Source organism: Miscanthus floridulus, chromosome 1, assembly GCF_019320115.1.
Source record: "Miscanthus floridulus cultivar M001 chromosome 1, ASM1932011v1, whole genome shotgun sequence".
Taxonomy (NCBI): domain Eukaryota; kingdom Viridiplantae; phylum Streptophyta; class Magnoliopsida; order Poales; family Poaceae; genus Miscanthus; species Miscanthus floridulus.
Window position 1 is genome coordinate 140085956 of NC_089580.1, and position 70074 is coordinate 140156029.

A 70074-nucleotide genomic window follows, 5' to 3' on the forward strand; every position below is an offset into this window, starting at 1 on the left:
GCAACCATGAATATGAAGCCCTTTTCTTCATATTTTATAAGAAAAACGTAAATATGTGAATTTGCTGTGTGGAATCTTTATGTATTATCATGCAGGTTCATCCCCAAATTAATGGTTCAGCAAACACTAGGGTACCATTGCCTGTTGGGCCTGCAGCAGAGGAACCCATATTTGTCAATGCAAAGCAATACAATGCTATCCTCCGGAGGAGGCAAATACGCGCAAAATTGGAGGCTCAAAATAAACTGGTGAAAGGTCGGAAGGTAAGTCTAAAGCACTTCACATTTGCCCATAATGGTTTCTCTTGTAAGTTCAATAATTTTGCACACTTAGGGATGCACTATACTACTAAACTATTTAGTACACCTTCCATGATGATTCAGATGGTTATCAAGTCAGTCCAGTGCAACTAATAGACTACTAGTACATTTTTGGCATACAAAAACCTATTGCGCTTTCAGTGTATGTGGGAACCCTTGTGTCCAATACTCCCTCTGGTCATAAAAGCATATATATAGTTTAGGACAATTTGGTTAATCCTTAAAAACTACAAACATCAATCATTTTTAATTGTTGAGTTTAAAAACATGCAAGTTATATATAGACTTGTATTTGAAAATATTTACTAAATCTCATATAAATTTAAAGTAATTCAAGAATGTATTTTAGAAGAAATTAGTGGTCAATGATATGCATCAAAGACCATGCAAAGTCAAATGTGACAACTATTTTTGACCAGATGGGAGTATTTGTAGAAAAATTTGTTTCACCGAAATAATAGTAATTTCCATACCTTATCACATCGCTCTTTATGTCCATTTTCCTTGTGTAGATTTTTTTTCTCAAATATGCAGGATAGTTGTGTATCATTGCATTAAGAAGAAACATATAGAATACAATTATGTTTTGTCTGCTTAAACATCACATCACTCATTGTTACCTTGTAAACAACCATTCTAGGATGCTTTCTCTGCTCCACCGCTTTCCCTTGATAATAAAAGAACCAATAAACTTTTCTGCATGTTAAGATTCCTCTCACAGCATAATTATGTGTCTACCTCTTATTGGTCTATGGTTCTACCATGTGTTCTCACTAGGATCTTTTTGTACTGAAATTATTCTATTCAGTTATGTCGACACATTCAACTATTGAATAACATAGTGCTTCTTTTCTGAAAGCATCAGTCAGCATTTTCCTGTCATGCAAATTAAATTGGATACAGTAAGCACTTGTATTCTCTATATTACTTTCTAGATATTTTTTTCCTTTCGCTTTGATTGTGCCAACTTGTTTCTTCAATGTATGATTATCCTTGGCCAGCACTGTTTATCCATCCGTTATACATACAGTTTGGACATTTTTCCTGGGATATATCAATCAGTGTGAAAATTGTCTTCCCTTCTCTTCTCAGCCATATCTCCATGAATCTCGGCATCGTCATGCAATGAAGCGAGTCCGCGGACCAGGAGGCCGTTTCCTCAACAAAAAGGAGCTCCAGGAGCAGCAGCAGAATTCTCTGCCTTCACTTCAGACTCCAACAGGCGGGGTCAGCAAAACGGCCTTCGGCAGGAACCTATGCACTGAAAGCAGCACATCTCACTCGCCTTCGAGGAGCTCTGGGATCTCGAGTGTTTCAAACGGGAGTGGCATGCTGGCTCATCAAGAGCACATCAGCTTCGCATCTGCTAACTTCCTCCCCAGCATGAACTTCCGCGCGGAGAATGGAGGTGAAAAGATGGCCGTCAATGGCGTCCACCACCACACCCCTGTCGTGAGGTGAACAGCCTCGACTGTGGGGGTGCTGGTACAATCACTGGCGCGCTCCGGTGTGCCCGTGGCAATTCATCCTTGGCTTATGATGTATCTTATATATAATAATTTGCTTTCGCTTTCAGTTTCATATGGAGCTTGTCTCAGATTAACTTGGTGATATTTACGACTGAATGACTGAACTCAAGGAAGGGCTACTTGTTGATATGTTGTGGATACAGAAATAATCTCATGTTTATTGTACCAAGTAATGTAATCATGGTTTGGAAGAATCCGATAGATTGTTACTGTACCTGGACCATCTACGATCGAACTGTCTATCCATTGCTAATGCTGCGCTTCAAATATCACCTTTTTATTAGGGCATGAGACTGCGCTTATCTGGTTTCATGCCGACAATACCAAAGTTCGGCTTGGCAAAAACTTAAAATTTTGATTAATTTCAGCTACCGTCTTGAAGCTTAAAAAAAAAGAAAAACTTAACTGATAATGTGAAGCCTAAGTTGGCCAAAACATTACCAACCAGTTTAAGGGTTTATTTGAATATCCAAAGGATTATGAGAATCTAGATAGTGATTCAAGAATTTGAATTCTGGATAAAAAATGAGGTCTATTTAGATCCGTACATCTAGACACAGGTTACATGTGGTTGAAGATCTTTCACAATTATTATCTCTAAATAGACTTTTGTGGGTGCTCGTTATTTTTCTAGACTTATTTTAGGATTTTAAGGTGATGGTCTTTCTAGTAGTGGACGACATGTCCTTCGATAGTAGGATATGTTGAATCGGTCTTTTAAAGTTCCTCGTAAGGTCTAAGGATAGGGTGCGTGTGCGCACGTTCATATATGTAAGTGTGCGTACATGTAACAAAATAATAGGATGGAGGTGTATAGTTTAATTCTCAAAAACTGATTGTTAGATTATAAGAATCTCCCATTAGATTCTATCTACTTGGATCTCATTCTCATAATCTCTCATTCTCATAATTCTTAGGAAACCCAAACATGGCATAAAGTCCGAAAGCACATGAATTTTGGGATTGACAGAATTTTGGCTTCACATATTGTCTTGGTACAATCCACAATCGTAGCTTATCAAACACATGGAAGTCATAAAAACAAAATAAACAACTTTGGACCTGCTTGGTTTGCCCCCTAGAGGCCCAGACAAACCTATCTAACGCAGAGAACCTCCGTCTGACCTAGTGGCTGAGGTGAGGACATGAACCAAACAGCCCTATGCCTGGAACTACAACTACTTGTGGCAGGCAAGAGCCCACAATAATCCGCAAGCTCTTACCCTCGTCCTTGTGCCATCAGCACACCGCCATCTCTGATGACAATCATAATGTGCGAAGTACCTAATTAATCTGCGTGAGAAATAGCTACCTACGGAGTTGTATGCATGCACGAAACTACTTGGGCAACTTAGATCTAGATGTTCGCCAAGATAACAGACGATATTCACAGGGGAGTTTGTCGCTGCTGTTCACACACAAGTCAGTTTGTCGCTGTCACTTTGGTGAGGTTTCATATCTTCACCTCCCTAACATCGTTTTGTCCGAATGGGGTTCCACAGCCAGGACATTTCCGGTGGCGAATCTCAAGGTTCCTCTGGATGCATGGCGAGCAGAATAGGTGGAAACATTTGGTGATCACAACCTGTTAACGAATATGCAGAGAAATACAACCCTCGTCAGTTTAGGCAGCAAACTGTTCATCCAACAACCAGAGATACAAAGAGGTAAGAATGGTGTAGACCCCTGAAATCATGATTCAGAAACAGGTTCAGGTCATTCAAAAAGATAAGCTGTACAAGACATTGTATGTACCTCTTTAGGCCGGTCAAAGCAGACACCACACTTGAGAATAGCCTTGCATTCTTTTATTTCATCCTGAAGTTTCTGGATAGTAGTCTCTTCAGTCTCAGAGGTCAGCTCCATAACTTCATTTTTCACCTCTTCATATTGTTCTTCGAGCCGCCGCCTCTCATTCCTGGAAAAAAGTAAAGGTAACAAGCAAATGACGAGAAGCCAGCGGCATTGTACGATCAACTTGCAACAGAAGCCTAACCTCTCATGCTCCAGCAATGCTCTCAGCTCAGATATCTTTTGCTGAGTTTGCTCATATTCTTTCTCAGAGGATCCAACAGAGGAGCGAAGCCACTTGAGTTCCTTATCTGTGTTGGATACCTCCAGGGCAATCCTTTCCAGGCTTATAGTAAGATGCCTGTTTTCAGCTGAAGTTTTTATAGCTTGCACTACACAAGTGTTCATCTGTAAGAATCATCGAAGCAAACCACTATTAAAGTTCACTCACTTCCGAGTGTAAGCACTAAAATAAATGTACTTTTTGAAAGTTGATATTTGCTATTTTCTAGGACTCTGTTGGCACACAAATAAATTCAGTGACTGCAACTTGCCAATAAATGATACTATAGAAAAGAAGTATTACGACATAAGACAATACCTGCTCTTCACCACGGGCAATTTTCAGTTTAGATGATTCCAGTGAAGTGTTAACTTGTTGGAGTTGCTTCTCTAGCATAAGCTTGTCAGAGAGAAGGGAGCTACAAGCTTGTTTCATCTTCACACTATCTGATACTAGCTGATAGATGAGATTTAAGTTACTGTAGTAACCAATAAGAAAATCAAAGCTTATATTGCTTTTGCCAATGCAAAACTGCAGAAAGAGTTTTGTAAACTTGATTAATGTGCATAATTTCCAGCAATAACTAGCTAATAGACATTATGAGGTGGCCAATCAGACGTAAGTGAAGCTCTTTGTCTCAGGCACTACAATATCTGCAAAAATATGCCATAAAACCCACAATACTTGGTATATTATGTTTCCTGTTAGATCCTTTTTCCTTGTTTGCCAGAGGTTCACACTTCATTGCACATCAAAATATGGTTGATCACTTACATACTTATTATGCTCGCTAAGACGCTAACAAGGCAGAAACAATAAGATTGTCTGAAATTTTACAGCTTTTCATGACTTTATACAGTAGGTAGTGTCATGTCAAGATTGGCATCAAAAACTCTGGGCATGTATCTCCAATCTGTATGTTATGAGTTTGCAGCTTTGACGTGAAAGTGAAAAAGGAGAGAACGAATAAATACCTTTATGTTAAAGTCATCTCTGTCAGTAAGCTGTTGAAGAAGATGCTGATTTTGCGTTTGCATGTCTTCATATGCTTGACCAATTGTCTGTATGCAAATATTATACATTTTACTCATACTCAAAAACAGTACTGATAAACAAAAAAAAAAACTAACCTCGATATCAGAAATATAGGCATCTCCTTCAGCCTCTTTAATTCTTATTGCCTCCTTAAGTTCCACAACATCTCTGATAAAACAGATCACAGAGCCACAGAGGTGACAGAGTATGGCTTAGACATAGAAAATCAAATCTTAACAAAACAAATCTAAATGTTTACTGGATTCACAGATATAACATATAATACCTGCCACTTTACATCACGTGCACCCAGCAAATATACTAGTTCATATAACTAAAGAACACTAAATTGAGTATTGCATACAACTTGAGATAAGCATGAAAAGTTTTCAGATAAACTGAATTATAAGGACCAAGAGCTATCAATTGTTCTAGTTTGTAAATATATCATTGTCCCCAGGGGCAGAAAGCCAACCTTTCAGATGCATCTACTTTGGTCCTTAACTCCTCTAGTTCCACTTCAGCAAAGGAAAGCCTTTGCTGGCATGCAGCTTCAGCTTCATTTGCTGCTTTAACCCGAAGCTCAAGACTATGCTCCTCTAGATTGCTCCTCAAATATTCAGCCTGATTGCGAGCTCGGGTTTCTGATTCTTCAATATCAGCAATTGTCCTAGATGCACAATGTAGAGAAAATGATGTGATATAATGAATCAAATGTAATATATATGTTGTTCAAGAAAATGAAATATACATGCATGTAAATGTGATTCTTGCATTATACATACATTTCCTCAATCATCCACTGTTCACCCCAGAAGAGTAGTTGCAGTATCCTGCCTAGCCTTCTTATTTTTTAAAACGTTTAAATTTTAAGTTCTCTGAACTATATTTGCTATGTGTAATTACCAACAACATTTAGAGTCCTATATCAAATAGTCCACCTAATTGCAACTTGCAGGTAAAATTAACAGTTATCATTTTTCCTAAGAGCTTGATAGATGTTAGACCAGGTCATGATTATTCAAAGATAGCACACTTAGATAGCTAGGCAGATACATACATGAAACCAGCATGCACCGCAATAAATTAAAAAAAAATAACAAAGTGCATAGACCATGATATAGGCTCAGTCCCCTTTTACCACTGCTATTATTACTGTTCCTAATACCTCTTTTTAATCGTTTAGCCCCTTTTTCTCATGTTTAAGTTTCATCTCTAGCCTACCCCCAACTTGCTTGAGAATAAATTAAATTTAAGAACATGAGCAACTATAGCAATAAATCTATTTTTTTTCTCGAATACGCAGGAGATCTGCGTATCATTGCATAATAGAGAGAAAAGGATCGGCCCCTTACAAAGTTACAAGCACCACCACGTCAATCCTAGCTGGGCTGTGAGGGGTTGCTTCTTTACATCGAATCACTTAAACTAAAAGAAATCTATTTATTTTAGAAACTATTGCTTTGAAGAAGCTCTAAGAATCATAGAGCAATTGACATACTATCAGCAAATATAGCAATAAATCTATTTATTTCGAAAATATTGCTTTGGAGAAGCACTACGAATCAAAGAGCAATTTACAAACTATCTAACAATCCTGAGGTATTGTACATCTAATTTTAAAGCAGATAGTCATCCTGTGAGAACAGAAATGCCATCAAATAACAAGGAAAAAAAAAGAATATAACGATGAGGACAGTTCAACAATACGATTACAAACCATTTTAAAAGTGTCATACCTTTTAAGCATTAAAAATTGATATAAAAAATAATGGCCAAGTTTTACCTTGACTCAGAACTTCCTTTCGCGTACATATCTGCAATAAACTCCAGCTCCTGCTTTTCCTGCTCCAACTCCTCAACCTGAATGAAATTTCATTGACAAAATATGAATGAAAACCCTGCAACCTACTCCCTCCGTCCTGTAATACAATGCATTCCAAAAATTTTAAGACAACTTAAGGGAATGCTCCAATGACGCATGCACCCATGGATGAAACCCAATTAAGGAGTTTCCTCCCAAATTATGGTTTCTTTTTAACAAACTTTGTCAAATCTGAGCATGGGCACCATATAGAATGTCTTATATTTCAGTACAAATTTTAGAGGTCACAATGCACTATATTTCAGGACGGATGGAGTATCATTTAACCGCAACTTGTGCTCGAAACTTGCATCCGTGAATGCTAATTAAGATTTAGTTTCAAGAAGAGAAAAGGAATATAATTCATGATCAAGCTACCCGACAGTAAATAGATGGTCCAAACCTTATATCCTCAACCAAATGCTGGTATACTGACGATCATTACAACATACACAGCTCATGCGTGATTTTACTTTTTATACAAATCAAAGACGTGAATATGGGCATGCAGGCCATTGAGCAACATTTTTTACAAGCTAACTGCAAAGCTGATTACATATTGATACATAAAATTGAAAAGACCAAATGCTATGTTAATCAACAATATACTAGTGTCAAGTCTATTATTAAAATGCTATACTACTAACCAATCAAGCTCTTCACTATTATAATGTCAAATGTCCTTGCTAACACAAAGACAAAAACTTGATATAGCTGCTACTGGTGTCTTTGATAAAAGTTCCACAACTCGAAGAGACACCAAGGAAATACACTAATTTTCCCAGGGGGTGAATATATGTATCAATTTCTCAGGCTCTTAGCACCACCTTTAAGGAAACAGAATTTTTTAGGATAACATACCAATGCCTTGAGGGACTTGATCTCAATTACTTGTGAGTTGTATTTATTGGATATCTTCTTGTGTTCCTCAATCTGAAAATTCAACATATTTTCATCACATGTACTAGTCATTTTCCTAGCTCTTTACAATGTCTGCAGAAGAGGATTACAGCATATAGAACTATTCAACATATAACTCTACTGAAACATTTTTTAGGTTAACATAACACCATCATACAATTATGCAAGATGGCATCAAAGTATGCATGTCTATTGACTCTATCCCACAGTGGTCCCACGCATAGTCCTGCTTTGACGCGAGCATGGTAGTCAGAATGCAGTGAGCCAATTAACCAAATGAACTCAACTAAATCCAAAAATCTAAAATTCCAGACCCATTATGTTGTGCACTGCTTTATGCTCAAAGGATATCCAATCCGTAGAGTATTAAGTATTAACTTCATTCGACTTAACCATGGTCATCACAACCTAAGCATATACTGATGCCAGTCCTACTCCGAAAACAGTGCATTGGACTTCGATGATTATATTATGAAATTAGCGAGTTATGTGGAGAATCCACAGTGATAATAAACAAAATAAGGTAATGCTCCATGGATATACTATATATGTCAGACAGATGAATGCCAAATGAGGAGTACATCAAGAGAAACCAGGTAAAATCTAAAATTATGAACTGAAGGACTGGATGAAGAATAGCATGGAACCACAACTCCACAAGCATGTACTTTCAGTCATTATGGGCGTGAACTGGCACCACCACCCAGGTTCGGTCCCAAGAGTCGCAGGGTGGGGATTGGGGAACCAACCATCACTTTGAAATTAGGGGAGAAAAAGAACTGAGTGGAAGAAATATATGCATGAATGTTTTTCATGAGTGCGTAGGAAGCTAACTTCTGACAGGCTAAGCTTTAAAACAACGTTAGGTTACATGAATAAGAATATTACAAAACAACTCGACATAGGCAAAATAAAGGAAATGGTATGCAAGGGATGGTTAACCAGATCAAAGACAAACCTTTTTAGCTACCAATGATCTGAGTGATTCTGCTTGCTCACGCAATGCAAGTGCTTCAGAAGCTGCATCCTTTGATCGACTCAACTGATTCTCCATCATACCCAGTTCATTGGAGAGTGCTGCGGCCATAACATGAATCTCATCCTTGAAGTCTTTCTTACCTAAAAGGATAAATGGAAACAATCAAGAAGAGATGAGCAACTGACCCCCACCCCCACCCCCCACCCCCCTCCTCCTAAAATAAGGTGCATATGTGACAGGTCCCCTCTACCTGAATCTTGCAAAGTCTCCTCAACCTTGGTTTCAAGATCATTCTTTTCAGAAAAGAGTATCTGAATTTGAGTTTCCAGTTCTTCAATTTTGGTCTCATATGTGGTAATGGTTTGTTTAATACTGTCGACTGATTCTGATTTTGCACAAATTTCTTTCTCCCTTTGCATGAGCTGGTCCTTGTCATTCTAAATTCACACAATGAAGAAAAGCTGGGAAAAACCAAAACAAATGCAATACAAAGCAGTATAACAGAGGACAGACACCAAACCTGTAAAACTTCAACCAACCCTCTATAACGCTCTATCTCAGCATTCAGATGCTGTAGTTTATCATTAAGAATCATGTACGGTTTGGATACCAAGACATACTTCTCATCTTTCAATTGCCCCTGCATGCATAGCACAGTGAAATAAGAAAAAACAGGATCCAACTTAAAATACAAAAATGCCAACCCTTCACTACAAATCAAGGTAACAACCTCAAGATCTCCCAGCTCCTTGGATAGTATCAGATTATCCTCTTGAGTCTGATGGAGTTCTAATAGACGGTTTCCTGCGAGGGTCTGCACTCAGTTGGGGAAATTCCACAAATTAGCAGTGAAAGATCAAACATACCACTAAAAGATGAAAACTGAGAAGATTTGAAGATTAACATGATTACAGTTCACAATTACCTTAGCTGCGTCAACTGCATCTTTGAGGTCTTGCCAGCTCATACTTTTATCTGAAGATTTATGAGTAGAAATACCACCATTCACAGCATTTGCCCCGGATGCATCCATTACAGAACCATGCCTCTGCAACTGGAGCACAACCAACTTCCTTCGACTTTCCTCAAGCTCTGCAGTGCTTTCCTCTAGCTCACCTGCAATCCAATGAAAGCATTTGCATTATGAGTTTGTTTAGACCATGTCAGCCAAACTACAATGGTCAGACTCATGGGTGGATCCTATATGGATGTTCGGGTATTCCTGGAAATACTTTACTGTCTTGCTAAAAAACGAGTATATATGTATATACAATTATACATGCGTGTATTTTAGCTGGGTCGCGTTCTTTGTTCTATGTCATGCATTCTCAGCCCGAAAAATCCAAAAGGCCCACCTGCTATCCAGGTAAACTAACCACAGCACCACGGCAGGCCCATTAAGGGGTTGATCCCTCCCCCTCAGCACTTCACAGTTAACATTCGTACATTCGGTGCTTATTGCCACATTAAGAATTAAGAAGAATAAAAAAGGGGAAAAGAACCCCCATACAACATCACACTCTCACACCTTGGAATCTAATAAAACAAAAAAACTGGAAAAACAACTTAACAGCGAACCCTGACCTAAGAAGGTGAACTTTCCCGCTAGTCTTCACAGGAGCAGCATAATCATAAACAAAACAAAAGCTATAGTCACTGATCTCCGTACTTCTTGAACACAGCAACCCATCGAGCAGAAGACACCAGATGCAGATTTGCTATTCTCTTCTTCCAATTCAACTATTTCATCTCCTCCTCGGCTCCTCTGGTCTTTGACCACCACCTTATCCCAGTTGGCAGCCTCCAGTTTTGTTGCGCATTCGCAAATCCCTGCTCTGATCATCACCATGTTTCCCCTCAGTTTAAAAGTCACACGGCATGCACGCATCTGTCAGCGTTTCATTCCCAGGAGCTTTGCCTCCCAGCCACGCACACATCTGTCAGCGCTTCATTCCCTGGAGCTTTGCCTCCCAGCCACGCACAGCACCAGCAGGTTGCTCCAATCTCTGACCACCTCCAACCAATTGGTTTACACAATTCAGGCTCCACCACGGAATACCAGTATGAGCGGCACCATCCCTTCATTAACAGAGTAAGCTGCTGCTCAACACATCTTTGGTGCCAATAAATGGTGTACAGATGGCTTCGTAGCTGTACTGGATCAGCTACAGTTGCAGGATGATAGTTTCATATGACAGTGACAGGATATATGCACGAGCAATTGAAACGATCAATTAATTTTACAGGATCATAGGATTACTCTATTACGTAACTTAATCCGCCTTTCTAGAACCCATTTATTGTTCAACTTCTAGGCTGATAGAGCAGGATAGTTGATCCTCACTGATCATTTGATCAAACATCACTAAATTGTTAGTTAACATTTCAGATCATGCATGAAGACCCTTTGCTACCTGCTGCTGCTTTCGTGTTTGGAGAACGTGGAGCGCGTCTGTCCTATAGTATTCTCCCATCTTGCTACTCCAGCGTGTTCGCATAAGACTCCGAAAAGCAGATCATTGCTCTCAATTGTTTTTTTTTTCTGAAATCATTAACTCTAAAATGTCTACGCAAATCCATCTGTTGAATTTGTCTTAAACCATCCTGTAGCAACGCACAGGGAATTCACCTAGTATCAGTACACTCTGAACACCCTGCCAAATAAATATGCAGAGCATAGCATAAAGGTCCGTTGCAAAACCAGAATTTATTTCATATAATATGGCAAATTACTTTTTATGTGTTGAGCTTTGATATTTGATGATCATACGAGTAGTTTTGAATCGATAATAGTGTCATAATAATAATAATATACTTTTGTTTTTATGTATTACAAGTATATTATAAAAAAAAAGGGCGTACCCAGTGCAGAGAGCTCCCGCTCTGTGCGGGGTCTGGAGAAGGGTGTCAGTGGCAAGCCTTACCCTCGCCTGTGCAATGCGAGGAGACTGCGACTCGAACCCGGGACCTTCCGGTCACAAGCGGTAAGACTCTACCGCTTGCACCAGGCCCGCCCTTCATTACAAGTATATTATAACAAAAAAAAAGTTTTTTAGACATCGTGCCAATGTCCAAAACCATCACCTATTTGTGACACAGGGGTAGTAGTACATTACATAAGAGGGGAGAAAAGTCAAGAGCTGTGAAAGAATCGTCTTAAATGCGGATGCAGCTAAAGTTTACCCAAACTGAAGCCAGATGGAAGATTTGAATACCTGAAATACACTTGATTTCCTGTAGATCACTTGAATGGTTGCTTTTAAAAGCCTCAATCTCATCAAGATACCTTTTGTGCTTCTCGTTGATAATAGAGATAGCTTGACTCGCATTCTCAGCCACCTCTTTCAAGCAATCATTATGATTTTGAAGGGCAACAATAACATCTAACAAAAGATACAGTTTAATTAAATGGAAAATGGGTAGAGAACTAAGGTGCAGAGTAAATAAGAAGGAAAAATGTGGAAATTTCCCTTTCTACCTTCATTTGACTTCTGTCCATTCAAATCTAAAGACAAAGATTCACTTCTAGCTTGCTGTGAAGAAATAGTCTCTTGCAGGGACTTCATCAGAGTAACAGTTGCTGAACACCGAAAAGCAAGAGCTTCTTCAACAAATTCCAACAAGCTAGTGTCACTATTATCTCTGATGTTGTTTGACTTCAAGAGCCTTAAGAGAAATATCTCCTCAGAAGGACACGACTCCAAAGATTCTGAGGAACAATGAGTAAACAATCAGCTAAAAAGCATCACTGCTGAAATGAATTGGACCTTAAAAGGCAATGTTAATCAAATTTGCCGCAACCTTCTGATAACTCTTCATGGTCAAGTGCTTGCAAATTATCCAAATCCCCACCAGCCCGTACTCCAAGCAGAACCAAATCATCAATCAGCTATAATATACATAGACATAATGAGAAACATGCTGGAGTGGAAAAGGTCCATAGAGAAATTTTCATATCAGACACAAAGGAAAGAACCTGGTTCCACAGTTTATTCAAAGAAATCAGAGTCTTGTCATAAGAACATTGCTCATCTCTCAGCTCCTTGAACTTGCGCCCCAATGCATGCATTTCAGACTTCTGTGCCTCCAGTTGTTGCACCAACTTTTGGTTTTCATATTGAAGAGCTGTTGAATCCATCTGTGAAAATAAAGTAATAATAACGAAAACACAGAATCAGATCCTACAACAGAAAAATGGGGACTTTAAAAGGACACCAAAGTAACATGTAAAATCCAGCAACCAAACTTTCAGAATTACTCAAGTAATATAATAGCACAGGCACTCAATTTTTATGGTCAGCTTGCAACTTTTTCAGACCAAATTACAACTGAAACTTTGAGTGCTATATTATAGCATTATTACTAGAAATTTGTTTGTTTTCGGTTTGTGACTCTGGTGGACCAAACAAAAATGTTGATGATGCCGAAGCATTGGTGAGAAAAGGATGTTGGGCTGTGGCTGTAATGATTCACAAGCAATGCAAAAATAATAAGGAAAAATGGTACTTGGACAGAAGCCATGCCAAAGTTTGCCGAAACTGTGAGTATGACACATGCCACTAACTTATTTTAGCATCAAAACAAAGACAGCGCAGATCTTCATTTATTGATCTGATTGTAAGTAATACAACAGTTCAAATGGATTGCATCATTGCACATCAGATGGATGGTTGAGAAGATATGTTAATCAGAAGATTGGTAACAAGAAAATGACATGTTTAAACAGTCAGCCAGGAGGTGACATCTAGCTTTGTATGCAACCAAGCCAAAACATGCGCCACACAGCCTGTGTTCTTAAGATTGTAGTTGCTCATTTTTGCTGTGGCAATTGAGGACAGTACAAAATTTTGGTTGGCTCATTGGCTGAGAACCAAAAAGCCCATTGTAAAGCAACTCAAATTCAACAAAAGGCTTCCACCTCAGATCTTTCACATACCAATCACGAACTCCTCAGTCTTATCTTACCATTAATGTACTAACTAACGTTAGCAAAATATCTACAAGACAACGGTTTCAAATGTCAAATCACCTTCTACCATAGGAGTTTAGCATGATGCATAAGAGTACTTGAGGTACTTCACTGGTCATTATTAATGTTGATGTGATTCCTGACACCATCCATCGCAGAAGTCAGTTAATTCCACCCAAGCAAGTTAGGGTTCCTTACCTACACCAGAATTCAATCCCAGGTCTGCACTGCTCTCCACTCCACGCCAATCCAACCCGTGGAGTACGACGAGGAAGAAGACTGCGAGGAAATGAATCCCTCCGCGTGGCCGGCGAGCTCCGACGGGGTGGAGCAGGAGGTGGGTTCGGCGCCGCCTGCACGCGCTCGGGCGCGCAAGGCCGCGAGCCCGTGCCCGGGCGCAGAAGGAGGCTGGGGAAGGCGAAGAGGCAGGCAAGTATGCGCGGAGGGAAGCCTCTTGTGCGCCGGGCCGCTTTTGGCGGATTGGTCCGACGGGAGACGAGTCGGCGCCGGCGGGCGAGCTCGTCGGAGCAGCGGCGGAATGTGCTACCGCTGATCCGCTCGCGCTAGACGGCTGGAGTATGTCAGCTCAACCAGTTCGCGCTAGAGTGGGCCGGGCCCATGTTTGCCTCTCTCGGCCCGGCCGGCCAGGGACATCCAGCCCACCAGGCACCAGCCGACGGCGCCGCGAACGCAGCCCGGGCCGTCGCAAGCGGTTCGAGTCCTCCTCCGGCAACGAACTCGTCGGCGATGGCTTCGTGACGGAGCCGCCACTGGAGCGGCAGCGGCATGGCCGCCTCCCACTCGATGCGCATGACAGTGGCTGGTGCAGCTTAGCTTGGCATCGTGGTGGAGATAGTGCAAGAACGTTCATTGGTACGTAGTAGACTCGTTTCAGAAGAGACCGCTTAGGTCTACTGATGGTGGCCTGTACAAATTGATAATTTGATCAGAATTACTCCACTGCAGTGCCCTGAGATTCTCAATTTCCGTTAGTCACCTACGCCCGTGCCCGCGCCCGTGTCCAAATTTTCCGCCAATCAGTCACACTGTACTTCTTTCTCACCCGCGCCCGCCCCACCCCCTTCTTCCCCAACATTGGAGTGGGGTGGGGGAGGAAGGCCAAACATGCAGTAGGGACGGCGGCAGGGCAGGTTAGAGGTTCTGGCGGCGGGGGAGGCAGCCGGGCCAGGTCGGGGCGGAGGAGCTCCATGGCCGGTGCTCGCCGCAGAAGGAGGAGGGAGGGGAAGAAGGCGACCGCCGCAGGTGCGCTAGGGTTTCGCCGGATCTCCACGGCCGCGGCCGTGGAGCTCCGGCAAAACTTTAGCGCGCCACGGTGGGGCGGCGGGGGCGAGGACGAGGAGGACGAAGAGGTGGGGTGGAAGAGAGGAAGAAAACGTTTTAGAAAATGTGACTGAAGCTGACAACTGATAAGGATACGAACCCTAATTTGATATGGTCAACTTTGCATTGAGAATGTTGTTCCGTTGGAGCCATCGTAAGCAGCCAATTATTTCGGATCAAATTTAAGCTTATCTTTATTTGTTTGGTAATCCAAATTGCGCATACTTTCATTTCCTAGTACAGTAGTACCTGACTGGCATTTCCACAAACACCAGCTATTGGCGTCCCACTGATTGTCTGATCTTGTTGAGCATGGAGAAGATTGATTAACAGTCATTCGCCCAAGGCATGCAAAAGCACTTGTGAGCAAATAGGAATGGAATAGCACGGCAGTGGACGGTAGCGGGGAAGCGCAGAGAGAGCGTTTTTTTTTTCTTTTCAAATCACAGTAACGCTTGTAGTACCTGGCTTCACGCGGCGTATATTTATTTACCCCTATAATATATCAGTTAGAATAAATCTACAGTCACACAATAAATATCTATTCCACAGTCATGACATATGCTACATCCACACCCATGAAATATACCCAGAAATATAACACTATCGAAACGGGTGCACTAGATTATCTCTTAGTCATTCTCTCTCATTACCCATCCAAATCCGACGGCTCATGTTTAGTGTGTGTGGGGGTATTAATCTCTATACCCTTACGGCTAGGCTTGGGCCGGCCCGGATCAGGGGGTCTGATCCACTAGAAGACGACGCGCGGCCCGGCCAACCTGTTTGGAATCCCGCGCAAGGAATTAAGGCAGATTTGGAGATCAAGCAAGATCCCGGTCGGTTAGAATAGGAATCCTTATCCGGCCACCTATGGCAATTGTAACTGGCTAGGATTAGTTTTCAGATCTGTAACCCTGCCCCCCAGACTATATAAGGCGGGCAGGGGACCCCTCTAAAAAACATCTCTCATTGACATACAACAATACAATCAGACGTATGTATTATGCCTTCGCGGCGGCCGAACCTGGATAAAACCTCGTGTCTGTCTTGCGTCACCGTTTTGTTTGTGGCTTGCGCATCTGTTTGCCGACAATCTACTACCTTAGGCATACCCCAATCTACTACCTTAGGCATACCCCTAGGTAGACTGCCGACCATATTTCGTCGACAGTCTGCCTGCCCTCCATCGCTCTCCCACGGACCTCCCACGCGCATGCGCCTGCAGGTCAGGCTCACGTTGATTTCGGTTGCTCCCGTCCACGATCATTTGAATCCTAGGCCGACGGCACAGGAAGCGGCGACCGCGAGGGAGACGGCACATTGCAGAGGGCACGACGACCACGAGGGGCACGGCACTGGGCGCGGCGACGCAGATCGCCACTGCCTGGAGTCACACGACTCCTCTCCTCCCCCACAGACGGACGCCAGGGTAGGGTGCCACCGCCGGCCACCAGGCCACCGGCCACCAAGCCGCTGGCAGTCCTAGCTCGATTTCTCTCCCCAACACGCGACTCCGACTCATCCTCTCCCCTCCCTCCCCCCGCGCGCCTCATCAGGCTCGAAACCCTAGCTCCGGGCGGTGGCGGCGTGGCGTCGATGGCGCTGCTGTGACGCTCCGACCGAGGACTAGGCAGGGTGATGCCTTCGCGGCCCTGGAGGACGCGGACTCCGTCACTCGCGGGCGCCAGGGCGTGGGAGCAAGCGGCGGCCGCCGCACACGGCGACTCCGACTCCTCCTTCCCCTCCCTGCCCCATCGCGTCGCGCACTCTGCTCCTGCCCTGCGCTCCTCCCTAGGCTCAAAACCCCAGCTCCAGGCTCTAGCGGTGCGGCAACGATTGATGGCTGCTGCTGCGGCGCTCCGACAATGACTGATCTACGGTCTGAACCCCTCCGGTCCGGTGCGCAGCGGATTAGACTCCAATGGGGAAGTCTCCAGCGAAGTGGAGCAAGTCCGTGCTCTTCGGGAGGAAGAAGTCGTCATCGAGGTCCGGCTCCACCAAGGCCAATGATTTATCGGTGCGTTCTTCTTCATCGGGAGTTTCAGAATGCTGTTGCGATTTTGATTTTCTGAGTGTGCATCAAGTCCAGCTAAGGAGTAGGGATCTGTTCTAGCAAATTATGCGCGTAACAACGGGTATATATTTTCATATATATATATTGTTTATTTATGTATACAAATGACTAGGTTAGCAACAAACTCATTTTAATACGAATTGACAACTCACCGGTGGCTTTGAAATTTTTTTCTAGAAAAAGATAAAGGGCATTATCTAAACACCGTTCACATTCAGTAGCAGAGCAATCCTAACAGATCGAGTTTTTTCCCATAGCAAATAACATTAGCTTCAATGCCATAGTGGATGCAGAGAGGTGGTGCAGGCAAGTGTGATGACGTGCTCTGCTCTTGGTAAGTTGTGAAAGAGATATTTAATTTTTATTACTCTGTGGCCGGTCTGTTCGAATCATTGTTTGAATGCTTGAATTGGATGCATTTTAATTGTGCATTGTTGTTCTGGTAGAGAGTAGGTTCAGAGAGAAGATGGAGCTAGGGAGAATGTGGGCAGCCTGCTGGATCTTGGCACTGCTGCTGCTGCTCACTTTTGCCAATCTGTATTGTACCCTGCACAAATATAGCATGTTCGTTTTGTCGTAAACGATCGTGGATTATTTACTGCTGGCTAGTTTGGTGTGAGAGAAAAATATTGTTCCGGCTTATAATCCACGATCATATACGAGCAAGCGAACAAGCTGATAATCTTCAGGTAATGTGAACTGATGCCTGTATCTCTTGCTATGGCCATCTAAGAGCTGTTGCCTGATCATGGAAATAAAGGACATGTTCTCCATTTCTCGATTTGAAGCAGGTAATAGTTGCATGAAAACATCAAGTGGCATCTACAGTCATGATCGATAATTTCGCGGTGGATTGATGGGCGTGCTTTCCAGATGAGGAATCGCACCAAGGAGTTCGTGCACATACTCCGACGCCAGAGCACAGGGTTCGCAAGGGGGAGCTCAAAGTGCCGTGGTGTGACACTGCACAAGTGTGGCCACTGGGAAGCTAGGATGGGGTAACTTCTTGGCAAGAAGTAAGCTGACATTAAATATAAAATGTATGAATTACATACGTTCTTCCAATGATATTATTTAAGAATAAATATAAAAATGTCTTGTATAATTATTTATCTATAATAATTATTAGGAGATGTTCATTTGGTTGCTTGTTTCTCCACCTCTATAGGATGCTCCGGCAGATCCATGCATGTGGTGGGTGGTTGCTATGGTAGTTGTCGCTTGTGGAGGAGTGCCAATTACTAATCAGGTGGTCTCTTTTTGCCTATCAAGTTTTGAATACAGCTCGACAGCTGATTCGACATGGTTTATTGTATTGGTGACTATTGTAGCCTTTAATAGCTCAATTAGTTTTGTGAAAGTTGTTTCCTTGGTATATATTTCTGACCCATTAGCTGGTAAGCAACAATGCAATGTTTACATGCTGTTTTCATCAAATCAACAATCGGTCAGGGTAGCCACAAGAATGTCTAACACCCCTCTCAAGATCTCTTAACTGCAAATTGAAATATAAATTTAGAAAATGATACAATTTAAGAAAATAAGTAATGGTCAAAGGTTCAGCCATTCGGTTCTTTGAAAAAAAAAGATTCAGCCATTCCAAAATGGATGTGTGGAAAAATATATTATTTCTAATATTATGATTTGTGTGGAAAAATTCTTTGCACATGGCTATTTAGACAAAATCTTGATAGAACTACTTTTCATGTGTTCACCTATATTTCACCAAAAAAGTCATAAACATGAGCGGCCTCTAAAACATGGCCTATTCAAAGAGACAATTGCTTTGCAGGCAATTTGTTACCTTGCCCTTGATGAGGCAGATAGAATGCTTGATATGGGTTTTGAAACACAAGTTATAAAAATTGTTGAGCAAATGGACATGCCTCTTCTAGGTGTCAGGTGGACATTACCTTTGACCATTACTTATTTTCTGAAATTTGTATCACATTCTAAATTTATATTCTACTTTACAGTTAAGAGATCTCGAGAGGGGTGTTGACATTCTTGCGGCTAGCCTGACCGAATGATTGTTTTGTTGGAAAGGGCAAGAATATCTTTGCACTCTACCTTTTCCCGTGATGAGGCAGATAGAATGCTTGATATGTGTTTCGATCCACAATTAGAAGAATTGTTGAGCAAGTGGACATGTCACTTCCAGGTGTCAGGCGGACAATGCTATTTAGTGCGACGTTCCCAAAAGAGATCCAGGTTAGTTGTTTTTTATTTTTTTTATTTTCTTTTTGAATAAGCATTCTTGTTTATTGTAAGCCGTTCTTTTAGTAAATCTATTGTGCTTCCTACAGTATATTTCTTCTTCTGATTGTTTTGTCATGTATACCCTCACTAATATCATGTATTTGATCGGTCGTTGGGGTTATTATCTTGGCATGTTTTTTCTAGATGGATAACATTTCTTTCCATGCTAGATATTTTGAGAAATAGATAAATCTTACATCTATTTTTTGTGCTTCAGTGTGCTACACAATTTCAGCATGCTTGCATTTGTTTCTTGATAGTCAGTTGATCCTAAAGTACTTGTATTCTTTGAGCATTAAAGTTAGTATATACTGCTCGCACTCTATGGTCATTTATCTATCCAAACATCAGTTTTGCCACCATTTATGTCATTATTGTGCCAACTACTTGAGTTTAACATGTTCTTTTGCAACCTAGAGTCATTTTATTCAGTATCCGTACTCATATCTCTACCTGTGATACAATTACATACTCCGTATCTGTTAAACAACCACACATATAGGATCTCTAGGTGTTATTGATATGCCCATAATGCATCTAGATGTGCTTCATCATTTACATCAGTAAGAACTAAGTGGTTGGTGATGAGATTTTTCCTGCTATCTGAAGGGATAAATTTATTAAATCTAATTCTTTGCTAAATGGGTGTATGGGTTTGTTTGTGTTTGTTTGTCGGTGTTGAGGTGGCGCGGCCCGGATAGGGCGGCACACGGCGTGGCCGGTCAGAGTTGCCGGCGCTGGAGGCGTTTCGAGCGAGGAGTGAGGAAGATGCGGCGTCGCAGATCGTCTGGGGCTTGGCAATGTAATTGGCTCCAAAGTTTTAGTGGAGTTGCAATGTAATTGTTGAAAAAGGAAAGAATTGGAATGAAAAAGTTGGCTAAAAAGTTTGAGGTTATCGGTTTGTGAAATATTTTTCATGTAGCAAGGCATGGTTTTTTTTTTGTCTTTGAAAAAATTTAAGTTTTGTCATCTCATAATTTAGTTGTTTTAGTTTGTATGTCTGACACAAGGCAACGACGGTGATAATGACGGCGACAGGGCCATGAGTTTTCTAATCCCCGTTGATGTTAGAGTTTTGGAATTTTGGGAAAAAATTCCAATCTGAGATGAAATTCCCCTATAAGATGGCTTTATACATTGAAAGTTGGGACAATATAAATAATAGATATTAGTATGTATACATGTGAATCATTTATTTTGGTATTTAACTTTGTATTGTTTCAAAAGATTATATAAATTAATAATAACGATATTATTTTGTCGTTTGGTTGTTTTCATGTGTATCATTGAAATTAAGTCGTGACACTAGCACGATACTATACTAGTATATATTTATTCATCAGTGATCAGATACTCGAAATACAAATAGTAGGAGTACATTTTATTCCGCTCACAAGTAGTATCAGTGATTTCTCTCAGAACCCGCGCCACCGGCCTGCTGCTTCCTGTGGTTACGTACACCGTACACGTGCAGCGGCACATCGACTGCCACGTAGAGCAAACTATACAGCGAGCGCAGAGCACAAGGCCACCACCCCCCGTCGGCACGTGGACACGTCGTCACTTGGGCCCGGCCGCGGCCTTGCTGCGGTCGGCTTCGACCCTGGCGGCGGGCTCGTGCTCGGCCGCCTCGAGCAGGAAGCTGCCGCCCTCGTCGTCGACGGCGACCTGGATCGGCTGGGACACGAGCCCGTCGGCGACGGCGAGCATGATGCGGCGCATCTCGTCGCGGAACTCGGCGCGGTCGACGGCGCCGCTGCCGTCGGCGTCGAACTGCTCGAAGACGGCGTCGTAGAGCGCGGCGACGTCGGCGGGGAGCGGCGCCGGGTCCGCGGACCCGAAGCCGGCGCCGTCGAGGAGGCGGAACGACTCGAGCGCGCGGCGGAGCTCGGCGCGGGACAGCACGCCGTCGCCGTTGGCGTCCAGCGCCGCGAAGCGCGCGTCCACGCTGCGCGCGAAGGCGGGCTCGTCCGCCACGAACCAGCGCACCGTCGATCCGTCCAGGACCACCACGCTCATCTCTGTCTCTTCTCCTGCTGGGTGGTGGAGGCTAGAGCTGGAGAGAACGGAGACGGGAGAGCGGTTTGGTTTGGTGATTGGTCGCTTTGAAATTTAAACTTGATGGTGCTCGGTGCTCCCTTTGCTTTCCCGGTTGGGCTCGGGTGATGTTTATCCTCCAGCAGTTGCTCGTCGCCCCGTGATATTGTTGTCGGATTTTCCAGATGGTCTTGAGCATCTCTGTCAGTAGCGGTTTTTGTACTGCTAATATAAGCCCGTCCGAGACCGTGTCCGTGTGCTACCGAGTAGCAGCTACTAGTAGCATGGTAAACAGACGATACGAGGGCTCTGTTTTGGTGCCAACCAGCAGTTTTTTTTACTTTGGACATTCCGATGAGCATGCTTGTTATTATTGTTAACAACGCGAACCGCTTTTATCATTGCGACCGCCCCTTGTATTGGAAAGAATCTGCCCCCATCGGCTCACGGTTTTGGTGCTCCACGGTCGAGAGTGACACTTGAGATGAGTGAGAACTCGACGCGGACCCAGCTCTTATCACTTGAGACATGAGAATCAGCCTCCGATCTTCCAGTATACTCCTCACGTGTCACGTCTCAAGTATATCATCCTATATTATTATAGATAAGTCAATTTGTAGGGACTCAACGCTACCGATCGACCCCTCCGCTAGACTTTAGCTCTAAAAACTCTAGAGCATATTAGCTCACTTTTAAAGTCTAAAGTTTTAATGTGAGATGAGCTAAAGTTTAGAGCTAACGTTAAACCACATATTTAAAGGTTTTAGCTCTAAAATTTAGAGTAGGGGATCAAACATACCAACCATGAACTATTTGAAACTCCACGATTGCTATTGTTTATCAACCGTGCACGACACACCTCTTAAAAAAGACGACACATGAGTGATTACAAAGGTCCAGGACCTTGATAAAAGACGACACGACATATGGGAGAAACAACAACAACATGTAGTTTTGAGATCTTGTCGATATGATGTTGAGGCAGAACAGATCCATTTGGAAGTCTATCGCATAAGTTTTATATCAAGTACTCATGAGCTTCAATCAGACACCGAATGAAAAGAGTTACGATCTTCACAATAGAGTATTGCTAACTTGCCTACGAACTAAATGTTGGTATTCTATGGGTTTGTACTCTATGGCCCTGTTTGGTACAGCTTATTTGGACAGTGCTTTCTAGATAAGCTGCACAAATAGAATAAAAGCGGCGGTCAAAATAAGCTGGTATGATCCAGTTTCTGCTTTTTAGTATAAATTGAAGCTGTGGGAATAAGCGTGGCCAGAATAAGCTGCTAAAAAGCGTGGCATTTGGCTGTTGATTTTAGCTTATTTTGACCATAAGTAGCTTATAAGATGTACTAAACATGCCCTATGTTGAGTCTTGCTTAAGATGCACCCACGTCCTGGCATTTGTAGAGACCACGAAAGAAATATCTCCAAAATTAATAGCATCCTCAAAATCTTCCTTAAACATACTTTTTATGAACAACATTAGGTAGCGTCCCACACTAATCTCACTAAACAAATTTAGAAACAAAGTCACATTATTTTTACCTTGCATGGTTGTACCCAAATGGGTGGACATGCCTATGGTTAATAGAAATGGTTGTACGTTAAATCCGCAACCACAAGGAATCAAGCCTAGGTGTCTTTGCCTTGTTCGCTTGAACTGTTTCAGCAGTACTTTTTAGCGAACGAACAGTGTTTTTCTCTCACAATAAATCAACATAAGCATTAGCATAAGCTAAATTTCAGCGAAACGAAGCCTCATTAAAATGCGTGTATTCCACTTGCGTCGCGTCCTGTGCATGGTGGTATGTATGTAATGACTTTGTATCTCAGGATCTATTAGTCCCAAACTTTGGTAGGAGCTCAAGTGCTAGGACGTGTGTGTCTACATTTACAGGAGTGGGTGTGGCATACATATAAATGTCTACTCTATAGCCATATAGGACAGACGGTCCATCCTGCGGCATAGAAAACGCAAGTCTTGTATAGTGAAAATAATTGTCGATACCATAGAACATTTGACGTGATTTTCTTGATTCTCTGTGGCGAGACGACAACCGATCCGATTTTAATCGGAAAAAAGACTCGCCCATAATATGATTTTCTTGCATAAAAGAATAATAACCAAGAGGGACGTGTGTCAATTAAGCAATATTGTTTGTCAAAGTAGCGCCTAACCGGAAATTGTCAAAATTCACGAAAATTTGACAAAATTTCACCAAAATTTTTAAACTGCCTGGGGTAGCGGGTGAGGGACGTGATACTGATCCGATTCGGGGTGAACCGTGAACCGGCGACTTGTTCGTTACAAGCGCAGAGCGGAGTGATACGGGAGCACCACACTAACCGTTGCCGTTGGGTTTCCACTGACGAAGTGACGAGCGGCCGAGCGCAGAGCTGCTGCCTGCTCGAGTGCTCGTGGTGAGCTGGTGGTGTACCACCGGAACTTGGCGGGCCCACGGGGGCCAACCTCACTAAGCGCAGCCGCTAATTACAAAAGGCAGCTTACCACGGGTCCTCTCCCTCCCGCAGCCCCGCTCTCCACCGCCACCACCGACGCCGGGATGAAGGCCGTGCCAGCCGACAGCGCCGCGTCCCCGGTGCCGGCGACCAAGATCACCATGCCCGCTTCCGTGGTGGGCGGCGCGGAGGTGGCACTCCTCGGGAAGGGCCGGTACAAGGTGTGGGCCTTGGCCGCCATCGCGCTCCTCGCGCTCTGGTCCATGTCCGCCGCCTCCGTCTCACTCCGCTGGTCCTCCTCGGGCGACCTCGCCTCCGTCTACGGGGACATGGACGTCCCGCTCGCCGACGACCTCGATTCCCTCGTATGTACGCACGCTCCCTTCTACCTTTGCCCGCCTGCCCACCCGCCTCCCTCGGGCCTCGGGAGAGATCCCTGCCTGCTGTTTTCTTGTCTGATTTGTTATACTGCGTAAATGTGTGCCGGCAACTATTTGTGTGACGAGCTTATTCTCCTCTCGGCTGCAGTTTGCGTTAAAATCAGGGAGGAGATCGTTCCTTTCGTCCTCCCCCTTCCAGTTTCAGGGATTACCCAACAGATATGGGGGCAAAGGCTTGGTGAAACTGAACAATTGGTTTAGCCTGTAGTCCTGCCAAGTTCAGGTAGCTTCAGATGAATGCCAGAGGAATTTTGCAATTGATTTAACTTAGTGAGTTTGTTTATTAGACCATCCGTGAGAAAACACAGGCAAAACGATATACATTACTGAGTATAGATATACTCCTTACCAGCTTTGTAGGTTCCACTCACTTGTCCAAGAATATTGCTATTTTGCCAACTTTATCCTAAGAAGAACGTGAAAGATTCAGTTAGGGTTTTGAAAAAAATCTCGCCGTAAACCAGCCTGTTACAAATTCCCCCCCTGGGTAGTGGAAGCACAAATCTTGTACTGCGCGTGATACTGAGCCTACCATATTCAGATTTCGTATTTGGTCTGAATTCAATTCAACAAGACTGCCTGCGGAATACCCATTACTTTATTTTTATGAAACAGGAGGGGTTGCCCCCTACTGGACTTTTATTAATATATAAACTTGAAAAAAAAAGTTACAAAGAGCCGAGATCTAAACTCAGGATACAAAGAAGGACACAAAGAAAATCATGAAAATTATACAAAGCTGTCTAGCCATTGATCAAACATAGGCTGATAGTTATCTCTAGCTCTTAGCTTAACTAGAGCTAACTCCTTTCGATAGGTAAATTTGCAAGAGCCCACTGAATGTTGAAGATTTCTGAAGATAATGTCACTCCTGGCAGCCCAAATGGCCCAGCACATAGACACAATGATTTCCATAAAGAAAGGCCGCTGAATATGATCCCTGAAAGCAGAAATGGTTTGTAGCAAATCAACTATTTTAGGATTCATTGGTGTACCATCAAGATAACATTGGTTGAACTTGGTTAGTAAACAACCTTGGCATGCCACTAATTTAAGGATTCATTGGTGTGCCACAGAAATACAGCCAAGTGTCTTTGTATGTTTTATTTGATCTTAGAAATAATAATTTTCATTGCTTTATATGGTTCTCTGGTACCAAGTCCACTAGTCCAGTACCACACTTCAAAATTGTTAAAATGATTGAATGGTTGATTACCTGATTCACTGCTGTCTTGTCTAGCATAAAGCACGAAAGGCATACTTCAATGCTGTATTTCTTGCATGGATGCTTATGCTTGTCTTACAATATGACCAGGAGATGGAGGAGAGGGAGAAATTAGTGGGGCGAACGTGGGACATGTACACACGGACCAGTGACGAGGTACGGCTTCCACGGTTCTGGCAGGAGGCGTTTGAGGCTGCATACGAGGAACTTGCTGGCGATGATGTGCAGGTGCGTGATGCAGCTATCTCTGAGATTGCCCGAATGTCAGCCCACAAACTTGAACTCGAGCAGACATTGAATGAGAATGAGGTATGTCCCAAAACTGTATCTCACCTTAATTGCTTCCAAATGCCTTATGTTTTAAGTAAACTACTATGCATTCTGTGGTTTCCCTATTTTGTGAGAGTAACACTTCTTACCATGTCAACTCATCCCGCTTCAAACTGAATATCGTTATGAAGCCAAGGCATGCATTTGTATCCCATTTTCAAGCAATGGTCCGAATTCGATACGAGGCCTGACAACATAGGTCATGGTTTATATTTTCATCACAGATGCTATTTTGCTAGAAGTCGAACATTCAGGGATTGTAGGTTTCAGCTAATGGACTGGCCTCAGTAGAACCATCATGAACGTAATGACTGATGGAACTGATGACTTAAAACATAGAATTCACAATCTTCCAAAAACAACACCTTGTTGAAATGGCGTACAGATTATGATGCTTTGATTGTAATGCGGTGCAAGTTTCTGCTTACCTGCAAATTGCTTCTCTTCTTTAATGTGAATTATTTTGGTACAGCACCATCACCATTTTTGGTGGAACTGAAAGTGATATCGTGAATTGTTCAGTTTGCACAATGTTTGGTATAGTTTCATAAACAACCCATCTATCTTTGACCAGCCTACCTGATCAAGTATCTAAGTACAGAATATATATGACATATCAGGTGCTCAATCTACACCAGAACGTGGATAGTTTGCACTGACCCTAGGCCCCTAACTGATCTGGTTTATTCTTGAGACCCAACAACTGTGCACTAAACATATTGCTCAGAAACATTAAAACTGGCTATGCACAATACTAAGGGTTATCAGCACGATTTTCTTATTTCCAGTCACCTTGTGCAGGAAGAGAATGCCGTGAGCAACAGAGGTGGCAGGTCAAAGGCGAATCAGTAGTTCCGTATATATCTGTGGCCTGAGGACCTGAAGATCTATTAATTGGTGATAAGATCCCCAGGAGGTGCATTTTGGGGGTTTTGAAGTGTTTAGATGAAATTATGAAACTGGTTGTTCACTGGATCTGTACCAGGTAGATCAACAATGTGCATTTATGGCACTGTGTAACACTAGCTATGAACTTGCACAATTTAGTGAGAGCAATGCGTTTGAATCCATACTATGAAATCCGAATTGAATGTCATTACACTTACCATCACTAATCTGATGATCAGGGCCCCGTTCGCTGGTCTGAACTTTGGCTGAAACTGACTGAAAAACACTGTTCCGGCTGAATTGTTGTGAGAGAAAAACACTGTTCCGGCTGAAAAAATAAGCTGAACAAGCCAAACTTTAAGACAAGCGAACAGGGCCCAGGTCGCGTCAGGAGACTAAAGGAACCGGATTGCTATGACGTGTCTCAGTTATGTTCAAGATGCTATTGTATTCTTCTCTGCTAGCTACAACTTAGCTCGACTTCAAAAGTCATCATCAATCTAATCTCATAGTTCAACTGCTAAACCTTTTGCAGTAATTGCCCGTTCAGCTGACCTTAAAAGCCGGCTTGCTCGGCTTGTTTTTTCAACCGGAACAACGTTTTTCTCTCACAACAATTCAGCCGGAACAGTGTTTTGGCTTCTTTTTTTTAGCCAAATTCAGCCAAGCGAACGGGGCCAAAGGAGTTTTTCTAGTGCACTAGCTGCACCAGCTGGGCTATCATGTCTCCCAAAAATCTCCCCTCTCTGCACTCCTATCCTTGTTTCGAGAGTTCATTCATGTTGCTGGCAACTTGCTCGTACCATTGGGGACGCCCTAGTCCCTAACCTTGCCTCGAGATGATCTACCCCAAAGGATAAGTTTTCCGGCAGCCACTTAACTCCCAAATTGAGAACCCAAGAAGTATTGAAATTTGTCACGAATCACGAATGTGTATATACCGTTGTAGTGTTTATAGCATATCAGCTAAAAAGAGTCTGGTACAACATATCCGAATAATCCGATCCCTCGTGCAAGAACCAACCCCCTAGAAGTCCAGAACAATCCACCCTTATGTACGTGTCTCTCATCAGGTCAGGTGTCCCATATCATGACGACGGCGATGACAGCCACGCCGAGCACGACGGCGAGCCACCTCCCGACTGGCGTGTCGACGGCGACGGGCCTCCGGGGCCGGTACCCTTTGGAGAGGAGGTGGCTGATGGAGACGTAGACGAAGACGCCCGTGGCGAGGCCCATGGAGACGGCGAAGATCCAGTCGGCCACCCGGCCCTGCGTGGTGGCGTCGATGATGATGCCGATGCCGACGCCGATGGGACTAGAGATGGCGAACGCAAAGGCGTAGGCGAAGCAGGAGAGGAGGGGCCGGTTGGGGAGCATCCGGAGCAGCGCGATGCCCATGGCGATGGCCGCGAAGATCTTGTGCAAGCTGATGGTCCACAGCGCCTTCCATGCGTCAGCCTTCGTCTCTGCAGGTTCAATAATTAGTTTCGTAATAAGGTCAGAGTCTCAGACAGTTACTAGCACTTAGCAATGTTCTGCAACTGTTAAGCTCAACCAAGAATTGGAGATGCTATGTTTACGAGAAACTCAGTTTTTTTTTTTTGGTGACTACGAGAAACTCAGAATTGTGCACTGATTTTCAAACAATACCAGCCTCTCGGTTTAAATTGATTGAAACGGGTTCCGAAATGCTAAGGAAGAGAGCACTTGAAATGCCTTCAGAATTCAGACGAAATGGTGATCTTGACATTCGGACTGTTGAAGTGGACGCTGAAGGGCATGTCAGGAAGACAACTTCAGAGCGTCCGGATGGACATTTAAACCTAAGATTCAGAACAAGTAAAAGTATGCATGACAACGACTGAACTGAAACATCGTGCGGACAAATATCAGGAAAGGTCAGCAAAGACGGTTGGTTTGGAAGAATGATCAACCTATTATTCTGGTTGTGCTGAATCTGTAGGCTCTTTTCGATCTGACCGAACAGCGACACACTAGCGCAAATTTGACAAGAGAGCCTAGGACAGATTATACTTGGTCTTAGGCCCTGTTTGGTTTCCATAAGTCAGGTGACTGAAAACCAGTGACTTATAAGTCATGCCTGTTTGGTTGTAGATGACTTATAAGCTCATGCATGTTAAGTGAAAGGTGTGGGCCTCACGCGGAAAAGGGTGACTTATAAGTTTTAAGCAGGGGTGAACCAGCTTATTTCTTATAAGCAGGAGTGACTTATAAGTTGGTGGTGTTTGACAAAATCAGTCACTTATTTCACTTTTTAACTTATAAGTAGGTGACTTATTTGGAACCAAACAGGCCCTTAGTCACAACCATGACATCTATCACTAGAATCAAGCTAAGAACTAACTTAATTGTTAGACATAATCTGTTGCTTCCCATTTCTCTTTGGTTGGAGACTGGTCGGCTCGGCCGACCACTCCCTGTTGGGAGTTGGGGACTGCTCGGCTCTGCCGACCAGTTCATGTAGCAGTAGCAGTATGGCAATAGGCCACCTCTAGTACATTAGTTGGTAGCTATTACATCAGCCATGTCTTGGTAGTAGGCTGAGGTAAGCTTTGTACTACTATAAGTAGTTGGTATACTCTGTACCTTAGGAGTAGGTAATTGGTGTACCCTGTACCTTAGGAGTAGGTAGTTGGTGTACTCTTGTACTCAGGAGTAGGCAGTTGGCCAACAACTATGTACCTGATAGAGGTACAACTAGAGTTGTATATATTACATCCAAAGGGCAATGGAATAAACAGTTCAGTTGCCACATTCAGACTACAGAGCTCTGGTTCATAGCGGCTCTGGTTCAGAGCTATAGCGGAGAGCTTCGGCCAATGCTGGTGCTCGTGCAGAGTGTATGTGTGAGCTGTTCTCAATATCTTCTTCTACCTCTAGCCATAGTGTGGTCGGCAACGCCGGTCAGTAATGACGCCGGTGAGTGATCGGCTCAACCGTTCCGAAGATCCAGAGGGCCAACAGTAACCGGTGTTCAGTTGAGACTTCAGATTGAGTCCATCCTTCCTAGCAAGTATGCCATACGTCCATGTCATGCATCTCATTTGTGCCAAACGTTGGGCATCTAATCTTCTACTCAGTACTCAGACTAAACTAAGTTTGGCAGCTTAGCCCGTGACATGACGGTGACGTCTTCTGATAGCCCCGGAATGAACGTAAAGAAATTTCTACGCGTCATCTGCAAGTTGGAAGGGAACAAAGCATCCGTATATGTACATCCCGATCTCTATCTGGCTTAGCCTTACCGGCGACCCCGATGGCGATGCCTTCGAAGACGGAGTGGAAGCAGAGGGCGACTATGAGCAGCACGCTGTCACCGAGGGTGCTCGCGTTGCGCAGCATGGATGCGGCCGAGTGATCAGATCCGTGCGTCTCCTGCACGCGAAGAGCACAAACCAAATTGTGACAAAGGTCACAAGATTCTGCACACCGAGCGACTGTAAGATACTCCTAGTGCTGTTCTTTTTTACTCTCTTTCTTGGGAGTGGACTGTATTATATATTGTTGTTGCAAATAATGAATTCAGAAACTGAAGCAGGTTGTAGTAACTTACAGGTGGCGTGGGGTCAGAGATTGTGCCATTTGTGGTTCTCATCTTGCCCTCCTCCAACCCTATTGAAAGAGTCAAAAAAGAGAAAATGAATCGTAGAAGTCTAAGCATCCTAAAATTTCAATATAGAGGAAATATGACAATGAAAATACAGTACTGTAGAGAGGGACAGACAGACTTCCGCTGATGACTGACTATTCAGAGTTCAGACTTGAGCATAGATTGATTCCACGCAGAGGTGAACTGGATAGCTCTCAGTTTGTCACAACAGTTGAGATTTCTGTTTCGTTCCACTACTCTAACTATACCATCCATTAATCAGTCTGTCTATGTGTCGATTGTACTAAGGGAAATAAAACTCTCAAGAATAGGATTGCTGCAAACTGCATAAACCTGAACTTGCAGTCTGTGCCTTTTATACGTGATCTTGCAACGTGCAGTCAGACCAAAAACAAGAGTAAGAGCCCAATCATTTCCGTTTTCCAATAGGCAATTGGTTTAGGTTATGCAGTGTTGTACTACTACAATACACTAGCATGCCAAAGGGCTTCTAGACCAGATGGTCGGAGCTTCCTGAAGCACCCTCAGGTCCTGAGTTCGATCCCCCTCGGGGGCGAATTTCAGGCCTGAGGGTAAAAAAAAATCCCCTCGTCTGTCCCACGCCAAAATACAGGCCTATGGCCGTCCCGTCTCACGGGGATGCGGTGCCGCTGTATATGGGTGGGGCCGGGGTTCAGGGATTTTCTCGATCACCGTGACGTCGTCCCCCCGCGGATCGAGTTTTACAATACACTAGCATAGTAACGAATGAAAAGAGTAAAAATTTAACCCAGAACCCCAAGTCCCCAGTTCCCCACCACCACCGATCTGAATTTGCAGCATGTGCTAGTTGCACCCACCCGGCAAGCGGCAACAGGAAAAAACGGCGAGCGCATTCAACCCAACCCCCAGCGGCCACATTCACAGCAGTCAGTACACCGTCCAGCTAGCCCAACCCCAGAACAGAACGAACAGGAGTCGTACTACAAGGCACAAGCTGAGAGCTGACACGTGACTCTTGTTACTGACCTGCAGCGGAGGAGCCGGAACCGGCGGCGGTGCGGCCCCGTGAGACGACGTAGGAGATGGCGACGTCTGCGAACATGGTGACGACGTAGCCGGCGCAGGCGAGCATGAACGCCCAGGGGTAGCCGCTGTCGGGGAGCAGGTCCCCGAACGTCTCGTCGGCGTCGCTGAGGAAGTGCATGAGCGCGGTGCCCAGGAAGACGCCGCCCGCGAACTGCGTGCCCAGCGCGAGGAACGCCTCGTTCCAGCGCATGAAGTAGGGGGACACCCCGCCCAGCAGCGTGCCCGCGAACACCACCGCCAGGCACCACAGCTTGGCCTCCACCAGCCCGCGCGCGCGCAGGTCCGGCCTGGCGCCCCCATCCCCCGCGTCGGCGTCGGCGTCGTCGGAGTCAGAGTCCCCGCCTCCGCCGTGCGCCCACGCGGCGGCCGCGAGGGAGAGGCAGAGGACAAGGAGGTGGGCGTTGGTGGCGCGGGCCATGGCGCGCGTGAGGAGGCTGTGGACTCGTATCGTAGTGGGTGGGTGTTGGGCGGACGCCGGACCCGGGAAATGGTAGCGGGACGCACCCGCGGTGGGTTTGGATTTATTTGGTAACACGAGGCGATTGCTTGGAGATGGCTGACGTGTGGGCCCGCGGTACTTTTGTACTGCAGCGGGAGGGATTCCTCGGAGTTGGCTGCCCAGTTGGGTTTACGTACAGGTACAGGAGCTTTTGCACTTGTTAGACACTGACAAGGTGGGGTAGAGTGCTGTGGGCAGCGAGGGGGTTGTACTTGTACTGGAAGCAGGCGAACGCGCCGTGCTGGTAGTACTCCTACAAAGCCGCGGGGCCCACGGCAGTAGTACAGATTGGGACAGGATTGGAAAGTCCGTTGCATCCGCGTCTGCCTGCCTTGTTGGGCCCCTGCCCTTCTTCAATTTTCTCTAGCTCCAGCTATGCTGTGGCCACGAATGATCCGCTAGCCTGTGCAGTAATGTTTGCAGTTAGGAGTATACTAGGGCCCTGTTTAGTTGCTCTTCATTTTGCAAAATTTTTCAAGATTCCCCGTCACATCGAATCTTTGGACGCATGCATGAAGCATTAAATATAAATAAAAAATAAAACTAATTACACAGTTTAGACGAAATCCACGAGACGAATCTTTTAAGCCTAATTAGACTATGGTTGGACACTAATTGCCAAATAACAACGAAACTGCTACAGTGCTTCATTTTGCAAAATGAAGTCATCTAAACTGGGCCTAGGTGGAGCCCCGCGCAGGTGAATAATGATTTTCTGTTGCACTGAATAGGGCCTTTTCTATTACAGGAATCCATTTTCTGTTACATTGAGACCGCAGCCCCCGGAGCCAGAAATTCGAGCTTCACCGGCTCCGGCTCCCGCGTGCTACAGTCTCAGTGTAGGTTTAGCTACAGTCTCAGTGTAGGTTTTTTTTTTTGGTCCTCTGGGTACATCATCTCAGTGTAGGAAGCAAGATCTGTAGTTAAGAGAAATTTTGCAAGAACAAAATTTGACAACACAAACACCAGCACAGTCGTACCTACTGTTCTGTATGAACTACAGTCTTCTGAAAAATACTAGTCTGACCCTGCCGTGCTGGTGATGTACTGCTTCATTAGCCGTGGTAGATGTCCAAAAGTAATTACCTGGTTCATTAGCTGTGATAGATGTGTGAAATAATTTCTGAATAACCTGCAGGCTGCAGCATAGGTTCAACAATCAGTAAACACACTGATAACTGAACTAAACGAACAGTAACATGCAACTGGGTAAACAAACTCATCAGGACTGTGAAAAGAAGTAGCAGTGGCAAACCTGAGAGAGATACTTAGGACAAACACGTTTTCAAATGGCATGTGGACCTGAAGGCGTTCGACCGCGGGGTTAGTATAGTGAACATCAAATTGAAGTAGACGCCATGCTGCCTCATTTGGAGCTATGCACCTATACATTCCAGGTAGGCACGTATCTCATCAAATCTTCGTATAGAAGTTTCTGTAGATGGCCGCCTACGCTGGAGGCCCACCCTTGCACAATCGAATCCTTTAGCAAGGTACTTGAATGGGTATTTTTCCATTCCATCACGATTAACCCTCTCTACATTTATGTGGGCCTGATATTTGACCAATAAGTCAACGTTGTGAGGAACAACAAAGCGATTGTCAAGATCAATGCCATTCTTTTTTGCACTGTTTCCATTATTTGGTCGGGCGTACCGAACATGGCCATTCTGCAAGATTACTGTCCTGTCACAATATTCTTTAGGATAGTGCTTGGAACATTGACCATCGACCATGCATGAACACCTGGGGTTACCAGATCCACAAGGACCATGGATCATAAATGTCTTGACAGCTTCATACTACCCAACTGGATCAACATTTTGATCTGGTAGTTGTGCAGATATGAGTTTGTCAACATCAGAAGGTGTAAGCGGTCCGTTCTTATTTGACCATACTATAATATGAACATGTGGAAGGCCACGTTTTTGGAACTCAATCGTGTATACAGCTGCAAGAGGGCATTAGTATGAGAATCGTAGCATAGATAAGCAGAAGAAAGCAATGCACGCAAATCCTTTTTTATGATGTCGTCGATCAGGAGTTGCAGCTTAATATGGAACACACGGTTAACAATGTCAGGTCTGTCACTTGAGTGCTGCCCTGGGATTGAGGGTGTGTTTGGTTGAGCTGTGGCCGTAGGAAAAAGCTACTGTGGGCTGTGGGAAAGCTGCTGTGGACTGTGAGCTGTAAAAAATCTGAAAGCTGTTTGGTTAAATAAGTATAAAATATACCTTTTATCTTTATCTCTCTTGAAACAACTATGAAAGAGTTTTTTATTCCACCAATTTCGAAAAGCAGAAAGCCAAAAACCAAAAGTAGAGTCAAACCAGCTTTCAAAAATATACTACGGAAAAACTGCTACTTCTGAAAAAAAAAACAACCTAAAAAAAGAACCTCCTTTGGTTGAGCTTTTAGCTTTTGGCTTTTGGAGCAAAAAGCCAAAGCCAACAGCCCAACCAGACAGACCCGAAGCCAATGGCTCCGTTACTTCTAACCAAAGGGGATTTGATGTGAAAGTGATAAATAGGTCAGGGCAGCCATAGGTTCGACAACGTGCAACAGAATCAAGGTAATTTTGGTATAAATACCGTGGCCCTCCAACATGGGAAGAAGGCAACACGGTTTTTTGTCCAGCCTGGAACCCCTTTGTAATGCCCTTGCTGACACTATCACGGATTTCTTTGAATGAGGCAGATCTATATTTTTGCTGAAATGATTCTGCTCTGTAGTGGCTTAATTGGGATTCCTCGACACAACAGTAGGCATCAACCAAATAAGCTTGTGTGCCTCTCTTGCAGCGCAATGGTGTGTTGAAGTCATCAAGCCTATCATGCAGCCTATACGTAAAGTATTCAAGCATAGTAGCATTATTTCTTTTGATAGCCCGGGATCGATGGCATTGCCGATAATTAATTTTCTCATGGTAGCCATCCTCCCCGTATGGAGACAGAATAGGATACTGCATTGCCATGAACTTGCGGTGCTTCTCATCCACTCGTTGCAACTGACCAGATTGATCTTCCACAATTAAATCACGGCCACCATCACTTTGACCTACATCACCAACTACTAAGCCAACAACCTCAGAGGCCACAGGAGCACTAAATATGTCACCATGCTTATCAGGTTCACCATACAATCTTATGACATATTTGTCTGGAGCACTTCCAACTATTCTATCACGAGCTGTTCTGAACAGTTGGACAATTGGGTTATGTGTGTTGAACATGTTGCTTCCTGTACAACTTGGCGTGGAGAAAAATTGCTTCTTGTATAACTTGCTACATTCATCCTATTTCTGACCTCATTATCAGTGTCAAATATATATAGCTGAGCATATTCAGGTCGGTGTCCGTCCCTCGGCAAGAGTGACCCAATACGGTGGCAGAGCTGGCCACTTATCTTGAACACATATGGTCCGCGACCATTATTGATAGACTCAATCACACGAAAAGGTTCCGGAGCCGGCCTGTATGGAGGCAAGATGACACTCCCCTTTTTGCAGCACCTGGTGTATACGGGCGATGATGCATGTCGGTCTTGCTTGACACGCTCCTCATACCAAAATAAGGCCCCACAATAACGGCATGCGTGAGATAATGGGCCAAGCTTGAAAGGCGAGTAAACAGTGCCTATAACAACAGAAAGAAAGCAAGACTATGAGCGCAGGGATGTGCGCACACTAAAGATGGAGATATACAATCTGGTCATCGATGTTTTTCTTTGACATCGTATTACCACTGAGCATGGGCATTGTGAGCAGGCTCTGAGAGTAGGCATTAAGAACAGGCACGGAGAAAGTTTGCATGGGCATACATGGCATGAACTGGTAGAAGATCACGGTCAGTGCGAATGGAATAGAAGACAAATAAATATGAAAAGGAAGCGGATGTTGCGGTAATGAACTTACGTTTATGGGCATCAACTGGAAGCAGAGTGCTTTGAGAGGTTGATGCTGAACCTGGACTTGTTGGCCAAAGGTATTAGTAAGGAATCAGTCGATCATGTAGGAGCAAACAAAATTCTCTGATTACTGGAGAGCTGCAGCAAACACTATAAGGAGGTGTACATGGGTAAGGAGAAAACGAACCTTGCTGTGGACTGACCAACATATCAGCCTTACGTTTCCGGTAGGGATCAGGCGAAGCGATGATACTGGGGCGTGGCACTTCTGATCAGTAAAAGAAATAGTAAGGCACAGAAGACAAACGCAATCTGAAAGATGACAACACGCCATCGTGTCTCTAATAAGCAATAGGGGAATGGTGGATTATAAACATATGACAGGAAGCATGTCAGGAAACCACAAGAGGACATGTCGAAGAAAAAGGTAAAATTAGGTATCATAGTACCAGTTGGCTCAGCGGTTAGACGACGACGCACCGAGCGTCTAGACGGAACATGAAAGTTTGTAGGGAAGTCATCAGGAACCGGCATGCTGATTCCATCAGGTGGCGTCTGAATTGTAGCAGCAATTGTATTGTCTACAAGTATAGGGAAGCATGAGATCTAAAGTCAAGGAACTGTTGGAGTTGTTCCAAATTCATTCCAGGATATAGGCCGGACTTCTGACGGAGCGAAGCGGAGGCCCGTCGCCAGAGGCTTAGGCCGGAGACATCAGGTCTCGCCCCTGTACTCGGGGGGTGCGGGGGGCCACGGTACGGTACGGTATATACACCCTTGCTAGGGTTTCGTGGAGACTTGATTCTCTTGTAAGCCGTCATAGGCGTGTAACCCAAAACTCTTGAGATAGTGAGATTGTTGCTGGCTGGTGCCCGTGGTTTTTCCCCTTCACATCGGAGGGGTTTTCCACGTTAAATCGTGTGCCTCCTCTGTGGCTTGATTCTTTACTTCATATTCCTATACATCGTTCATAACAAGTGGTACCGGAGCTTTGGTTGCTGTTAGGGTTCATGACGACGTCGATGAAGTTCGATCTTCCGCTGCTGAACTACGACACGCGGTTCTCGCTATGGCAAGTCAAGATGCGGGGGATTCTGGCGCAGACTCATGACTATGATGAGGCGCTGGATAGTTTCGGAAAGAGGAAGGCCGAGTGGACTCCAGAAGAGATCCGCAAGGATCAGAAGGTGCTCGCCCTAATTCAGTTGCATCTTCATAATGATATTTTGCAGGAGTGTCTGAAAGAAAAAAACTGCTGCAGAACTATGGCTGAAACTGGAATCGATCTGTATGTCCAAGGATCTAACCAGTAAGATGCAGATGAAGATGAAGCTGTTCACCCTTAAGATGAAGGAGGAGGATTCAGTGATGAGCCACATCGCTGAATTCAAGAAGATCGTCGCCGACCTAGTGTCGATGGAGGTGAAGTATGATGATGAGGATTTAGGTCTTTTACTGCTATGTTCTTTGTCAAATTCGTATGCAAATTTTCGTGACACCATACTTTTGAGCCGTGATGAACTAACCCTAAAGGAAGTTTATAAGGCTCTCCAGTCTAGGGAGAAGATGAGAGGCATGGTGCAGAATGACGGGACGTCGTCCTCCAAGAGCGATGCTTTGCATGTGAGAGGCAGAACTGAAAACAGATCCTCCAATGATGGTAATGATGGTAGAAAGAACTACAAAAGGAGAGGTCGTTCAAAGTCCAAGCCGCATGGTAATAAAAAGTTCTGTGTTTATTGCAAGCTGACAAATCATAATGTTGAGGATTGCAGAAAAGTACATAATAAGGAGAAGAGGAAAAACAAGTCGGCTGGTAAGGTCTCTGTTGCTGCTGCTGCGTCTGATGATGATTCTGGAGATTGTTTGGTAGTATTTGCTGGTTGTGTTGCTGGTCATGATGAATGGATTCTCGATTCCGCATGTTCATTTCATATTTGCACTAATAGAAATTGGTTTAGCTCGTATAAGCCTGTGCAGAAAGGGGATGTTGTGCGGATGGGAGATGATAACCCGTGTGACATTGTGGGGATTGGATCAGTTCAGATCAAGACTGATGATGGCATGACACGCACGCTGAAAAACGTCAGGTATATACCAGGGATGTCCAGAAATCTTATCTCATTGAGCACGCTTGATGCAGAAGGTTACAAATATTCCGGTTCAGATGGCGTTCTGAAGGTATCAAAAGGTTCTCTTGTTTGCTTGAAAGGTGATCTTAATTCTGCAAAGTTATATGTCCTTAGAGGGTGTACTTTACCTGGTTCTGATTCCGCTGTTGCTGCTGTTACTAATGATGAACCTAGTAAAACTAATATTTGGCATATGTGTTTGGGACATATGAGTCACCATGGTATGGCAGAATTGATGAAGAGAAACCTGCTGGATGGTTGCACTTTGAGTAAAATAAAGTTTTGTGAGCATTGTATTTTCGAGAAGCATAAAAGGGTACATTTCAACACTTCTGTTCACACCACTAAAGGTACTCTTGATTATGTTCATGCTGATTTATGGGGTCCTTCCTGTAAGTCCTCACTTGGTGGTGCTCGTTACATGCTTACAATTATTGATGATTACTCTAGAAGGGTTTGGCCTTATTTTCCGAAATAGAAAGATGATACTTTTGCTGCTTTTAAGGACTAGAAAGTAATGATAGAAAGGCAAACTGAAAGGAAGGTAAAATTGCTTCGTACTGATAATGGTGGAGAATTTTGTTCGCGTGAATTTAATGATTATTGCAGATCGGAAGATATTGTTAGGCATCACACCATACCCCATACTTCACAACAGAATGGTGTGGCCGAACGCATGAATAGAACCATCATGTCCAAGGCCCGTTGCATGCTGTCTAATGCCAGGATGAGCAAGCATTTTTGGGCTGAAGCTGCTAATACTGCCTGTTACTTGATAAACAGGTCGCCTTCTATTCCACTAAATAAAAGAACTCTCATTGAGGTATGGTCTGGTACGCCTGCTGATTATTCACAGTTGAAAGTTTTTGGATGCACTGCTTATGCTCATGTTGATAATGGAAAATTAGAGCCTAAAGCTGTTAAGTGTCTTTTCCTTGGTTATAGTTTGGGAGTCAAAGGCTATAAATTGTGGAATCCTAAAACAGGAAAAACTTTTATGAGCAGGAGTGTTGTTTTTAATGAATCTGTGATGTTTACTGATAGTTTGCTCTCAGATCATGTTCCAGAAAAAAGCTACAGCGTATGCGCATGTAGGTGGAGCATGTTGATGATGATACAGGTGTGCAGGTGGAGCCTGTTGATGAGCATGGTGACCATGATAATGATGTTGCTGAGGATGATGCTCATAATGATGTTCAACAAACTCCTCCTATTTTGCAGTTACAGGAGGATTTACCTATTGCTCAACGCAAGTCAAAAAGGACAATTGCACCTCCTAAGCGTCTTATTGAAGAGTGTAATTTGTCTTACTATGCTTTGAGTTGTACTGAACAGGTGGAGAATGTTCATGAGCCAGCAACCTATAAAGAAGCTATTCATTGTGGTGATACTGAGAATTGGATTTCTGCTATGCATGAGGAGATGCAGTCTCTTGAGAAGAACAGTACATAGGAGATTGCACCTTTGCCTAAGAATAAGAAGACCATCAACTGTAAATGGATCTTCAAGAGAAAGGAGGGTTTATCTCCAAGCGAGCCTCCAAAGTATAAGGCAAGGTTAGTTGCTAAAGGCTACAGTCAAATTCCGTGTGTTGACTACAATGATGTGTTCTCTCCAGTGGTAAAACACAGTTCAATTCGTACTTTCCTTAGTATTGTTGCTTCACATGATCTTGAGCTTGAGCAGTTAGATGTGAAGACTGCGTTTTTGCATGGAGAGCTTGAGGAGGACATATACATGGACCAACCAGAAGGGTTCATAGTGTCTAGCAAGGAAAAATATGTGTGCAAGTTGAAGAGATCCTTGTATGGTTTGAAATAGTCCCCTCGTCAGTGGAACAAGAGGTTTGATTCATTTATGTTAGCACACAGTTTTAAAAGATCTAAGTATGATAGCTGTGTTTACATCAAGCATGTTAATGGATCACCTATATATTTGCTGTTATATGTTGATGATATGATGATTGCTGCCAAGAGTAAGATTGAAATCACTAAGTTAAAGAAGCTATTGAGTAGTGGTTTTGATATGAAAGATCTTGGTAGTGCTAAGAAAATTCTTGGTATGGAAATTAGTAGAGATAGAAAATCTGGTTTGCTATTTCTTAGTCAACAAAATTATATCAAGAAAGTTCTTCAGCGTTTCAACATGCAAAATGCTAAGGCTGTTAGTACCCCTATTGCACATCACTTTAAGTTGTCAGCTGCTCAGTGTCCTAGTACAGATGCAGAGATTGAATACATGTCAAGGGTTCCTTATTCTAGTGTTGTTGGGTCTTTGATGTATGCCATGGTTTGCTCTCATCCAGATTTGTCATATGCTATGAGTCTTGTTAGTAGATATATGTCTAATCCTGGTAAAGAACATTGGAGGGCAGTTCAGTAGATTTTTAGGTACCTCAGAGGCACAGCAGATTCCTGTTTAAAGTTTAGAAGAACTAATAAGGGTCTTATTGGCTATGTGGATTCTGATTATGCTGCTGATCTGGACAGGCAAAGATCACTTACAGGTTATGTGTTTATTGTTGGCAGTTATGCTGTGAGTTGGAGGGCTACTTTACAGTCAGTTGTTGCTTTGTCTACTACTGAAGCAGAATATATGGCTATTTGTGAAGCGTGCAAAGAATTAATTTGGCTGAAAGGTTTGTACGCTGAGCTTTGTAGAGTTGAATCTTGCATAAGTTTGCACTGTGACAGTCAAAGTGCAATTTACCTCACTAAAGATAAGATGTTCCATGAGAGAACTAAGCACATAGATATCAAGTATTATTTTGTGCGTGATGTAATTGAAGAAGGTAAGCTAAAGGTATGCAAGATTAGTACTCATGATAATCCTGCTGATATGATGACAAAGCCTGTTCCTGTTGCTAAGTTTGAGCTGTGCTCAAGCTTAGTTGGTTTAATTGGATAGTCCAAGAGACTATTGTTGGCACCAGTGGTTTTCTATCTTTTGTTATGTTTAGGATAAAGGGTTGATTTATGATACAAGATGAATTTGTCTCAAGGTGGAGTTTGTTGGAGTTGTTTCAAATTCACTCCAGGATATTGGCCGGGCTTCTGACGGAGTGAAGCGGAGGCCCGTCGCCGGAGGCTTGGGCCGGACACATCAGGTCTCGCCCCTGTACTCGGGGGGTACGGGGGGCGGAGCCCCCCGCGGTACGGTACGGTATATACACCCTTGCTAGGGTTTCGTGGAGACTTGATTCTCTTGTAAGCCGCCATAGGCGTATAACCCAAAACTCTTGAGATAGTGAGATTGTTGCTGGCTGGTGCCCATGGTTTTTCCCCTTCACATCGGAGGGGTTTTTGAAAGGATCTAACAATGCCTAGAGGGGGGTGAATAGGCGTATCAAAAAATTACTACAAATGCTAAGTTCAAATCTGTCAGCCACTATCGGAAGTCCCGACATTTGGGTCGGAACTCCCGACGTTGTCAGAAGTTCCGACGCAAACGTCAGCAGTTCCGACGCCTACATGAACTACAAAAGCAGTGCCAAATTTAACTTTGCAGATAAATGAACTTACAACCTCACTTCCTAGTGGTTTGGTGAAGATATTGGGTCACTTCCTTGACGCCGTAATGCCTCCAAACCGTAGATCGAGTCCAAACCCTAAAATGGGGATTTTGGAGACAAAGAGACAAACACATACAAGTAATCTCAAGCAATCACAACAACAACAACAAGTATGCAGGACACAAGGATTTATCTCGAGGTTCGGCAACCCCACAAAGGAGCTCCTACGTCCTCGTTGTTGAGGTGACCACTAAGGTCGGAGTCTTTTCTACCTCCTTGCCTCTCTCAAAGCGACCACAAAGGTCACTTGAGCTTTCCACTAAGAAATCGAAGGGTGATACAAACTTCCCAAGGCTCTTCCACAAGATGGAAGCTCTTGAGCAACGCCTAGCCGGCTAGAGGCAAAGCCCCAAGAGTAATAGACGCAAAGACAACCGGCTTGACGAAGAAATCAAGTGCTCAAGCTTTCCAAAGTGATGCTCTCACTTAATCCACTCTCCTTTTACTCAAAAACTAAGGGAATCGAAGATTGGAGCAAAGGAGGAAGGAGAGGGGTGCTTTAGTTGCTTGGGAGCTGTTCAGCACGAAGTGAGTTAACTGTGAAATGAGTCCATAACGGTTAGAAGTGAAGAGAGGAGTATTTATACTCCAAGTGAAAATCCAACCGTTCAGATCTACGTCGAAAGTCCCGACGCAGATCCCAGGAGTTCCGACAACAACAGAAAACACTGTTCCCAATGGGTCAGAAGTCCACGGGAGAAAGTTAGTGTCGGAACTCCTGATGAACGTCGGGACTTCCGACAAGCACAGTTAATCAAACAGCCAGCACTGCTGAGGCTGGGACTCCCGGCTTGGGTCAGGTCAGTGTCAGAACTCCCGGCGAACATCGGGACTTCCGACGGTCGGAACTCCCGGCGAACGTTGGGACTTCCGACGTGCACAGACAGCGAGCAGTCAGAAGCACAGGTGCCGGGACTCCTGGCTTAGGTTGGGACTTCCGACTGTCGGGAGTTCCGACTTATGTCGGGACTGTCGACACCGAAAGTCACAGAAAAATTATTCTATGTGCTCGTGAAGTGCTAGAGTGACTCCTTTTGATTTTATTTAAAATGCTTGCGAACTCTATCTTCCTCAGACCAACTAAACTTGCATCCCTCTTTATAGTGCGGCGGATCCTAAACTCAAAAACAAAATTAAAACCTTTGAAGATCGTTTTGAATTCGTCCACCTTTACAACTTTAAGAATTGAGGGATACCATTTCATCTTTATCAACTCTTTGAATCTTTTATGGAACTAATAGCTGCAACATATCTCATTAAGATCACATTAGTCCCTAATTTGGATGTCATTAATACACCAAAACCCACATAGGGGGCAAAAGCACTTTCAATCTCCCCCTTTTTGGTAATTGATGACAATCAACTTAGGCTTTTATAGGAATGAAAGAATCTAAAGCTTTTTGAACCCCAAAATTTATGGAGAGCTCCCCCTTGATGTATGCATGAATTTCAATTTCAATTGGAATCATGTATACATGCTTTGCATACACCAAGACAAAAGCTCCCCCTAAATTTTGTAATCCGTGCGGTGCAACAAATGTGTGTGAACAAGTATATAGACGTGAAAAGAGATGCAATATGACATGTTATTTCTCACAACAAGTAAATATGATGGCCAAGATTTCAAAGTAGAAACTTGAAGCAATACATGGCCATATAAAAAACATTCATCATGACAAGTAGAGATAAGCACAAGCAAATAAGATAGATTAAAACATTACTTATCCTACAATCATCCATCACACACATATAAATAGATAGTTGTCCATCACACGGTTGCCACCACACGACATAGTTCATACACACTAAAGGTTTTAAAGTTCCAAAACATAAAGACCAACTAACTTATTACAATAAATCAAAGCCTAACACTCCCCCTTTGTCAACAAGTGCCAAAAGGGGTAGGCCGCATGAGAAATCAACTACTCGTCGTCGGAGTCATCATCTTCTCCTTGGTCACCTTCCTCACCATCGTCGTCGTCTTCATCATCTTCTTCCTCTTGATATTCCTCATCCTCTTCAGTTGCTTTCCCCTTGCCATGCGGGCGAGAAGAAGCATCATCTTCATACGCCGCACAAGCCTCATCATATAAAGCCAACGGATCACGAGGAGGCACAAATGGCGGCAGAGGGGAAGATACAATGCCTGCTTGCTATTCCAACCGATATAGCCTCTCTTGCATGTCGTTCTCACGCTGAGCACTAGCACAACACTATCCAAACATGTAGGTCATTAGAAACTTGAACTTGTTGGGCTTCTTTCCAGAGGAGGACAAAGACAGGGGCTCATCGCTGGATGACCGAGCAGCAGCAGCAGCAGTGGTGGTGGCAGCACCACGGCGAGAACGAGAACGAGAACCCGAAGGACCTTTCCCTGTAGCATGGGCTGCCTTAGCCTTTTCTTTTAGTTCTCTAGCAGTAATGATAGAGGTCTTGTTGGATATCTTGAGGACCTTATGCTCAGAGTCATAGGGAAAACAAATGCCAGAGATATGCTCAATGATATGCATGATGTACGGTGCATAGGGCAGGTGCTTCACCGGATCCTCAGAAGCATCATGAATCTTATACCATATATAGCGGCTGATGGAGAACTTCTCAAACTCATCTCCAAAACGCTGAAGCACCTTTTATGAATCATCACGAAAGGTGGAGTCACCTACCTTTAGATACAATATCTGTCTCAGGATGTTGTTCAAAACATAGTAATATGGCTTCAGAAAAGCAGTCTGTCCATCAGCCCTGTGGCCCTCAAGATACATATGTTGATATTCCTCCAAAGCAAGATCATCATACTCAGTTAACTGATTTGCAGTCCGGTCGCTGTGACCTAAACCTAGAAGGTGAGAGAAATTGACAAAGTCCACCTTATAGTGCTTGCCTTCCATGGTCCAGTGAATAATGTCCATAGCACCGGTCTGGTCTCTCTCATGATGATAAGAAGCATAAAACTGACAAATCAGCTCATTGTTCCAATTCTTCCAAAACGCTAGCAGGTAAGACAGCCCCATTGATTGTATATCTCGAACCATCTGCTCCAGCTCAGGTTTCTTGTACTTGCCAAGATAATATGCATCAATGCACTTCATCTGAAGGACCGGTGGCTCCTTCTTCTTCAAAAACTTCCGATAAAGAATGGAATCATAGAAATCATAATGGAAGGGGTGCTAGAAATGATACTCAAGGCGGAGATCTTTCTCATCCTCTGCATACAGGTTCCTTGCTCTGTTGTACCAGATGTCCTTGACTCGGTGACGATAATCCACTGGAAGGGGAGGCGTCCATCCACCAGCCGGATTTAGAGCCATGGAGGGCTCCCTCATGACCGGCGACACATCGGTGTATGGAACAAGCTAAAATGTCCCTGGCAGACCACGAGTTGGGGTGCGAAGCAGTGGAACAGCAATGGTGCGTCCGGCACGATCTAGCGCTTCCTCTTCTTCATCAACGAACGGCTTAGCCCCAACAGGAGTAGGAGCAAGAGCAGGGGCAGCAACAGGAGGAGGAGCGGCAGCCGATGACCCCTGGTCACCACGGCCATGGCCATGGGAAACACTAGCACCACCACGTGAGTAAGACGCCTTGGTGCGGCCAGGTAGCTTGGGAATAGCGGCACAATCTTGAGTCTTCTTTGAACGCTTTTCCCGATGGCGCGAGGGACTGCTACCACCTTCCATGACTACGTAGAACACAAAATGGAACTAAGAAACAATACAAGGAGAGGTGAACAAACATCGAGAAGTGAAGAAACAGGAATGGAGTGGTCACCATAGGGTCGATAGTCCCAGCCAAAGTTGGGACTTCCGACAGCCAGGAGTTCCGACGTACGTCGGGACTTCTGACGGTCGGAACTCCCGATGGTCACTGGGACTTTCGGCGCACACGGTGACCATCCCATTCATGGGGCTTCAAATCACGACACACATCCAAAGAAGGGAGATAGAGGAGTAGAGAGGAAGAAAGAATACAGGCAAAACAAAAGGTACATTGGATTTAGGGTTAGAACACCATGGTAGTACCTTGAAACGAGAACGGAAGAGATGTAGAGAACCAAATCGTAGTCGTCGATGAACAAATCCACGGACACAATCTCCTCCAATGGAATCTCCTCCACACCAATGACAAGAACACCCCAATCCGAAGAAAACAAGAGCACGGGCGGTGGAAGGAGGGAGGGAGGGAGGGCGGTCGGCACTACCAGCAAGACCTTCGGCGATGGTGGAAGAAAGAAGGAGGCCAGAGGATGAGGTAGGGCGGCGGTGGGAGGGGAGGGCGCGAGGAGGAGCCAAGGTGGCATCGGCGTTGGGAGAGGAAGAGAAACCGTAGTAAAAAAGGGCGGGGCTGGTTATAAAGAAGACAGGTAACAAATCGGCGCAGTCAGATCTGCGTCGGAACTCCTGGCCCACGCCAGGACTTCCGGCGGTCGGGACTTCCGGCGTGAGCCGGGACTCCCGGCCGTCGGGACTTCCGACGCAGGGAAACAGAAAAACACCTTAACCTACACTCGCTCTGCTATGTGGGGCAAAAATACGATGGACAAACATATTTTCACAGGTGACTAGATTTCATTCACTCAATACAAAACAATAGTCACTCATGAAAATTTCAAAATAGTTTTTGAAAGTGGCACACAATGTTTTCACAATTCTTTTCTCCTAACTAGATCAAACAAAATTTGTGTGCAAGGGATCAAGCCACGTTACGAGAATCAATGATATTTAGTTCACTCCTCAAAGCATAAAATCTTGACTCATCTAGGGGCTTTGTGAAGATATCGGCTAATTGTTTTTTGGTGCTCACATGATGAACGGCGATATCTCCTTTGGCTTCGTGGTCTCTCAAAAAATGATGCTGGATGTCTATGTGCTTTGTTCGAGAGTGGTTTATGGGGTTGTTGGTCAACTTAATGGCACTCTCGTTGTCACATAAAAGTGGAATCTTGGTAACTCACATCCAAAGTCCTTTAGTGTTTGCTTCATCCAAAGTAGTTGGGCACAACAAGCGCCAGCCGCCACATACTCGGCTTTGGCGGTGGACAAAGCAACGGAATTTTGCTTCTTAGAGCTCCAAGACACCAAGGAACGACCAATAAATTGGCTTTCGAGTTACTTTGCAACCGGCATAATCCGAATCGGAATAGCCAAGTAACTCAAAAGTGGAGCCCTTAGGATACCACAAGCCAAGATTAGGAGTGTGCACTAAATACCGAAAAATTCTCTTAACGGCCATCAAATGACATTCTTTTGGATTAGCTTGAAATCTTGCACACATGCACACACTAAGCATAATATCGGGCCTAGATGCACAAAGGTAAAGGAGTGATCCAATCATGGAGCGATATACCTTTTGATTGACATCCTTTCCTCCTTGATCAAGATCAAGATGTCCATTGGTTGGCATGGGTGTCTTGATGGGCTTGGCCTTGTCCAAGTTAAACTTGTTCAACATTTTATTGGTGTACTTGGTTTGACTTATGAATGTGCCATCCTTGAGTTGCTTGATTTGAAATCCAAGAAAGAACTTCAACTCTCCCATCATGGACATCTCGAACCTATTTATCATAATCCTACTAAATTCCTCACAAAAAGCCACATTAGTACTACCAAATATTATGTCATCGACATATATTTGGCAAACAAAGATATCATTATTGACTTTGCGAGTAAATAAAGTAGCATCGGCCTTTCCTATCTCAAATCCTTGTTTGAGTAGGAAATCCTTTAAACAATCATACCAAGCTCTAGGGGCTTGTTTGAGCCCATAGAGCGCCTTGTCGAGCTTGTAGACGTGGTTTGGATACTTGGGGTCTTCAAAGCCCGGTGGTTGCTCTACATACACCAACTCAGATAGGGGCCATTGAGAAATGCACTCTTCACGTCCATTTGATATAACTTGAAATCATGATGGGCGGCATAGGTAAGTAGAATGCGAATTGATTCTAGCCTAGCCATCGGTGCATAGGTCTCCCCAAAATCTAAGCCTTCAATTTGAGTGAATCCTTGAGCCATCAACCTTGCCTTATTCCTTGTTACCACACCATGCTCATCTTGCTTGTTGCAGAAAACCCACTTGGTTCCAATCACATTTTGCTTGGGTCTTTCTACCAAGGACCAGACTTCATTCCGAGTGAAGTTATTCAACTCCTCTTGCATGGCTATCATCCAATCCGGATCATCAAGTGCCTCTTCCACCCTACGAGGTTCCAAAGGAGAAACAAACGAGTAATATTCACAAAAACTTGCTAAACGGGAACGTGTAGTTACCCCTCGTCGAATGCTCCCCAATATGTTATCAACGGGATGATCCCGTTGAATGGATTGATGCACTCTAGGATGCGGCACTTGAGTTGATCTTTGGATAGGGCCATCAACATCATCATCATCATGGTCATGATCGATTGGAAGATCACAATCATGAGCTTGTGGAGGGTTGACCTCACTATTTTCTCCATTGTTGAGTTGTGGTTGAGCTCGCTCATTGTTGACACCATCTTCATGAGAATGACCTTGTGCTTCTTTTGATCTCCCATCTTGACTATCTCTTGTTGCGGAAGCTTCACTATGTTCATTTGATGAAACATGATGAATGATTGGATCAAGATCATCATACACAACATGGTCTTCATCTTCGTCTTCAACGGGCTTTACTTCACCAATAGCAAGCTTCTTGATTGCTTCATGTGGGGCTTCCTCATTACCTACATTCTCAACATTGACTTGCTCTTTTTGAGAGCCGTTGGTTTCATCAACGTCTACTGCAATTTCAATCAAACCGGTGGTTTTATTGAAAACACGATATCCATGTTCGTTAGTACCATAACCAAGCATGAAACCTTCATCAACCTTTGGTGCAAACTTAGAACTTTTGGATTTCTTGTTAAGTATGAAACACTTGGATCCAAAAACTCTAAAGTAGTGCACCTTAGGCTTTTTACCGGTTAGAAGTTCGTAGGCGGTCTTTTCTCTTATCTTGTGAAGATATAAGCGGTTGATGGCATGACATGCCGTGTTGACCGCTTCCGCCCAATAGTTGGTTGGAGTCTTGTACTCATCCAACATTGCTCTTGTGGCTTCTATGAGCGTTCGGTTCTTTCTCTCCACAACACCATTTTGTTGTGGAGTGTATGGAACCAAAAACTCATGCTTGATTCCTTCTTCATCAAGAAACTCTTCAATGTTGGTGTTCTTGAACTCCGTCCTGTTGTCACTTCTAACTCTTTTGATTTTGACATCAAACTCATTTTGGCCTCTTTTTGCAAACTTCTTGAAGATTCCTTGGACTTCACTCTTTTCACGCAAAAAGAATACCCAAGTGAAACGCGAATAATCATCAACAATTACAAAACCATATTTGTTACCACCAATGCTTATATAAGCGACAGGTCCAAATATGTCCATGTGAAGCAACTCCAATGGCCTTTCGGTTGTCACAACATTCTTGGCGGGATGTTTAGCTCCAACTTGTTTTCCCGCTTGGCATGCGCTACAAATCCTATCTTTCTCAAAAGAAACATTTGTTAGTCCAAGGATGTGTTCGCCTTTTTGAAGGTTGGCCAAGTTCCTCATCCCAACATGGGCAAGTCGGCGATGCCATAACCAACCCATACTAGATTTTGCCATTAAACAAGTCTCGGGATTTACTCTATTTGATATGAAATCAACTAGATAGAGTTTCTCCTTTAAATGACCCATAAATGCAATAGAGGAATCCTCCCTTCTATAGACTTCCACACCCTTATCCGTAAAGAGACAATTGTAACCCATCTCACAAAGTTGTGAAACGGACAACAAATTGTATCTCAACGAATTCACAAGTAAGACATTGGAAATGGAATTATCATTTGATATTGCAATTTTACCCAAACCGAGTACTTCACCTTTTCCATTGTCACCAAACACAATATTTCCACTTTGATCATGACTTGGTTGGAATGATGTGAACATGTCCTTCTCTCCGGTCATATGATTGGTGCATCCATTATCCAACACCCAACTTGTTCCACCAGAGGAATATTCCTACAAAAACAAATTAAGCTTTTGTTTTAGGTACCCAAAAAGATTTGGGTCCTAGAGGGTTAGTCACATAAAACTTGGGCACCCAAACACTCCTCATAATTTCCTTTCTCTTTTGAGCACCAACATACTTAACCACAATCTTGCCATCCTTGCCCCAACAACACATGTAGTCACTAGCATAGCACCGTGGAAGTGGTGCTTGTGGCTTGAGGACATTGGATTGCTTTGTCTTGATTGTCTTGATATTTGTAGGTTGGATCTTTGGAATGTATACCTTGTTGTTTGCCTTGCATATAAGCTCATCAAGAGCAACGCCCTTGTTGAACTTCACACAAGGTACACCATTTATTATATTCCTTCCATTTGCCTTTCCATCATACCTATTGTAGCCAATGCCTTCCTTGATTGATGGGTGCCTTGATGACTTATATATAGTCTTGTTAGATTGCTCTTGACACTTACACCCGTTCTTCAATATCATCTCCAACCTATGAATCTCCTTGTTTTTCTTCTCTAACTCAACAAGGTTAGTTGCATATGCGTTTACATCAATTTTATAGCATCTTTTACAACCATCACTAGTGGAGACATTAGAGACTTCGGTTGCCTTAGGAGAAGTTGAAGTGCTAGCCCAAAGAGTACTATAGTTTAGCTCAAGATTTTGATATTTTTCTTTCAAGCTTGTGAGGCTTTCTTGAGCTATACTCTTTTCATTCTTAAGGCTAGCTATTTGATCGTTAACCGAGGAATGTTCCTTAGTCAATTTCCCAATTGAGTCATTGGCTAAAGACAATTCAATGGTTAATTTCTCAACCTTCATCTTTTCCTCGGCGATAGATGCTTCAAGTGTAAGGTTTTTCTCTCTCTCTTGAGTAATTATATCTCCTTGCAACTCTAAGCATCTATCCCTCTTCTCTAGTTTCTTCATTAGCATTTTTATTTTAGTGAAGGCCTTTTTACCAAATTTCTTTATTATGGTTGCTTCAATTTCTTCTATGTTATCATCACAACTATCATACTCATCACTAGAGGAAACGGGTGTAGTATGTACCTTCTCCCCTTTTGCCATGAGACAAGTTAGGGTGTAGTAGTCATTGTCGATGAGGTTGGAGAAGAGCCTCGGTGATGAACATAGGTTGGAGAAGAGCTTTGGTGGTGAAGTTGAGTCGGGGAAGATCATGGTCGGTGAAGAAGAGTGGTGGATGGTGATGTTTGCGGCTCCCTTCTTCTTCTTCTCATCATCACTTGAGTTACTATCACTTGACTCCCATTCTTCCCCAAGATGAGCTTCACCTCTCTTCTTGCCTTTGTTCTTCTTATCTTCATCCTTGTCATGCTTGTGCTTCTTTTTCTCATTAGGATAATCGGCTATGAAGTGACCAACTTGACCACATTCATAGCAAAATCTCTTTTTGAACCTTCTCTTACCATCACCATAGGTCTTGCGGTTGCTTTTCTTCTTCATAAACTTTCTAAGATTTCTAATCACAAATGCAACCTCCGTATCGGAATCTTCTTCTCCACTTGAGGAATCATCCTTCACTTTCTTCTTCTTTTCTTGACTTGAAACTTGACCTTCATGTTGTTGAGTTGCTTTAAGGGCGGCACTCTTGTTGAATCCTATTGCATTAGGATTTTGATTGTGAGCATTGATTGCATCTTCATCTAGACACTCATGATGCTTGAGCTTTGAAAGAACTTCTTGAGGTGTCATCTCATCATAACCGGGCCTTTCCATGATCACGGACGCTAGCATGTTGTTCTTGGCTCTATAGGTTCTCAACATCTTTCTAGCAACTTTGTTGTCATCCCATTCGTTGCTACCAAGAGCTCTTATGCGGTTGACCAATGCCATGAGCCTATCAAACATGGATTGTGTTGTTTCATTTTGCAAGAATACAAATCTTTCCAATTCACCATGAAGTAACTCTATGTTGCCTTTTCTCACACTTTTATCTCCTTCGAATGATACTTTCAAAGTATCCCAAATTTGCTTTGCACTTTCCATTCCATTCACTTTTCTAAACTCATCCAGAGCTAGGCTTGACACAAGCAATGCTACGGCTTGTGCATTTTGATGGAGGTTGTGCACTTCTTCTGGAGTTATCTCTCTATCTTCATCGGTAGGAATCATCACACCAACATCCACAACTTCCCAAAGTCTTGCGGCTATTAGATGCATCTTCATCTTGTAAGACCAATCGGTGTATCTTGTTCCATCAAAGTGAGGTGGCTTGCCAATATTGACGGACGGAGTATGTAGTGTTGAACCTTTCATGATTTGTCCATAGTCAAAACTCATGTGTGAATATATTCCTTTTCCATGAGCATGCTCACCGGCTCCAATATCACTAGCGGCATCTTTGTTTACTTCATTCTTGTCACTAATATCATTCTTGCCACTTATTGCATCATCAACCTTCTTGCTCAATTCTTTCTTCAACTTGCTCATCTCATCTTGCATCTTTTTCATTTCATCTTGAAAGAGCTTGACTTGAGTACTCATCAACTCTTCAGCTATTTTCTTGGCCATTTCGACGGCAACGGCTTGCATCTTGTCGGTCTCCGACATTGTTTCTTCTCACGTGGTGAAACACAAAGAGAAGACCTTGCTCCGATTCCAATTGAAAGGATCTAACAATGCCTAGAGGGGGGGTGAATAGGCGTATCTAAAAATTACTGCAAATGCTAAGTTCAAATCTGTCAGCCACTGTCGGAAGTCCCGACGTTTGGGTCGGAACTCCCGACGTTGTCAGAAGTTCCGACGCAAACGTCAGCAGTTCCGACGCCTACGTGAACTACAAAAGCAGTGCCAAATTTAACTTTGTGGATAAATGACCTTACAACCTCACTTCCTAGTGGTTTGGTGAAGATGTTGGATCACTTCCTTGACGCCGTAATGCCTCCAAACCGTAGATCGAGTCCAAACCCTAAAATGGGGATTTTGGAGACAAAGAGACAAACACATACAAGTAATCTCAAGCAATCACAACAACAACAAATACGCGGGACACAAGGATTTATCCCGAGGTTCGGCAACCCCACAAAGGAGCTCCTACGTCCTCGTTGTTGAGGTGACCACTAAGATCGGAGTCTTTTCCACCTCCTTGCCTCTCGACCACAAAGGTCACTTGAGCTTTTCACTAAGAAATCGAAGGGTGATACAAACTTCCTAAGGCTCTTCCACAAGATGGAAGCTCTTGGGCAACGCCTAGCCGGCTAGAGGCAAAGCCCCAAGAGTAATAGACGCAAAGACAACCGGCTTGACGAAGAAATCAAGTGCTCAAGCTTTCCAAAGTGATGCTCTCACTTAATCCACTCTCCTTTTACTCAAAAACTAAGAGAATCGAAGATTGGAGCAATGGAGGAAGGAGAGGGGTGCTTTAGTTGCTTGGGAGCTGTTCAGCACGAAGTGAGTCAACTGTGAAATGAGTCCGTAACGGTTAGAAGTGAAGAGAGGAGTATTTATACTCCAAGTGAAAATCCAACCGTTCAGATCTACGTCGGAAGTCCCGACGCAGATCCCGGGAGTTCCGACAACAATAGAAAACACTGTTCCCAATGGGTCAGAAGTCCACGGGAGAAAGTCAGTGTCGGAACTCCCGGCAAACGTCGGGACTTCCGACGGTCGGAACTCCCGACGAACGTCGGGACTTCCGACGAGCACAGTTAATCAAACAGCCAGCACTGCTGAGGCCGGGACTCCCGGCTTGGGTCAGGTCAGTGTCGGAACTCCCGGCGAACGTCGGGACTTCCGACGTGCACAGACAGCGAGCAGTCAGAAGCACAGGTGCCGGGACTCCTGGCTTAGGTCGGGACTTCCGACCGTCGGGAGTTCCGACTTACGTCGGGACTTCCGACACCGAAAGTCACAGAAAAATTATTCTATGTGCTCGTGAAGTGTTAGAGTGACTCCTTTTGATTTTATTTAAAATGCTTGAGCACTCTATCTTCCTCAGACCAACTAAACGTGCATCCCTCTTTATAGTGCGGCGGATCCTAAACTCAAAAACAAAATTAAAACCTTTGGAGATCGTTTTGAATTCGTTCGCCTTTACAACTTCAAGAATTGAGGGATACCATTTCATCTTTATCAACTCTTTGAATCTTTCATGGAACTAATAGCTGCAACATATCTCATTAAGATCACATTAGTCCATAATTTGGATGTCATTAATACACCAAAACCCACATAGGGGCAAAAGCACTTTCAGTTTTCCACGTTAAATCGTGTGTCTCCTCTATGACTTGATTCTTTACTTCATATTCCTATACGTCGTTCAGGAACTCCATAAGTTTGCACGCATTCTGGAATTTAGCATCTACGAACCTGGAGCTGACGAGGTTACCGGAGGGTGCCTGCGTCTACGGCGTGTATTCGAAGCCGATGGCCCTATAGGAGGTAACATAGGTGTGTCCTGTAATGCTGCAACATGTATGGCACACACTGTATGAGCTGCTGATCATAAAGGTAGGTATATATTCCCCCAAAAAAAAGGATGAACATGATTACATATCTCTGAAAATCTTTGTTTCTGTAAGACAGACATTGTAAGTAGCTGATTCCAAAGGCATGAGTAAATCTCTTGAAGCACAAATAAATGTAAAAACTATAACAACAAGGTAATATACCTGGAGGCTGAGTAGACAGGCGACGGCGCACCGAGCGTTGCGACGGCATGTGGAAAGTCGCAGGGAAGTCATCAGGGACATCTTGCACGGCAGTTCGATTAGGTGTGAAGTTAATAAGATGGGAAAAAGTCACGGTTGTAAAGGAAGGAAAAGCAGGTGCATGGAACGCACATATAGGATATACTACTTTACTAACCAGGAACTGAGGGAGGAATCAGCTGGATGGCCGCGCCTGCGATTAGGTGCCGCGGGTGGAATCACGCACCAGTGATGGTAGGAACTGCGGACAGGAAACAGAGAGAGCTGAGGAAGACCCATAAATGGATGCCCATAGAATGGAGATAGGATTACACACTGGGGAGCGGAGTCATATCAAAGTCTGTATCTCATATGCATCTCATACTGGGAAACTAAATTTGTGAATAGGGAAGTACCTGACTGATTAAAGCATCCGCTCCCCTGAGACGGGGGCAGCCGCAGGACTGCCGGGCCGTGCCAGCTGCCGCCGGTTTTTTTTTTCCCTGCTCGCTTGTGTGATAAGGCATGGCTGAAAGTACTGTTGATTGATTTATTGTGAGAGAAAAATATTATTCGTTGGCTAAAAAAGTACGGCTTATAAGTCAAGTGAACAGCACGTTTAACTTTTCCTTCGTTTGCCGCTTTTATATGCACTCTTACACAAATGCCATCGCAAACGGTCAACATTCTACGTTTTTGTCATTTTTTCTGACATGGCACGCCAGCATGGCAGTGAGCCTGAGAAGGCCTACAGAGCATGCGAAATGACCTATTTATCCCTGTTGCTTCTCTCCCTCTACTCGCTGACGCGGAGGGCCCACACGTCAACTTTGCCTTCAACCTCTAGCCATCACCCGAAGTCGAGCGACCCGATGATGAGCGGGCTCTGACGGCGGAGGGAGGAGGAGTGGCACGCTGGCACCAAGGCCATGCTGCTACAGAGCTGCTGCCTCATAAAAGCTTCCTGTGCTTGCTTCTGTTTGCAGCTTCCACAGAGGCGGGGTACAAGACTGGAGCTTGCACGAAGCTGCGGCCATGACTGGAGCTCCATCGTCACCATCGATCTCCCCCATCCAGCTGTCTATGCTACTTTCAACGGGCTCTGCGAGTTCACGGTGGCATGACGACTTCACCCTGCTACTCGTCGTTCGGCAACCCCCGCCCCATCGCCGTGAACCACCGTCGTCGCAGCCATTGCCGTCCCGAGGTTGAGCTCACTGATCTCCGCATACACAGCAGCTCTCGCCTCCCCGTCTCCTTCGTTGGCGCCGCAAGGACCCGCCGCGGTCGCCTATCCACATCTCAGCGCCAATCCATGGGCGTAGTGGCGTCTTCCACCTCAACCGAAGCACTCCGTCGGAGAGCCTCGCTTCTACCCGTGGCTGGCTGGCACCAGCCCCTCTTTGCCGCAAGAACTCCTACATCGACTTCGCGCGCGGTGCCTTGCTCGTCGTCCTCGGCTGCTCGGCAGCCATGGAGGGATGACGAAGCTGGAGGTGCCTAGCACCCATCCAGGTGCTGGAGGTGTGAGATGAAGCTGGAGCTACCTGGCTCCCATCCGTGGCCGAAGGTTGAAGACAAAGCTGACGTGTAGGGCCCACGCATCAGCGAGTAGAGGGAGAGAAGCAACATAGGTAAATAGGTCATTTCGCATGCTCTGTAGACTTTCTCAGTCTCACTACCATGCTGGCGTGTCATATCAACAAAAATAATAAAAACGCAAGAGGTTTACTGTTTATGATGGCAATTGTATGGCACAAAGTTAAAATCCCGCCACCGTCGGAGTGTGTGACTCATTAAAGCATCCGCTCCACTGAGACGTGGGTAGCCACAGTACTGCCAGGCCGTGGCTGCTGTCGCTGGAGCGTGAAAGCAGGACCCGCACACTTGGGGAGGAGTAAGGTGGTGTTTGGATCCGATGACTAAAATTTAGGAGATGTGTCGGGAGGATGTTGCATGGGGTGTTCGGATATTAATAAAAAAAAAATTACATAATCCGTCAGTACTCCACGAGACGAATTTTTTAAAGGCTAATTAATCTGGCATTAGCACATGTACTGTAGCACCACATGTTAAATTATGGATTAATTAGGCTTAAAAGATTCGTATCGTAAATTAGTCGTAAACTATGCAGTTAGTTTCGTAATTAATCTATATTTAATACTTCATACAAATATGTAAATATTCGATAGGACAACGACTAAAATTTACGAGAGCAACCAAACACCAGCTAAATCGTCGACCTGGACGACGGTCCCAAACACCACCTAAATCGTCGACCTGGACGACGGTCCGCGCGGCGGATACGGAAGCGGCGCGCGCGACGAGATGGGGGCAGCGGGTGCGGCGGCCAGGTGGGGTCGGAGTCGACGCGGACAGGACACGAAGGAGACGGAAGCCTGGGTGGGGCTGGCGCTGCGAATCGAAGGGCCTGGCGAGGCCGTGGCGCTGTAGTACTGTAGGAACGCAGAGCCGTTGGCACATGGATCGGACGGGCAGGAACCTATGAGCGGACTGTGGGGCTGTGGACGGTGGTGCTGTCACAGAATCTAAATATAAAAATAATAAGGACTGTGGGGCTGTAGACGGTGGTGCTGTCCGAGAATCTAAATATAAAAATATAAATTGTAGCATGGTGACGACGATGATTAGCCCGTTCGTTTCGGCTAAAATAATCATGGATTATTACTACTAGTTTGTTTGGTGTCTGAGAAAAATACTATTCTGATTTATAATCCACGATTGTTTACGATCAAATGAACAGGCTAGATGATGATACCTACTCGTATGCAAAATGATGTAAAAAAATTTACGAGCAAACATATATGGTACTCGTATAACATTTTTCTATGGAGGCATTGCCCATAAAGTACTGCTTACAGCTGGTTTCCTGCACTTGGAAGGATGAAAAAAAAGAGGCTAAGTTAGAAAATATTGTAAGCCGGCTGTGTGCTGACGTAGAGGAAAGAGGAGAGGAGAGAGAAGAGAACTAAGTTGTAAGCTTATCAGCTTATGCACAGGAACCAAGAAGTTCTGTGAGACGGATAAGTAGGTTGTAAGCCAGCTAACTAGTATACGAGTACGCTGATAGATTGACCGTAAGTTTTCATATAGCCAACAGTTGGCTGTATTATTAGCCTTGCTCTTAGACGACACTAGTAGAATTTTCGTTGCTTATAGCAAAGTTGTCCACCAAGACAACAGAATTAGAAAAAATGGGACCACACTATAGTAAGTACGTCCCTTTCTCCCCTCCTAACTTGCATCAACCTAGTGCAGAAAATTAAGTACACCCAAATCTTCGACTTGTTTACACCTCACTCAAACAAAACGCTAATCGATAATACAAATTTTCGGTAGACAATGCAAGGTGGTACTCAAGATGGGAGCTGAAACCATGGAGTACCCGTATATCACATACAATAATGTGCTGGCTCAAAAGGAATTAGTCCCTCCGATCCTATTGAAAAATAGGTATATAAGTTAGGATATCCACGTCCACATCTCTCAACTAAACAAAATCAGTTCCTCTGCAGTCTACTGCATGGTAATTTGTCAATGGCAAGTGGGCTCAATGAGCATCAAACCCATCAATAACTGACAAAGACACGGGTGAATCGACTGTAGAGGATCTCATTTCCAACTAGATAGTCCTATGTCAGTTTGGTGGGTGGGGGTGGGTGGGGGGGGGGGGGGGGGGGGGGGGGGTGCAAAGGATCGAAAAAATCGATAGAATTGTACAAAACATGTGCATAGTGAATGTAATTCTATTTGAATATAGTCCTGTTAGGTTGCAACGATGCACAGACCATTCTGAACTTGGAGCTTTCGTGATCATGATGGCCATTTGTCTCAAGATCTTACAAGTTTAAACATGTAGACTTTTACCCCAAGATCTGATATTCATTGATTTTTGCCATGATATGTTGTTCGAAATAATCATGAAGATGGCTTAATTTCTACCACAAACATTTTTAGTGTGACTAGTACAAAGAATTCTAGCTTCGTTCATATCATACGTGGCGTTTTTCAAAATTGGTAATACTTACACTAGAATTAATTGTTGGAAAAATGTTGCTCCCCATATAGTAATATCCAACTTCTCATTGTCACCCTCATTAATCGTCTCCCTTCCATGTGATTTGCTCTCCGCTCAGATGGTTAGGTTTCTTATGGTGGAACCTACTTATCCGGGTTGAAGTCCTCGATTTGGCATCGGTACTCACATTTTCCTGGATTTATTCCAGGATTTAACGATGTTGTGCTTTCAGTGATAGATGATGTTTCCGTCGACACTGAGACATCTATGATGACATTGTCAATCTTGAGATGTGCCGAGCATCCGTGCCAAGTCGAGGACTTGAACCCGGGTGGACAGGTTTCACCACAAAGGACCTGACCAATTGATCTATGATCAGAGATACTCATAGGGGTGAGTTTACATAAGTGTGTTTATAAGGGTGAGTGTGCGTATATATTGAGCGTCTGCGTCTGTACTTGTGTAATTAAAAAAAAAACATATGTAACCTACGATCCATGAAGATGAGCTGAGTTTCATATATTTACTTATCTTTTAATATATAATAATAATCTCTACTTATATTGCTACTATTGATTTGTATTATGCAATATATTGTTTGATCATTGCTCTGTTCGTTTGGCTGATAAGCTATGGCTGAAAGTACTGGTGGCTGATTTATTGTGAGAGAAAAATATTATACGTTGGCTGAAAAAATACGGCTTATAAGCCGTAACAAACAGGCCGCCCTGTTCTAGGCTGATAAGTCCGGTTGATGTTATTGTGAAAGAAAAATACTGTTAACTGACTGATAAGTCATGGCTGAAACCCAGAAGCGAACAGACTCAGCTACCGTGTTGTCGTCGTCCGATCAATGATGTCGGAAGGTCGACCGGGACAGCGACGAGTGATCAATAAACAAAGCTCTGATCCTTCGTCACATCACATTTGGCCCTCGGTGACGCTGCCGACGAATTAAAATACCATCCCTCGCTCGCAGATCCAAGCATGCTGGGCTCTAATGGCTGAGTGAAACTGGTGTGTTAGCGACAGCTTGGGAAGGAAGAAGAAGCAGGAAGAAGCAGACAGGAAGAGCACGGAATCGGCGAGGACAGGATTTTAACCGAGATGGTTTCAGTTTACACTTGTCTGAATCTGTCCTCTGTCCTCTCTCCCGTTCTCCTTTATATTCAGGAGCTCGCATTACGTTGTCCATTCTGGGCCTGCGAAACGTTTCCTGGGCTTGGGCGCTCTCTTGGGCCGCGGCTCTGCGTGTCCATCCGCTTCCTCTCTTTTTTCTTTTTTTTTTGAACTGCATCCGCTTCCTCTCTTGCCGGGCGGTGAACAGGGAGTTTGGGGGGACAGAGCTGCTCACATGGTGAGCCTCGGCTTTTTAGCTGACGACGACGATATGGGAGCCCAGGTCGGATGTTGCAATTAAAAGAGGCCTGTGCACAGTGTGCAGCCCGCACGCGGACAAGCACGCAGCAGCGTGCCAAAAAAAAAAAAAAAACTATGGAGACGGGAGGCTGGTCCTCTGCACTCTCACCGCTAGCGAGGACGCCAGAGGAGGAGAGCGAGGGGGCCGGCTGGATATGGGGTCGCTTTGCCTTGCCATGGAGTTGGAGGAGGAGGTGTCCCTAAACAAAACCCCTCTCAGTCTCATGTGTGCGATGGATTGATCGAGCTTTTGCTGGCATGTTGTTGTTTACATTTGTTTACTATCAAGCATGCAATTCAGGTGCTGTTTGGTTACATTTGTTTACTATCAAGCATGCAATTCATGCAATTCTTCGTCGCTAGAATGAAAAGGGAGTCAATGATTATATGTTGTTTTGTTTGGTTCACCTATGGCAATGACGTGGGCAGGAGTGCCATATGTTGCTTCTCAAATTGGACGTAATCAATGTAGTGGAATATAGGATTGGTTACCTTGCTATAGGATCCTGTTGATAATGAAGCAAACAAAAAGCGTCGTTACCCGTTCGAATTATGGGCCCCGTTCGTTTCGCTGGAAAAACATGCCAAAACACTATTTCGGCTGATTTGTTGTGAGAGAAAAGCACTATTTCGATTGAAAAAAGAAACTGAAAAATACGGATTATAAAATTGGGTCCCGTCGTTAAATGCTTGAACCAAACTATCACCTTAGTTTTTTTTTTTGGTTCTCCCTATTGTTTTCGGTAATAAAAATAGTACTCAGAGTACAGAAAATGGTTATGATATTTTTCCGACGATTTCCGTCACTTTTAGTTGGCAGACTCCCTCGGTAACCGTTGGGTTTGGCTTCTCTCATTTTTTTTTTCGGCTCGAGATGAGCAGAAATACAGGGGTAAAATTGTGAGAGGAGAAGAAGTACAGGGGTAAAGTTGTCATACCAGCTACCAGATTCCAAATTCGAGTTCCGTCTCATCATCTCTTGCTTTGTTTTTTTGTTCTCCTTCCGACCTTCCCTCGCCGCATCTGCTCCTCCAGCCACAGCGCAGCCGCCTTCCTCATCCTGATTCCGTGGCCGGCGGCCGCCTAACCTCACCAGTCACCACACCTCCCCCTCCTCCCCACCGCCGCCGGAACCCTTGAAGTAGCGGACCCGGGCTCTCGCGCCCATCCGCGTCCGGAGTTCGATGTCCGTTTGCGCCTGATGGATCCGCACCGGCTGACCGGCCCCGCCGCATCCGACGCCGACGATGCCGATGACTGGGGTAACGCTAATAAACCCATCCCCACCCCCACCCCCCATCCCTCGCAACATATTGTGCTGCTTCATGCCCCATGGGTTCGTTTCCTTGTTTATTTAGGAACCGACTTAGGGTCTGCAGGCCGCAGACGATGAACGAACGTTTCTCGTGTGGCGAACAGACTTAGCGAGTGTGATGTAAATTTAGCTGCGTTTGTGACCTGTGGGCTTAGGGAAATTAAGGGGACCATCCGTAACACTATATGCAGCAAGAGATACTGAGATTTAGTTTGTGATGCTAGCCTCTAGGCTGAGCTGTGAAATCCGTTGCTGGACTCTGCAAGGTCAACATGGTTGGGAAAAAAAACCCTGAATCTGTGCTAGATTATCACATCACACATTTTGCTGGCAGTAGGGGATATAAAATTTTATGGAGACAATTGGCTTTGGAGCTTTATATTCTTAGCAAAGAATAGCTAACCAGAGCTTGCCATCATCATAGATAGTTCAGATCTTTGCCCTTATTACTGCATTTCCAAAGGGCCAATAGGTATTATGAACCAACTGCGTTTTTTTTCCCGAAAACGCAGGAGAGTTGCGCATCATTATATTAAGAAGAAAGAAAGGGGCTAGAGCCCTACAACACACACCACACACAACCCCACACAAATAACATTCGCGCCTGACAAGGACAAAAGGCGACCAAACACTATCACTAAGCTAACTACCAAAGAGAGGGGCTGTCAAGGAGGACAGACCCTTGGCTCCTGCTACACTCCACAACCGGCGCTCTTCTCCAGCAAGGGAGAGAGCTCGTCCAAGGTTGGGGGTAATTCCATAAAAAACGCAACGATTCCGGTGATTCCAAAGAGTCCAAGCACCAAGCACAATAAGAGAGTTGAGACCTTTTTGCATTAATCCACTTGTTGCTCGAATAGCCTTTTCGCACCATATATCAAAGGAAGAATCAGAAGGCTGTGGTGACAAGGAGTGTAGGCCGACCTGTCTCAAAAGGAGATACCAAAATTGTCTAGCAAAGACACAGGAGACTAGGAGGTGGTTGATAGTCTCATCCTCCTGATCACAGAGAGGGCACTGCACAGGATGAGGCAGCCCACGACACGCAAGGCGATCTGCTGTCCAGCACCGATTGTGGGCCACCAACCAAAGAAAAAAACGACATTTGGGCGGTGCCCAGGTTCTCCAAATCCTCTCGTATGGACCAAACTCAGTAGATCCCTGGAAGAAACCTTGAGATAACAATGTTAATGAATATTCAGTTTCGCTGATTGCTCTTTACATCCCATTTTTGCCCCCATCCATATGATCCAAACTTTATTGTCTTTCATTTTGTAAAATATCTTAGTTGTCTTTGGAAACTTAGGAACGTCAATCTCTCGCATTCACTAATCAGCAACTTTGACATCAGTGTTTTTTATGCATGCGGCATGACCTAAGACTGAAAGTTGTAAAGATGAAGAGTTATGGAATGACAAGATGTGAATGTGGCATTACTACATATCTATTGAACTACTCAACCCAAGTTATTCACTATCCCTTGAATCACCTTTGGAGGTGTATGTTTACAAAGTATCGCTGTGTCAAACAGAAAGAAGCAATCCAATTGTATTCCTGTAGCACTAGTTCTGTGTTTTGTTTGCAGTTTATCTATTCAAGCAAGTTAGTAATTGTCACAAAAAATAATCACAGTTTGTATGAAATCAAGCAACATCTAACAGTGTGCACATTCTAATGATAATGAGTAAGATATTGAACTTTTGAGGTGCCTCAGCTGGTGTTCCATTTTTAAGCTCTTACTTGAACATACAGGTTAAACCTAATGTTTTGCAGTGGGGGATTACATTAAATGCACCAAATTTTTTATATGTATTGCTACAGTGCGGTTTTTCTTTACCATGGCTTTGCTGCTTACATGTGTAGTACACTAGTACTGTTTGATTTTGTGTAATATCTGCTCTGCATGACAGAGTGACCAGTTGTATGCTTGGGGTTGGAACAGGTGAAGGTGATTAGAGTACATTAGCAGTTGCGTGCTGTGTGTTTTTTGAGCCATCACCTAAGTGCCACCTAGGCATTGAGGGGGCTACCCAGTGGCAGGATTTGGCCACCATAGCTGTTCTACACCTTACTTTTATCATTGTAGCATGTAGATTGGCTAGGTGGGTAGTATTTGGGGAGTTCCCTGAAGAATGTGTAGAGGGGAGGGGAAGATTTGGGTAAATGATGTTTTGTGTATCATGCCTGTTCTGTTTCTTGTAGGCAGAGTTTGGCCAAAGAATAAATGATATTGCGAAAAACAGAGCTGTGGTTTGAAGCATGATAAGGGTGCTTTTGGTAACTGTCTTCGATGTTGCCATCTCATGTGACCCAGTTGTAGAAAACTATTTACCGTAGGGACAGGTTCTCGTGTGTGCAGAGGGCACAAGGAGGCATCTCTCATGTAGTTGGCATGACATCCTGGAAGGCTGGAAGTACTTTGCCTTTTTCTGGTGGATCAGTGACGTTAGGTTCTTTTACTGTTACAATGTGATTTATTTCTTTGCTCACCGTCTTGGCCCACAATAATGATTTGGTCCGTCAAGTTTGACAGGTGACCCAAATTGGCCTGATTTATATGGGTTTACAGACTTTTGATGATGGGTTATTGACATGACATGTTACTTTGATTGGGTCATTGGGCGTTAATACATACACATCGATGTGCTGGTCCAGTAAGTTGAATGATAGGCCGGAGAACTCCCAGTTCACGTTTCCTTTGTTTGCACCTGCAACAAGGTTGTGCCCTCCTAAGGCCTATGTAGGGTTGATAACAAGAAAATTAAAAAGCTTACTTCAGATGACACTGAATGCTCTAAAAATATGTAACAATAGGATGGAAGCTGGCACCTTATCGAGTAGTAAGTTTTTTTAATGTCTGTTTGCGCTTTAACCATCCTGTTTGACCACATTTCAGACAATAACAGGAAACTTTAAGTTGATTAGTTTTTAAGGCTGAATGTTGGTTTGTTTCTGAGGGAATGTATTCTGACATCTTTGGGTTTCATGTCACAGATAATGATGACTTTGTGATCCCAAGTTTTAGTGTTGAAGAATCTGATCTTGGTGACTGGGAAGCTTCACGGACTACTGATCCTCAACCACCTCCAAAGGTCTTTTTCTAATCATCATGTCATTGTTCTGGATCCCTTTATGAACGCAAAACAGCAGCATATCTTCATTTCTTTGTGCCATGAATGAGGGCCAACTAACTGTAAAAATTCTATGTCACACTGAGTGTTCTGAAGAAACATGCTTGTCCTGAAATATGAGAGGAGCTTTGCATTTCACAGGATAGCTGACTTGCACTGGTGGTTTCATATGGTTCATAATTGTTGTCCATGCATGTGATGCCCCTAACTTCATATTGACGCTTTGTTGCTACAGCCCACCAAAGATACAGAGAACATCTATCTCGGACCACACGGTGCACCACCATCTCGAGCGAAGAAGGCAGAGGATACTTCGGCTACAGCTGGGTACCGTGACAAGAACAACAAAGCGAGGGAAGCTGATCAGAAGGCTTTTGGAACTGGGCGGAACACCAAAGGAGGCAACGCGGGAGACTTCCATCGCCACAATGGTGCCAACCATGGCAAGGACCCCTACAAGAGATCTGTTTGACCTTGTGTCTGTGGAGGTTCGTCCACAGTGATACACTGATACCCATATCCTGTCTACACCTTAACTAAGCGAAAGTCTGGTGATTTATCAGTGTACTGGAAATTGCTTTACCTGTGATCAGCCCTGTTGTCTTGAGCTGCAGGTATTCCTGGTCAGCTGGTATGTACTACTATCAGTATACTGCTGCAGAACATTGTATTTGCTTTGAATGGAAAATACCGTGTTTGTCGATCAGCGGTTGATGCGTTTCCTGTGGTTTTTACTGATTCATTGTGTTGTGTACCGTTGATTGAGGTTATCTAGTCTAGGTGAAAACTGATAGCCCTCGATGAGACAGGTGGTTGAGGCGTTGCTTTGTTTGTATAGTTGTGCCGGGTGCATCCTCTGTCGATGCCATGATTGTTGCGCCACTTGGTGTCTGGTCCAAACAGGGACAATTGGGGGCGCGCGTCACCATGCTTGTTATCATCGCATCTCACCTGTTATTGTGCAGCTGTCCCGTTGGCGCGTTGATTGATGATAAAGTTCCGCGGGATATTTGTTATTTTGCATCCCCCGCCGCGCAGGCAACGGGTGATTTTTATTTGTGCGCACAGTCTGGACTCTGCACTGTGGAATTGATGCGCCGACTGGGAATACTGATCTGAATCTGCAGGGTTACCATCGGAGAAAGGAAACACACGGCGAGAGAGTAGTGGAGAAGCCTGAGGAGTGAGGAACTGAGGATATTACATGTTGCTGCTTGGAAGGAGATTGTTATCCATAGCGTCGGTGACGTAGGCCCAGCAATTCCTTTTCCGAAGTGCAGTTGAGTTGAGAGCGAAGGCACACCCGCACATTAAACCCAAGGACATATCACGTCGGGACCTGCCTTGCTAATCGGTCGGCACAATCATGCACGAACGACAGAGGTACAGTGCAATATAGGGCAACAGAGTGGTGGTAATCCTATTGCTAATGCTACTACAAAGTAACGGATATATAGCCGGATGGGCTGAGGCCAACGACCCCACCGATCCGCTACTCTCTCACGAGTCACGAAAGCTACGTGGCTCGCTTCTCGGTTACTTTAGAATCACAGTAACTTTATTATTACATATTTATCTTTGCATGGCAACGATTTCCTTGCTAGGTGTAGCCAAGTGCCATACGTCAGTACCCACTACACTAGGCAGCAGGAGCCCAGGAGACCAGGAGAGATGGATTAGTTTACCAGCCAAAGCTAGCTCCATTGCCTAATTCCCGGGTACTAGCGGTAGTGGCGCGGCCATTCAACCCATTCACACATCGTGGGGTACCTTGTTACAAAAACAAAAAAGAAAAAGAAAGGAAAAAGTTGATATATTACTATCATATAATATCGGTGCACTATTAGCAGCAGCAGATGAATTGAACAGCTTGTCGATGGCTGTGCCTGTTGGAAAGAGAGGGTGATTTGAGGCCAGGCCGGGCGGGTCCAGAGTGTCTGCCTGCCAAAGCATGGTGCTTAGTCGCTAAGAGCAATCGAGAGCGTCACGGCGCCAGCCAGCCTGCCTGCCCTGCCATGCCAACCATCTGCTGGTGCTGGTGCTGGTGCTGGTGGTGTGGTGTGGTGTCTCAACAAAAGCGAGGGAGCCGAGCTGAGAGCTGAGGCACGTTGCACACAACAACCCACACTGCCCCAGTGTACCCACCACCCTCTGCTCTCTTTCCCTTATCTCTTCTTCCTCTTCCTCGTGCACCAGCAACAAAGGTGGCAGGCAGGCAGAGACCTATCTTTGCTCAAGCGTCCATAGCAGCCTGCACAAGGTAAGCAACGTCCCGTCTCCATCTCTCTCTGTCTCATGCTATCTGTTTTCTCATTTGATCGGATCCCAAGGTGAATCCTCTTGTTTCCTCTCGTTCTACAACGCCATTTAAATTACACACCTCACACAATGGATTTCACCTTTGTTAAGCCCCAAATCTAAGTTGTCAGGGGGAAAATGTAATAGCACTCTTCCATCCATCCACATAAATAGCTAGCTAGGTTCATCTTTTACCAAGCAAACCTCATCTCTGCATATTCATGTTGCAGAAATTGAACAGAGGGGAATTTGTGATACCTTTGTTCTCATCATCTCTTCAGCTTGTTAGTTGTGCTTCCAAATTCCAACTCTCCAAACCTCTGGCTAAGCTACGAATTTGTTCCAAGATACATACATATGATGGCCTTTTGCGCTGCCCCACAACACACACTCGAGTACCGCGCGTGAAGCAGACAACAAGCAACGCGGTTGATTCCTTTTCCTTTCTGCAAAATGGACCAACCACCGCACTGTACATCATTCAGGTTCAGGGATCTAACACCACTATCTAGTTAGCTTGCAAAGCACTCTGTCTCAAAGCAGTTAGATGTTACTATAATCACTACTGCTACCTCCTCTGCTTCTCAGCTTCTCAGGGAAAAAAAACATTCTTCAGTTGCCTTTCTTTAATCGAGCTTCTTCTATGTACATTTGTGTATGAAACTGAAGAACCAAAGTTTGCATTCAGATGTCGACGGTCGTCATGAGAGTGGATCTTGAGTGCGAAAAGTGCTACAAGAAGATCAGGAAGGTCCTCTGCAAGGTCCAAGGTTTGTTTGCCCCTGTTTCTCTCAGATTCACAGTCACAAGTCACTACTCCGACTCTCCCCCAAGATTTTTTTTTTTTTGCAAATTAAATTGCAAGAAAAGAAAGAGGTGCTGAATCTAGGCTAGGATGAACATGAGCTGATCCATCATCTGTGCCCATGATTGATCGACAGACAAAGTGAGCATCAGGACCATCTCCTACGACGAGAAGAACAACACGGTGACGGTGTCCGGGCCCTTCGACGCGGAGGAGGTCGCCGACAGGCTCACCTCCGACGCCGGCAAGGTCATCACCGACATACACGTCGTCGGGGGCTTGGGCGGCTTCGGCTTGGGCGGCGGCGGAGGCGGAGGGAAACAGAAGCACGGCGCCGCCGCCGCCACCCCCGGCAAGGCGCCCAAGCCAGGGAAGGCCAACGGCAACGGCCAGGGCCAGGGCCAGGGCCAGGGACATGGCCATGGCGGGCACGGCGGCGGCGGAGGCCATGGCGGGCACGGCGGTGGAGGCCATGGCGGGCACGGTGGCGGCGGCAAGACGGAGAAGAAGCACGTCAAGTTCGACGACATGGACCTGGACATGGACGACGACGACTTCGACCTGGACGACATGGACGAGCCGGCCGGGCGCCACGCGCACAGCGGGCACGGGAGCGGCGGCGGCAAGCCGAAGATCATCATGACCAACACCCCCATCGCGGCGCGGCTGGAGGCACCCCACACCGGCCCGGCGATGTCGATGGCCGCGGCGGCGCCCGTGAGGATGCCGATGACGGCGATGGGGCCAATGCCACAGCAGCAGGTTCAGCACGCGCAGGGCATGGGCGTGCCGTCCATCTGGCCAGCCGCCCCCGAGTGGGGCTACAGCACGCAGCCGTACGGCAGCTACAGCGGCCCGCCTGCCGGAGGGTACTACGGCGGCGGCGGGCCCGCCGGGCACTGGCCGGGGGCGTACGGCCGGAACCCGTACGCGCAGCAGCAGTACTACGAGGAAGAACCCAGCGCTGCGTGCAGCGTCATGTGATGTCATCTCCGCTCCGCGACATCGACCGTGTCATGCGCTGCTCGTGTCCACTGTAAAATTGTGCGTGCGTGCGTGTGTGTGTGTGTGTGTGTGTGTGTGTATATATATATATATATATATATATATATATATATATATATATATATATATATATATATATATATATATATATATATATATATGTCAGGAAACGGTGGGGCGGGGGCTCGAGCCCCCCTACCAGAGCAGTGGAACCCATGAATTTTTAGATAAAGTTCTATAGTGTAGGGGTTGAGAGACTTATCGAGCATCAGTGTTGTTTAGTGTCCCTAAAATATTTTCTAGATCCGCCGCTGATATATGTATATTAGGCTGTATTTTGGTTTTTGCGTTGGCGAGTACTATGTGTTGTTTGTGTGTTTTTGGAGAGGTTATAAAGTTTGTCACAGAGTGAGTAGGGGTGAAGTTTAGTAGGACACGAGCAAATATATATATGTTCTTGTACTGTGCTATTTATTATATATGATGGACTTGTTTGATGCTAAAAGTTGAGAAAAAATACCGACGGAAACAGGAACGCGTACGGTGGATGTGAGCAGGACGAAGTCGATCCTAAATTGTGCGTGGAAAAATTAAAGCGACCTTTGAGCTTGCTCTCTGCTTTTGTCTCACGGGTGTGGGTTAGAGATGGCCGCCCATCATCATCCCTGGGCCCTAGCTCTAGCTCGTAGTGTATGTATATGCACAAGAGTAGTATGAAAAAAAAAGGTGAAATGCGATGATCCTAACAATGCATGCATAAACGCCGCCACACCACCGGTGCATTATGCATGGCAACCGGGGCAGCCCGGGGTAGGCAAAACGGCAACCACGCATGCACGAGACGTGCACCTCACCTCCAACTTAGCCTATGTCCTAGTTTCTAAAAAAAAGTGAGAGTGTGAGACTAACTTAACAAGAACTGAATGATATAAATTAAAGAAAATAGACATCCAGATTTGAGTTGAAAAGAGCTTGAACATGGTTGGCTGGGTGTATGACCATACCTCCTATTCAACAACCAACAAACTTTTCTTCCAACCAGTAAGATTACGGGCAATGCTAAGGTACATCTTTACCTCTAAGGAGGTAATATCTCAAATAAATCTGAGCCGTTGAATTTTAGTTTTTTTAAATCAATTAATTAACCTAAGAAAAGGAAAAAGAAAAAGAAAATATCTTCAAATCCCCTCATGCACGGGACAGACAGAAGGGGCGGCCGGCCATGCGGTCCTTCCTTCTTGACTGCGCGGCCTTCCTTTCAGTATATTACATATATAAAAAAAATATCAACATGTATACAACTATCACGGTTTATTCAGTTATTAAAAGTTACGTTACATATATAAAAAAATATCAATAGTTAACACATTAATTGAGACGTGAACTTTAGCGATCCAAAACATGTTGTATGTTGGCACGTTATAAATCGAGTGTGTATATTATGCTAACTCGAATAAAACTATATTTCATAGTTGAGAGGGCCTTTACCTGTCACGTATATTGAGCACGCAAGATGGTCACGTAAAATTTCATGTATGCACGTAAATTTTCGTGCACGTTGGGCACATACACACATCAATTTGACGTCTCTTTGAGCACATACGTGTGTAGTACGAGTTACTTGAATAAAAAATATGTAATTTATGTTAATTAAATTATGCTATATCTAAAAGTTGCATAGTCGTGCCGGGTGAATCTTTCCAAATCTAATGTATGCATCAATTAGATCTAAAACGATCTTTATCTCTAAAACTTTTCTTGATTTATCATACTTTCCAAAATTAAAAATTAAATAAATAAATATTTCACATATTATACCTCCTAGAAGGT

The 70074-nt window shown here is 44.4% G+C and overlaps 7 protein-coding genes and 1 pseudogene across 8 annotated transcripts in view; 4 read left to right on the top strand and 4 right to left on the bottom strand.

Annotated features, from left to right (window-relative positions):
• The window catches only part of LOC136542407 (nuclear transcription factor Y subunit A-4-like), a 5336-nt gene extending 3278 nt beyond the window's left edge, over window positions 1-2058 (top strand). Inside the window, exons 6-7 of the mRNA XM_066534828.1 lie at window positions 96-263; window positions 1413-2058. Coding sequence (XP_066390925.1) covers window positions 96-263; window positions 1413-1781 — 537 coding nt within the window. The 3' untranslated portion in view covers window positions 1782-2058. The remainder of the gene's footprint in view (window positions 1-95; window positions 264-1412) is intronic.
• Window positions 2059-2774: 716 nt separating this feature from the next.
• On the bottom strand, window positions 2775-14249 carry LOC136542413 (E3 ubiquitin-protein ligase BRE1-like 2). Of its 2 annotated transcripts, XM_066534838.1 has the most exons (19): window positions 13890-14249; window positions 12699-12860; window positions 12524-12611; window positions 12201-12431; window positions 11938-12105; window positions 9648-9838; window positions 9453-9536; window positions 9243-9362; window positions 8973-9159; window positions 8702-8862; window positions 7684-7755; window positions 6745-6821; window positions 5434-5628; window positions 5054-5126; window positions 4898-4984; window positions 4242-4379; window positions 3846-4048; window positions 3605-3767; window positions 2775-3434 (listed from the first exon to the last, which is right to left on the bottom strand). In XM_066534838.1, the coding sequence occupies exons 2-19, from the start codon at window positions 12858-12860 to the stop codon at window positions 3303-3305; spliced, it is 2532 nt and encodes an 843-aa protein (XP_066390935.1). In that variant the 5' UTR covers window positions 13890-14249; the 3' UTR covers window positions 2775-3302. The 2 variants fall into 2 exon arrangements, with proteins under 2 accessions (XP_066390935.1, XP_066390943.1); XM_066534846.1 differs by lacking the exons at window positions 2775-3434; window positions 3605-3767 and having other exon boundaries at window positions 3923-4032.
• Window positions 14250-20682: 6433 nt separating this feature from the next.
• LOC136495525 (uncharacterized) lies at window positions 20683-21856 on the bottom strand. The gene has a single exon (XM_066491435.1). The coding sequence runs from the start codon at window positions 21385-21387 to the stop codon at window positions 20929-20931; it is 459 nt and encodes a 152-aa protein (XP_066347532.1). The 5' UTR covers window positions 21388-21856; the 3' UTR covers window positions 20683-20928.
• A 2033-nt stretch (window positions 21857-23889) lies between these two features.
• Window positions 23890-26980, top strand: LOC136495533 (uncharacterized). Its single transcript, XM_066491443.1, has 3 exons — window positions 23890-24239; window positions 25630-25848; window positions 26671-26980. The coding sequence occupies exons 1-3, from the start codon at window positions 23979-23981 to the stop codon at window positions 26719-26721; spliced, it is 531 nt and encodes a 176-aa protein (XP_066347540.1). The 5' UTR covers window positions 23890-23978; the 3' UTR covers window positions 26722-26980.
• Window positions 26981-27645: 665 nt separating this feature from the next.
• Window positions 27646-31960, bottom strand: LOC136542429 (zinc transporter 2-like). The gene is made up of 4 exons (XM_066534857.1): window positions 31400-31960; window positions 30335-30393; window positions 30027-30156; window positions 27646-28226 (listed from the first exon to the last, which is right to left on the bottom strand). Exons 1-4 carry the CDS (start codon window positions 31875-31877, stop codon window positions 27832-27834), a joined length of 1062 nt encoding a protein of 353 aa, XP_066390954.1. The 5' UTR covers window positions 31878-31960; the 3' UTR covers window positions 27646-27831.
• A 740-nt stretch (window positions 31961-32700) lies between these two features.
• Window positions 32701-35769, bottom strand: LOC136464246 (uncharacterized; annotated as a pseudogene).
• Window positions 35770-60667: 24898 nt separating this feature from the next.
• Window positions 60668-64842, top strand: LOC136495542 (uncharacterized). The gene is made up of 3 exons (XM_066491450.1): window positions 60668-60952; window positions 64000-64097; window positions 64372-64842. Exons 1-3 carry the CDS (start codon window positions 60892-60894, stop codon window positions 64606-64608), a joined length of 396 nt encoding a protein of 131 aa, XP_066347547.1. The 5' UTR covers window positions 60668-60891; the 3' UTR covers window positions 64609-64842.
• A 1206-nt stretch (window positions 64843-66048) lies between these two features.
• LOC136495550 (heavy metal-associated isoprenylated plant protein 34-like) lies at window positions 66049-68350 on the top strand. The gene is made up of 3 exons (XM_066491453.1): window positions 66049-66396; window positions 67123-67204; window positions 67376-68350. The coding sequence occupies exons 2-3, from the start codon at window positions 67123-67125 to the stop codon at window positions 68221-68223; spliced, it is 930 nt and encodes a 309-aa protein (XP_066347550.1). The 5' UTR covers window positions 66049-66396; the 3' UTR covers window positions 68224-68350.
• Window positions 68351-70074: the final 1724 nt, after the last annotated feature.

Coding starts and splice junctions, on each gene's coding strand:
- LOC136542413 (XM_066534838.1), bottom strand. CDS start 12,860: ATGGATTCAACAGCTCTTCAATATGAAAACCAAAAGTTGGTGCAACAA. Junction 9,537..9,647: donor ATGCAGTTGACGCAGCTAAG/GTAATTGTGAAC, acceptor AACTGAGTGCAG/ACCCTCGCAGGAAACCGTCT. Junction 3,435..3,604: donor GCTTTGACCGGCCTAAAGAG/GTACATACAATG, acceptor ATTCGTTAACAG/GTTGTGATCACCAAATGTTT.
- LOC136495525 (XM_066491435.1), bottom strand. CDS start 21,387: ATGAGCGTGGTGGTCCTGGACGGATCGACGGTGCGCTGGTTCGTGGCG.
- LOC136495533 (XM_066491443.1), top strand. CDS start 23,979: ATGAAGGCCGTGCCAGCCGACAGCGCCGCGTCCCCGGTGCCGGCGACC. Junction 24,240..25,629: donor CCGACGACCTCGATTCCCTC/GTATGTACGCAC, acceptor CAATATGACCAG/GAGATGGAGGAGAGGGAGAA. Junction 25,849..26,670: donor AGACATTGAATGAGAATGAG/GTATGTCCCAAA, acceptor CACCTTGTGCAG/GAAGAGAATGCCGTGAGCAA.
- LOC136542429 (XM_066534857.1), bottom strand. CDS start 31,877: ATGGCCCGCGCCACCAACGCCCACCTCCTTGTCCTCTGCCTCTCCCTC. Junction 30,157..30,334: donor TCTCTGACCCCACGCCACCT/GTAAGTTACTAC, acceptor CTTCGCGTGCAG/GAGACGCACGGATCTGATCA. Junction 28,227..30,026: donor CATCGCCATCGGGGTCGCCG/GTAAGGCTAAGC, acceptor TTGAACCTGCAG/AGACGAAGGCTGACGCATGG.
- LOC136495542 (XM_066491450.1), top strand. CDS start 60,892: ATGGATCCGCACCGGCTGACCGGCCCCGCCGCATCCGACGCCGACGAT. Junction 60,953..63,999: donor CGACGATGCCGATGACTGGG/GTAACGCTAATA, acceptor TTCATGTCACAG/ATAATGATGACTTTGTGATC. Junction 64,098..64,371: donor ATCCTCAACCACCTCCAAAG/GTCTTTTTCTAA, acceptor TTGTTGCTACAG/CCCACCAAAGATACAGAGAA.
- LOC136495550 (XM_066491453.1), top strand. CDS start 67,123: ATGTCGACGGTCGTCATGAGAGTGGATCTTGAGTGCGAAAAGTGCTAC. Junction 67,205..67,375: donor GGTCCTCTGCAAGGTCCAAG/GTTTGTTTGCCC, acceptor ATTGATCGACAG/ACAAAGTGAGCATCAGGACC.